The 70,609-nt window shown below is 47.7% G+C and overlaps 1 protein-coding gene across 1 annotated transcript; it reads left to right on the top strand.

The window, feature by feature from the left end:
• Positions 1 to 17,180: 17,180 nt before the first annotated feature.
• MYT1 (myelin transcription factor 1) lies at positions 17,181 to 69,534 on the top strand. Its single transcript, XM_065754136.1, has 23 exons — positions 17,181 to 17,216; positions 32,024 to 32,124; positions 38,558 to 38,612; positions 40,368 to 40,398; positions 43,156 to 43,218; positions 43,740 to 43,987; positions 44,742 to 45,614; positions 46,218 to 46,352; positions 47,736 to 47,826; positions 48,669 to 48,782; positions 50,169 to 50,383; positions 52,882 to 53,087; positions 53,722 to 53,991; positions 54,407 to 54,561; positions 55,968 to 56,030; positions 56,282 to 56,350; positions 59,358 to 59,420; positions 60,002 to 60,085; positions 63,485 to 63,706; positions 64,480 to 64,571; positions 65,385 to 65,488; positions 65,568 to 65,711; positions 67,279 to 69,534. The coding sequence occupies exons 3-23, from the start codon at positions 38,558 to 38,560 to the stop codon at positions 67,417 to 67,419; spliced, it is 3,438 nt and encodes a 1,145-aa protein (XP_065610208.1). The 5' UTR covers positions 17,181 to 17,216; positions 32,024 to 32,124; the 3' UTR covers positions 67,420 to 69,534.
• The last annotated feature ends 1,075 nt before the right edge of the window (positions 69,535 to 70,609 follow it).

Genomic DNA, 70,609 nt, shown 5'->3' with positions numbered 1-70,609 from the left:
GCTTCCAAAAATTGCAATTGCTGCTACTGGGGCTGTATGTTGAGAGTGCTGTGAAAAGCTGGGCATGTGTTTCTGCCCCTCTGCTCTGCAGAGTCTTCATATAGCTGATATAGAGTGAGGATTAGGTTTCATTGCAGCTCAGCTAATGCTGAGCAAGCTGCAGAATTTGCTGTGTGTCCAAGCAGCTGACAAGGGATGTTTGGAGCCCCTGGATGAGGCCGTGGTTTTCAAAGCCAACTGCAGGACATAGATTCTCAGCACTCACCAAAATGAATTGGAGTGTTAAATCGAAATATCCAGTTGGCTTTGCCAAGTCGACAAGATTCTGGTGAACATCTCTTTGCCATTAGGTGCATTAACCTCATAATCTGGCTTGAGCTTGGGAGACTTGACTGCCAAAACATTTGGTTGTGACTTTCATGATTCATTTGCAAGAGCAAGGATGGGCTTCCCATGCTCCTGTTGTTATTTGTGTCAGCCCCACGCAATGAGAAGCTTCTAGGCAGTTGTGATGAGTGGCTTGGGAGAGGAAGAGGAAGTTTTAGGTCATTTCTAACTCTAATGTCTTTCTTCAGTTACTTGCCCAGTTGCCCAAGGGTTCAAAGGAGCCAGGAGTCCAGCTTTTCTCCCATGGAGGAAGGAACATCTGGTTTGTGTATTTTTGGCCCACAAATGCTTCCCTTTCCAACAAATCAGCATTTTTCCAGTTGTGGAGGAAAAAATAGTTTCCTTAGGGGAGGTTCCACCAACTTTACAGCCGTGGGCCCACCATGTGCATCCACAGGTCTGTCTTTTCCTGGCAAGATGCTTGGGGGCCATGCAGGAATGAGGGCTCCCACTAAGCTGGGGAGAAAATGGAGTTGGGTTGCATTTGAAATAAGGATCGTGCAAAAAAATTTGCATAATAGCCTGTAAAAAAAAAAATGATGTGAAACTAAATATAGTGCAGGGCTGTTTTACCAACCTCTGGTTAATCAAAGTTAACTGCATTATAATGTAACGTGTGTTGTCTCACTGCCTGTCAAATTTCCATTCTTCCAAACCATTTCCGAGTTTGTGAAATGTGGTTCTGCAAACGTCAGAGAACAAAATCCCAACGGCACCACTCCTGCCATTGAATCACTTGCTTTACTCCTGATTAAAAAAGAATAATTGAAAAAAGTTTTAATTCTTTAAGTTTCACATGTTTTTTGAAGCAAACCACGATGAAAGGGCTGGGAAACACCCGTTGCTAATGCACTGGAGAAGGATGGATTTCTTTGCCTTCTCTGGTGCAGATATAGAAATGCTTACTTTAATCAAATGCACAATTTCTGTAGAAAGTTTTCAAGTACAGCTTGTCATCCTTCTCTATTGAATCAGAAATACTTCGAGTCTCTAAGAGGAGTGTTAGTGTCTGAGCATCAGCTGGTCCTATAGAAAACCAGAGAAGAAAGAAGCTCCAGTATTTTCCTTGATTATTTTTTCAGATACTTATCCTCTAAAATCTCACATCTTCCCATTTTATCTTCCTGCAGTTCCTGTTGCTCCTGTAAGATCGTGTCTCTACACGATCTCTGCCTGCCACGTTCTCGCCATGTCTCACCGTGTCACATGTATTTCTATGTCATCTTGATGCATAACAGGAAGGTGATGCTGCCAGTCAGACATGGGGCTCTCACCCCCACAAACCACATTGTTCTCCACAAACCTCAAATTCTTCTCAGCACTCACAGTGGGGTTGCAGGTGCCCACTGGCCCTCGAGTTCTGTTGTGTTAGGTCCTACACAAACATGTTGGATGCGCACATTGACCTCGTGGGGCTTCAGGGCAGGAGCCCCTGTGGGATGCACTCCTGCACAGCTCTGTTAATAGGTTAATGAGCCCCTCGTCTGGCAGAGCTGGAGTGCCTGGCTTTCCAAGATAAAACTATCCAGCGACGTTGGGAGGTTGGGCCTTTTTATGACTGAACGCCATTCATCCTGAGTACACAAGAGCTCGCAAATTTAATAAGCAGAATCCATTTCAGCCCCGTGGCCTGCCATGGCAACAGGAGAGAGGGGCTCCAGCCTCCGCTGCTCAGGCATCATTATCTCCAGGGCCATCTGCTCCAGAGAAGCACAATCCCAAACTCATTTAAATAGAGCCAGCCTGAAATATGTGACGATTTTTCCCAGTTCCCCCCCCCCCCCCTTTCCTGCACAGCTACACCTCCATGCACAAGCAGGAGATGTAATATTCAAAGGGTGAGGAGAGGGTACAGGAGATAAGATGATAGTGATAATGAACTGAGGGAAGGCGGCCGGGGAGGGAGGAACTTTCCTCCTTTGGCTGCTGTTCCCAAAGAAAGCAAAAGGTTGCAATAAATTATAAATGTATTTTTCAAATCATCTTCTTGGATGAAGTATTTCATAAACAATGATTCATTGCCCTCCCCAGAACACAGCCTTGATGCTACAATTAAGCAGTGAAGAAAACTTGCCCAACTCATTCATTTATTTCCCTGCTTTCTGAGTGACGATGAACGGTCCTCAGCATAAATGATACCATCAATTACCATGTCCCTAAACGTGCTCACTCCCTGCACATGGGGACATCCTGGAAAGGAGATGGGAGAGGTTAGAAAGAGGAGGGTGTCCCATCCACCTGGGTGGGACGGGGAGATATGAGATGTGTGGCCTCAAGTGCATCCCCAAATGGGACTCAGGTGAGGATATGGGCATTGACAGAAAGATATAAACAAGAGTGTGCGAAGTTCCACTGTCCTGCTGCTTCTGAACAAAGTCATTTTCAGTGCATTTGTTTCATTTCAGATATGTCACTGCTTGCAGAGAGCTGTTAGGAGCTGCCCCAAGCAGGGGCAATGGGGATGCTGACAGGCAGCTGGATGAGCTGCTGTCCTGCAATGTGTAAAACCTGACAACTCTTCGGCTGTAGGTAGGAGGAGATGCAGCTCCCAGGGAGTTTTTCTAGTGGCACCCAGGCTGAAAGAGTGTTCCTGCACCTGATCCCTCCTCAGCTGACGGGAAGGACATTACTGCAGGAATTTCTGAATGAGCTCTTTTGCACTGGTTTCCTGCCTGGGTATTCTGACCTCTGCTTGCTGGGTCACAGGAGCAAATCCATCATGGGATGAGTGATGAGTTTTCCTTGCTGAGGTGGAGTCAGTGCCCATTCACTAAGCATCCCTGTCCCTCCTGAGTATTTCTGTCACTCCTGAGCATCCCTGGCCCTTCTGAGAGTCAGAAATACTTCTGCAAAAAGCTTTCATGTCTGCATCCATGCCGTGTGCGTCAACCGCCCAGAGTGATCACAAGTGTGTGTGCACAGGGGTGTCAAGGCTGCAGATGCAAATGGATGGTTTGGGATGGAAAGCTTCAGCCCCATTACCTGCTGGGGCTGGCATTCAGTGTGATGTTTGCTGCTAACAGCTCCCCACTCATGCATATGCAGTGTTGGGGTCTCTTTTGCCTGCAGCTCCTACCTGCCAAGTTCCCTGGCTCCAATCCGTGACATGGGGTGCGCACACATCACAGGCAGCAAGGCTGCAGAGCATCAACGAGATCAAATGAAAGCGTAGAAATGCGACTGGGAGGCAAAATGAAATCATATATATTCATTACATTCATTTAGTGATGTTAAGCCTCCTGGTGCCCATAACACTCTGGACGTGCTGTCACCATTCTCCTAGAGAGAAAGCAGCCACCTCTTCAGATAGCGTGGGTGATGGCCAGAGCCCGGGAACTACCAAGGAGGGGACATGACGGATGCTGGCACGGGACACTCATCTCTGGTGTAGCCTCAGAATGGAGTTACACACCCTAGAAAATGGGAAGAATTCCCTCATCGACTGAGTCCTGAGATATCTCAGTGGCAATTGCTTGGATGAGGAATTCATGGTTATTTTCAGTGTATGCCTCTGGGCGGGACAGTCACAATCTGGTTCTGAGTGATCAAGGTGTGCAGTGTCCCCACCTGGAGGCTGAAGCTGTGTTGGTCACCTACCTCACTTGCCTTGCTTGTGTGGATATCATCTTTAAGTAGCCTAAGCTCTCAAGTAATTGATCAGGAATGCAGACTCAGCAAACCCCAGGTGATAACTGTAGAATCATAGACTCATTAAGGTTGGAGAAGACCTGTAAGACAATCTAGTCCAACCATCAAACCATCAGATCATTTGACATTAACTTACAGAGAAAGCCTCTGTTGCTCTGAATCATTTTCGGTTGATAAATTGGAAAGATCTACCACAAAATCCATAATAATGTGTTTGGGTTTTTTTTCTTTTTCTTTTCTGTAGCTCCATTAGAGATGATAAGATGCCAAGTTTTATGAATAAGTTTCAGGGTATTTGTAGAAGTGCTTAAATATATTACATAGAATAGTTGAGCGTTTCCTAAGAACTGTTTTGATGCAACTCTCACAGCCTCTTTTCTTTCTGCCTGTTATCACATGGGGACCTGAACCTAAGAGGGCTTTTAGTTCATGACCATGGAGATTTGGCCAGTGCACAAACTGAATACAAACCTTCAGAAGACACAAATTCAGATTCTGTTTTCTCGTCTGAAGGAAAAAAATAATAATAATTCCTCTAAAGAAATTTCAGCTCCTTTTATCTCCTCACCACGATCCTTGTCAGAAATGCCTCCGAATGGAGATGCATATTAATGTGAGGTGCCCACTCCAGATGAAAGGAAAACCAGATGTCCTCTCCAGGTGGACTGATGCTGCACACTAGATCTGGTCCTCTATGAGCTCTCTGCCCACAGTTTCAGGAACTCCTTTCCACCAGCCAGCCTCGACTCTTGCCTTAAGCACAAGCTTTCAATTATTTAGCAAGGAAAATGGGCTCTTGTAACTAATAAAATATCTGATTCAGCCCCTTAATCCCATTCTAACATCTTTAAACCAGTGCCAACATAGGTGAGACTGCTGGGATAGGAAAGCTAAATATTGCTTTTCTGCCTCGTGGCTTGCTTTCAAACGTACATTTCATTCCATCTATGTTGTTCAGAATTAATGTTGCAGAGAGCTTTTCTAGGAAAGCATGGCAGATGCCCAGCTCCAGCAGGAACGAGCTACCACTGTGCGGATATGTTGGAACATGGCATCCATCCTGGGTGGAGATGGCTGGGCTTGTTTTTGAAATGCTCAGCTGTTAGCAACATGAGAAAACCAACTCATGGGTCAAAGCTCTCGCAGCAAATCGTGCTGCCTTATTTTTCAGGTTTTAAAAGAGAAAGCCCAGCAGGTGGGAAGGAAGAGACTGAGCAGGGCACTTTATCATTCTTCCATAAGCAAATTCTTGGCCACAATCTTTCCAGCTCCCGGTGCGGTGGCCTAACATAACTAGACAGCACAGACTGAAATCTTTCCTGCATAATTGTGTGCTTCACTGGCCTGACACCGGGAATGAATTTAGCTCACCCGAGGCTCAGCTGGAGATGGGGTGGCTTTCGAGCAGCTTACATTCTGTCCTGGCGCATCACCCGCCATTGATTGATTGTTTTTTTCTGCAGGCTGTGACAAGAGAGGTATGAAATTATCATTTAAGAAGCCTCTCAGAAAGGCTTTAAGTCATTTTGTGGTCAGATTTACACCATACTGGGAGGAGTGGGCCAACAAGCGTCTCCCCCCATGTCCCCTTGTCTGATTCTGCAGAGCTGGCTGAGCTGAACGGAGGGTGGGGGAGGAGTGCTGATGGGCAAGGCAAGGTCACACCTGGGGCACTGGTGGGCACATGGTGACATGATGCTAAACTTCATTCCAAAGGACTCCAACACACAGTCAGGAGTCTTGATCATAGCATCATGGAATCATGGAGTGGTTGGGTGATCCAGTTCCAATATCCTCCCATGGACAGGGCTGTCATGCACTCGATCGGACTGCCCGGTGCCCCATCCAGCCTGGTGACTATTTACCACCCAACCAGCTGAACTCCACCTGAATCACCCAGAAAAGCAAGCACTACAATTTTTAATCTAACACCAATGGCAGCTCACTTGTGCTAATCAAAAGGGAGTGATCAATTTGGAAATGTCCCTTCCTAATTTAATTCAGGGACTTGAAAATAAATTCCTTCAGATGCAGGTGCCTTGAGAACAGCCATTTTTAACTCATCTGATGTAGTGAATTCCTCTCACTGGACTTAATTAGGGACAGGTATTAAAACAAATTGAGGAAGATCTTAGAAGAAAAGTGGTTTTATTAGGAAAGAACTGTAGGGCTTTTTAATTAACAGCAGAACAGCCGTCTTTAAACTGTTTCTCTCTTATGAGCAGATTATCCCAGTGAAGGCTCAGAGGCCATGTACAGCACAGAACATGGTCTGCTCAGCACTCCTGGTGCCTGCCTGCACCGCTGCCCTCAGCCAGCACTGAGCTTTCGCGTGGTGCTCCCACGGATTGCAGCACATTTCTGTTTTCCTACAATATAGACTCATCCTGGTTTGTTTCTGAGTGAATTGCTTTTTTGTTCATGTTGCATACTCCCTAAACAGTCATATTAGTGGTGACAGCATGTCATCTTGATGGTGTTATGACAGTATGACGCCAAACTGGTATTAACATAACATTTCCTTCTAAATCTTGTCTGAAAACATATTGTTCTCCCTTGCCAGCACTTCTCTGTTTCTCTCACCCTTTACCATGGGTGCTGCGTTGTTGTCTTTTTCATTTCATCTCCCTTGTTGCATGGGGCTGATAAGCAGCCCCTGTAGAAGCATTTTACTGATCATTCAGGGGACGAAGCTGAGGCAGAGAAGCACAAACCCATTCCCCCAACACCACCCAGAAGCTTTGAGGAGAGGAAGCCCCAAGCCCACATTTCTTTGGCTGTCATCCTCCTTCCTCTACATGCTCCAGTTTGTTTGACTGCACTGTCTGTCTGATGTCATGCAGATTTGACATGCAGGTCATATTTGTTAGCTAAATAAGAGACTTTTTTAGAAAATGAAGAAAAATAGAGCTGGTTTGCCCCAAGAAGAGATTCTCAAGTTAGAAGTGAGCAACAGGAGAGAAGAAATCAGACAACAGTATGCGCACTCATGGGAAAAGCCTTTCATCTCCCCAGTGGGACAAACGTTCTCCTGCCCAGGTTGGCTTAGGTTGTGTCTGTCTGCAGCATTTTCCTGTCAAATTCTTGCTCGGGTTTAAATGTTGCCTACTTGTTTTCCCCTCCCTTCCTCCGCTCCCTGACAAGTGCTTCTTTTAGCAGAGTATTAATTACCATCACAGTGCTGGGACTTGTAATTATCTCTCCCTGGTGCTTTACAGGCATCCCAGAACAGCTCATGATGAGGGCAGGGTGAAAAGGCACAGCTGGCAAAGGGCTCGTGGTGGTAGTCTGGGGCTATGGTAATTGTCCTGTGCCAGAGAGAGTGGAGAGGAAGATAGAGGAAGGAGAAAATTGTCTCATTAAAGTAGATGAGAACTTGGAGTGTAGGGTGATGTAGGGTGATAACACAAAATGAATTATACCCAAACAGTATAATCAAGATGGGTAGTATATTTTTGGATGGATTATCCAGATGGTATAAAGACAACCCAAGGAAGGACTTGCCTGGAACTCCACACAGGAAGGATCTCCAACAAGAGATCCTTTCCCAGTGGTGGTCAGCCCTTAGATGGGGCCTGGGAGAGGTGGAGCCAGACTCCACGCCTTCTGGTCACACAGGTGAATTGCCTTCACCTGTGCTCCTGCAGCTGACTCCGTGCTCACCTCAGGTGATCCATCAGTGGTTCAGGTCATGATTCAACAGTTCCCATATGTGGAAAATATGGCTTGTGGCCTTTAACCAAGGGGATTTCTTCCCAGAGTTTATATAGGAAATAAAAGTAATCTTAGGACATCACCAGGAGATGGGGAAGCTCAGGAGGTCTATGAGGATGATGATTGCCAGTGTTAGAAAACTCCTCTATGTCAAGATACATGAGAAAAATCCCAACAGAAACCCACTGCGCTGCATGTTCCTCTGCGTTGTATGGGGCAGCACAGCAGGTTTGCTGCTGTAAGGGGGTCTACAACATTTCCTATCAGGGGCTGACCAGCCATGTCTGGAGCAGCTCTCCTTTACTTATCTCACTGAGATTTGCTGCTGTATTTGGTACTGAGTTCCAGGGCCTGTAAAACTGATTCATGCTCATTTAGAGCACTGCATCTCGCCAAGCATTTGAAATGCAATACTCTGCATTTAGCCCTGCACCCTCACACCAGCAGGCACCTCCTGGTGCTCTAGCAATACCTTGCTCTGCTTCTACACCAGAACTGCACTGTGACTGCGCAGCCAGGGCTGCTTCTTTGGGACCCTCATCCTACCTGTGCTGCCTGGCTCATGCCATCTGGTGTGGGCAGCAATTCCCAGGGCAAACCCAGGGTGGAGGCACCATGGGATGCAGAGCCAAAGTACAGTACTGCCACCACTGCCAGAAACCCACAGCTTTTGGCCATGAGTAGGGCAAAGAAAAAAAAAAACAAACCACAAAACACTCTCTGGCTAAAACAGTGAATTTTTCTCCAGCAAAATGACAACACACTGCTAGTGAAAATTGCCTTTCATTAGAGCAAAGAGGGGAAAGGGAGATAAAAATGAAATAGGCTGTGCTTTTCTTCCGTTTATGTCCCCTTTGCAAACCTGTACGTATTTTTTTTCTTTTTTTTTTTCCCTTTAGATCCCTCCAGCAATGAGAAATCTTATTACAATTTACTGTGCGTTTGACTAAGAATTTAAGGATCTCAAGCAAATCACAGCCCAGTCTGGCAAGCACTGCTGATAGGCATAGTAACAGGCAGGGAATGTACTGAGCAGATTTTTCTTTAAATAGTGTCAGAGGGAAAATGGGTGAGTAGATTTGCCCATGGCCACCCTCAAAAATCAGTGGCAAAAGTGGAAATGAAGTCCAGATCTCTGCCTCCTATGCCCTTGGATAACTGTCCTCATTGGAGATTTTCCAGAATCAAGGAGCCCTTCCTGCTGCTCTGCCCTGTGCCTGCAGCTCTGACAAACTGCATGTGGAATTAGGCAGAACTCATTTGCCCAGCACTAATGGGAGCAGTACAAAATATGCCCACAACGTTGGCCATCATCCCTGCCCTGAGAAACCTCATCCTCACATACAGCAATGCATCTCTGCCTCAGCAGCAAGGGAACTTTGTGCATCCTCTTTGCTATGTGGAGTCACCAGAGTTTTTGGGACTCTAGACTAAGGAAGATGACAGATCTCAGCTCTGCCAGCAGCTCTGTGCAGTGCTGGCCAAATCTCTTGGCTCTTTGAGGGAGGAAGAAGAAGACTCAGCTTTGTAGTTTCTAAGCACGAGTAGCCCCAGCTTGCTGTGCTTGCAGGCATAGAACAGCAGCACCACAGTAAGATGCTGGGAGCACCAGCTCTGGGGCAACCCTGGCTAACAGGCACCCTGCACTACATGAAATCATGGTGCAGATACAGCCCCAAACCACCACTTGCCTCTGTTTCCCCATCTGTTCACTGAAGCTTATCATCCTATTTGTTCTATGTGGTTGGTGTTGCACTGCCACTCAGAACCCGACAGAAAGGGGCTCAGCAGTTGGGTGAGCACCATGTTGGAGTTGAGCAGCTCCCTGGTCAGGCAGCCCGATCCCAACGGCTTTGTTTCTCTCAGGCACACACCTGACCACCTCTGAACACTGCAGCTGGATTACAGACTGGCTCAGGAAGCCTCATGCCCCCTCCATCTCATCCACAGGCAGAATGCTCATGGGCTCAGGAAATCTCCTGGAGAGTGAACCTTGTCAGCAAAAATGCAAATATTTGAAGACAAAGTGTTCATTACAGCAGAACTTGATTTCAGGGTCAACCCTTTTTGCAGCAAATTGTTAGCCAGCTAAAATGTTTATTGTCACCACTCTCTGGCAGTTTTGACAGTAGCTATCAAGTTGAGCCTGACAATATCTGCATACCGCTGCCCGTCTCTGCCTGGTGCAGCCGTCAGTGACTGGAGGCAGAAGCAAACAGTCCCCAAACAACTGGAACTGTTCCTTCTTTGTGACAAAGCTGAGGTTCTGTGGACTTGGGGAACGGTGTTGGTAATACGGGGTGCATAGGCAATTTTTTTTTTCCTCAGATGCAAAACTGTGTACAGAGAATAAATTCCCCCCAGTCTGGCAGTGCATCAGCAGCAAACAAGCCACAAAAGGACAGAATTTCTTTTGGTCTTTTTCCATAGGAGACACGTGGCTTCCCAGGACACACAGCAGGGAAACACTCAGGTGTTGGTAGACTTTCTGTGATTTCTCTCTGTTCCCATCTGTACTCTCTTTAGCTCCAGGGTTTAATTCCCCACCCATTGAGGAGCTCACTGCTGGTGAGCCCAGAGGCAAATGGCTGAGCTCCCATCACTTGGTGCTGGCTCTGGGACCAGGGGATGGAGGAAGATGGGGCCAGCCCTGCCTCACTGGGAAGGGGAAGCAGAAAGGAGGCAGCAGATGGAATTTGGGGAAATATGAGGATGAGGATGAAATGACTGAGAAACAAACAAACTAAAAGCAGAAACAAAACCCAGCACCAAAAGGGAGTCAAAAAGGCAGCTGCAGTCACAAGACCTGTATATAGTACTGCAGGGTTCCTCTGCTAAACAAAAGAGAGCATCTTCCAGCTCAGGGATGAACTAATGCTGCTCTGCTTTTCTCTCCTCTGAATCTTCACCTTTTCCCCCAGCTAATGCATGGGGAAGGTGGGTTATTCTGGAGCCACTGTGAATTGGTTTCATTTCCTTGCTTGTTGGAGCTGAGTAAGGGCTATTTCATCTCAACAGGCTTCTCCCAGCACACCTTAATTTGAGATCTCCTGCATGCAGGAAGCAATGGAGTTAAGTGACCTTGCTGAATCCCGACCGCTGCAGCTGCAGGAGAACAGGGAAGGAAAAGAAGAGAGGGGAGGAGGAAGAGACACTTTGCAGTCTCCCATTAAAGCCCCAAGAGGCTGAGGATGAGAGAGTGAAAGTTTCAAATTGCCAGAATGTAATTCTGAAAGTCATTTTCCAAGCGCAGAGCTCTCCGCAATGTCACCTCTCATCTTCCAAGGTGGGGATAGAAGAAACAAAAAAGCACAGAATATTCTGCAAAGACAGAGCTGCTAATACAAAGACAGAAGAGGTGCCAGTCCCCAAATGGGCTGTCTCACACCTCCTTCTTCTGGGAGATCTGTGCAGCTCAAGTGCACCTGTACTGGGTAACCACTCCCAGCTCCTTTCCCAAGCCATATCCAACCTGGGTGAGTGCTCTGGCTGAGCTGACTATGGCTTTTTCCAGTCCTAAGAGCAAGAATATCAAAGAAGTCTGCATATTCAACAGTTACAGTTTACATTTGAATGAAACTCCTGACCTTCAATTCAATGTAATAATTAATACTATCATTAATTTCTTAGCCTTCTCTAGCAAAAGACTATGATGGATGTGCAGGAGAAAAGGTGCACTTAGATATTCACCCACCTCACTCAACCCAACAAAGCCATCCCTCCCCACTCCCCCTTCCAGCTCTCTGCCTTCAAAGAAATTTGAATTAAGGAGCTGGACGCATTCAACAAAGAGTTCAGCCCAGGATCTCGTACCAAAGAGTGAATTAGCCTCTTGTTCTGCATTCTTTGCTGACCTTTATTCCAGCTGCACCCCCTCTTATGTTTATAAAATAAAAAAAATTACCCAAATATACAGTCATACCCCACTGAGATAAATTGCATTCAACACTCCTTCAGCTAATATCAGCTTTGTCCAGGGCTCCTTATTACTGGTGCCACCTGTCTCTCCGAGCACAGGCTTTTCCTCTTTCCCTTCCCCAAATTACTCAAGCTGAGATTTGGGTGGGCTTGCCCTCTCTCTCCAAATGCACTTATTTACACACACATGTCAGAGTGCTGAGTTTTCTTCCCGACAGTCAGGCTTTTTGCCAGGCAATCCCTCCCCTCTCCTACTTTCAGAAACGGCACTGTCTCCTCTCAGCACACCAGGGATGACCCACAGAAGGGTGATGGGCAGAGTGCAGCAGGCCACTCCACCTACAGAAGGCACTTTGCCCTCTGAGGCAGCAGAGTAAGTTCAGTGCTGTCATACATTGTAATCACAATCCTGGTTGGTTTTCCCTTTATTATTATTATTATTACTGTTGGATAACTACAATTATGTTATTTTTTATTATTTTTATTGTTTTTTTTTTTTTTTTCCATCTGGGATGTCAGTGAGTGTTCCTCACTGGCCTGTAGCCAGTTTTCTCCAGCTGGGATCAGTTCAGTCCAATGTTGCCATCTGTCCTTTGAGGCAGAGGGGCATCTTTTTTCCATTTCAGATCTCTCCCAGAAGCAATTCCGTTCTGACCCCCCCCCCCCCCACACACACACACACACTAGCTTTGACCAAAGCATCCAGAAAGCTGCATGTAGCCATCATGGGACTCAGGCACTCCCAGACTCAGACAGGATAGGGGTACAACCACCTGGGGTGTGGCTGTGGGCATGGACACTCTCCCCACCTCCAGAGCAATCTGCAGGAGACTGTCACTCTGCGAACACAGATGAGGTCTCTTGGGGTCTCCCTGACATAGAGAACAGGATGGTGTCCCCTGGGAATGGCCTGGAGGGGAGGAGGGGGTTACACCCCCTCACTGAGATATGCAAGTTATCACTTTGTCTTCTCCTAATTAAAAGCACGAGCGAGGTGACCCCCCCCCCCCCAAGGAGCGGCTCCCCTTCCCCAACTTCTCCCCCTTTTACCCTTTGCACAGCCGGGAGGGGTGGGCGGGGAGGTGAGAGGGGGAGGCAGAGCTATTGTACGGGGCCCCGCGGCGCCCGCCCCCGCGGATTGGCCGCCGAGTGCGCTGCAGTGATTTTGCGGCGAGGTCCCATTGGCCGCCGGCACGCATAAGTTTTTGCTCCGGACGGTAACTTTTCCCAGGGATGGAGTAAGCCCGGGTCCCGCCGCTCCCATCGCTCGCTTATACCGGCGAAGGCAAGCACCTCTCCCCGGCAAGGATGAAGCTCTGTGGGACTTTCCTCGGTTCGTAGCCGTTCGCCAGTGGATGAGTAGATGCGGGAGGGGTTGGGGAGGAGGGGGAGTGAGCGTCGGGGGATGTTTGCTGGGTTCTGCTTGTTTCCCCTCCGAAGCACTCGAGCAGCTTCGCTCTGCTCAAGCCACGCCTCGGCAAAGGGGCTCGGTGAGCTGGAGGGAGATGGCGACTTCACAAACTACCCTGCTCCCCCCGTTTTGGGATGATTTATTTATTTATTTTCCCTCTGATGACATAGTGGAAAGCGCGTTTCAGAGCGCGGGTTTCCTGTCCTGGCGTTTAGCAAGCTGTGTCCCGGTCTCCCTCCCCGTTTGCTTCGCTCCGGGCTCAGCCCCGCAGGGCTGAGGGTGCGTGGATTTGTGTGCGGCCCCGGGGCTGCTGCTGCCGGGCTTTGTCCCGCTACCGCGCGTTTCGGCTAATTACAAAAGGAGGAGGAGGGAAGGGGCGGGGGGGGGGCGGTGATGGTGAGGGCGAAAATCCTATTTTCTGCCACTTCTGTTATTTGTCGGTTTTCCGTTTTATTTATTATTTTTATTTTTGGCTCTGCAATGAAGGGGGGAGGATGAGGCATTACCAAATATAAAGTTGGTTCGTGCCTGGATGTGTTTCAGCGCCCGCATTAACTGAGGCACAAAGAGAAAGTTCTGGGGATAATGCAAGGTGCCTTTCCACGAACGATGGTGATTGCTCTGATTGTTTCTCTTTAGGGACTAAAGTGCTCTAGATGTGGGTTAGACAAAAGCGTTGCCTCTTTTAGAAGGAAGTGACCAAAGTGGGGAGAAGGGGCGCGCCCGAAAGCAAGCAAAGGGTTATTAAAAGTGTTTTGTGTGTGTGTGTGTGCCTGTACATGTTGTTCCATCTGCCAGGGGCCTGTAGTGGGCAGGTTTCTTCGCAACCCTTCAGCTGTTCCATATACAATATTAATGCTGGCCATTTCTATTCGGCATACAACAGCACTAATTGTAGTCTGAGGCATTAAGGCAGCCAGCCCATCTGCATAGAAGCTTTCAGAAGGAAACAAGGAAAAAATCTTCCACCCCCAGCTGGTAACCGGAGAGGTTGGTGCCAATTACAAATGCATAAAGTTTGAGATCTAAATTACTTTGAAACAGTCTCAACGAAGCGAGCAAAATGCAGTGCAGTGTTTTTATGTGCGTACTTACACAAGCAATTGCAGTTTTATTTTAAATAATCTGAAAGTTGAAACGCTTGGTCTGAGTACACGGGCACAGGAAAACAGTAATAAAAATACAAATACTGTGGGGACAGCAATGAGGGGAATCCGGTTAAAAAGAAAAAACAAAACACCCTTTTGGCGTTCATTTCTGCGGGCTGCATGCAGTCGTTCTCTCAGCACTCTCGTCTCAAACAACGCTCTGGAGGCGAAAATATTTGAATATTTCATTTTATACCTTCCTGCTGCACGGCTCCCTTCAGGGATGAGGCGGCCTAGGAGAGCACAGTAATTATCTCTTGCCTTCCAAAGGCTGTAAAGTGACTCCGGAGAGCTGAGAAAGGCGCAGAAGGGATCGGGAAGGCTTTAAGAGCCGCTGCGGGAGGGGTGGGGGCTCCGGAGCTGTCCGCCCCTGTGGTGCTGACCCGACGCGACGCGGCCCGGCCCGGCTGCAGCCCCCGGGCTCCTCTGCTTCCCTCCGGTGGAAGGATGTTGGCAGGTCCGACCCCGAGATTTTGTGTGGTAGGGGAGGATTTTGGGGGGAGGCTGAGTGGATTCTCGATTGTCGGCGGTGGATAGAAGATCTGAGTACGGCGGTGGTTGTCTGCGCTGCTTGGGTGGGTTTAGAGAGGAGGGGAAGGTGAAGTCTGGGAAGTTTGGCTTCTCTTTGTTTCCAGACACACTCTAGTAACCCAGAGCTTAGTAAAATGGTACAAAATCTGAGAACTTGATCTGCCTTAGGGCTCTTGCATGCATCATGTGTCAATAAACACAACGATAGCAATACTAAAGTGTGTGTACTAATACACAGGTATGTTTGCACATATGTTCATTTGCTTACATGCAGTGTGTGTATAGATTTATGAGGAGACAGGAGAAAACTCAGCTTCCTCCTGCCTTCCACCCTATTTATTATGCTTTTGTTTCTCAAGTTTTCGAATTGCATCTCTAAATGAAATAGCAGTGGAGATCTCCAGGCAGCACTGTGGGGAGAGGAGCTGAGCCCTCCCGTCCCTCCCTTTGATTCTATCACGGGTGCAGAACAATGGAGATGCAGTGTAGCACCAGGCCTGCTGCCTGCAGATAAGAGTTTAATAGAATTTCTGAATGCCAAAGGTTTAGGATGTAAAATATCTCTGTCTTCATGGTGTGTCCAAAGGAGATAGAAAACGGCTTTTCAGGAGTACTCTCTGCCGAATACCTCCTTTATGTTTATGGTTTTAGGAGCACACCAGGCTTGCAAGCCATGGAAACAGGCATCATAAGGATTTCCAAAGCAGCCTCAGCAGTTGAAAATCATCAGTTTCTTTATTTTTCGTCACCCTCTTCTCAACAAAACCTCTGAAATAGGGAATTCAGTCAGCAAACCTTGCACTGCTCTGTGGGTGGGATGGTGTGGCATCCAGTGCTCCTCTAAGGCCTCGGTGCCAGGTAGGGATCTGGCAGAGTTTGTGAAGTGTGGGACTGGGCAACCCAGCTCTGCCTGGAGTCAGGACTCAGGGTTACCAGAGGGGAAGGCAGAGACCATCCCCCAGCAGTGCTCTGCTCCCCCCACCAGGCGCTGCCTCTGCTCTGTCTCATCCCTCTATAGGCTCCTGGGGTTTCCGTCCATTTGTGAGCTCCGGCGTGCTTCCGAAAATCATCATTACGTTGACAGTCAAGTTTTAATCATCTCAGTAGTGCTAGGGATGGAGCGAGGGGGGCAGGAAAAAGCAGTGGGCAGGAAGGTGAGCCCCCCCACCCCTCAGGCGGGTGCAACGTGCCTCTGTTTCTCCCTCTATTTCTGAAAAGTTGTGACCACAGTACAACTGCTTCCTGTAGTGCACCGATGCCTTCTGGCTTGAGGTGGTGGTGGAGTGGGGGGTAGGGGGATGGAAGGGGGATGCCTGGTGCTGCTGGCATCTGGCTCCCCTCCAAACAGAGGTGTTTGCAAAAGAAAATGATTCTGGCTCTGGAAAAATGTGGCTCGTGGAAAAACTCACACTTCTCTCACTTGGATACAGTTCCAGAACTGCTCGAGTTGCTGTTTTCTTTGAAGAGTTTTTGTGCCATTCTTCTTCCTGTCACAAAGTTTGAAGTGTAATCCCGCTCGAGATATGATCTGTCCTTCCAGGGGTGAGGTGATGTCTGCTGGGAGTATGTCGTGTCGTTTATTTATTTATTTATGTAAGAGGAGGAGGAAAAAATATATATTTATATACCTTCTAAGCACATGCTTTTGAATATGTATATCAGCTAATAAGCAATACTTCCAGGTTCATAGAGGCGATAAATTTCCCAGTCTGTTCTTTATGGTGATAGGTCATCTTCCTAACCACCAATAAATATTGTAAAGTACTTTCGCTGGAGCTGTGCTAACCCAGGGCATCTGTCACTCGCTGCTTGCTGCTATTAGGAATTATTGGGCCGTACCATGCGTCGGGATGCACGGGGGGGGGGAGGAGGGGGGGAATGGCACGGCGCTTGTCGCGCTCGCCGTCCTTTTGTGTTGCTGCCATCAAAGGAGCCCCGAGCCTCGTGCATATTAATTATGAATCAGTTCAGGCGAAATCACTCACCTTCTGCTGGGTCTTGGGGAGGGGAGTGCAAGGCAAGAGGGGCTGGCGAGGCGGGGAGAGCCCCAACTCTCCGTGTGCTCAAGTCAGCAGCTCCATCTCTCTCCCTCTCTTTTTGATGCTATACTGTAAATTTATTTCACCTCAGAGAGTAAACAGATATATTGCAACCCCAAGGGTTCATGGGTAGTGTATTTACAAAGGGAAGGCGCAGCAAGCCCCCTCTGTGCCATTTCCATTAATGAGAGCGGTCATTAAGTAAATGAGACATTGCCTTTAGCAGGCTTAAGAGTTCACACACTAAGGAGTATCAGATATTTAATTGAAACCAACAACCCGTCTTACACGCGCGTTACTGGTGTAGGGAAGTGGGCTGCCCTCCAAGAACTCTCCCCCCACAACCTCCCCCATGCAAATTTCATGATTGGTTTCCGTGATGTCATTTTGCAAAGGGGCAGACAATAGCTGTGGGGAAAGGTAAGTCAATATTATGTTCTTTCGCTGACAAAGGCAGATAATGCTGGCTTTTTTTCTTTTCTTTTCCTCTTCTTTTTTTTATTTTTTATTTTTTTTTCTCCCTTGGATTGAAGCAGAGGGGAAACGCTTTCAGAGCACACAGTTGATGTAAACAGACGCAGGCGTTTCGCCTTTAGAGCACGAAAGCTGGGTTGTTGTTTTGAAAACTGCACTGGAGAACCGAGGGGATTTTATGATGATCATCATGCTCCTAGGTCCATCTTTGCTCGTTCGCTCTCTCGCCGGCTGCGAGATGCTAGTGGACATGTTCTGCTTCTGACTGAAAAGAGGTTGAATAAGACGAGGAAGGAGGAGGTATTTAAAAAAAAAAAAAAGGCATAACATCGCCTTCAGCCGGGAAACTTTCTGAATATTTCTGGAAGAGGATAAGAGGATGCTTGCCGGCTTTACAGACCGACAGCTCGGCGGATGTTTGTCCGGAGGGAAGCGTGCTCGGTGTTAGCAGAAGACGCTCCGGGCGCCGGGACGGGCTCGCTCAGCCCACGGAGCTCTCTGAGGTGCTGATCGCGGCTCCGCGTGGCCCGGGGGGTTCTCCCCGACCTCCGCCAGCCCCACTCCGGGTCCGCCGCGAGCTGCGTGGGGGCAGCGCGCTGCTCACCGCCGGTACCGAGGGGAGCGTGTGTGTGTGTGCGTGTCTATGTGCGTGTGTATGTGCCTCGGGGGTTGCGCTTGCACGCTCGAGGCTCCTGCCCTGCGCTCGCTCTTGCCGCGGGCAGACTTTTTTTTTCCTTATTCTTTTAGATTCCCTCCTTCTTTTCCTCTCCCCCGATATTGACTGCTTGAGACTTCTCTATTTATAGCAACGAGGAACAAGGGAAGTGTGCCATGTTTGTGGATTTCTCGTTGTACGTTGACCATGACAGAAATCTGCGGGTTCTTATTTTTAGCTGTCTTGGAAGAGGCTTTGCTTGGCTAATCTCTTTATCAATTTCAGCAAAGTTGCGGGGTTGGTTTTTCTTTGTTCGGTTGGTTGGTTTTATTTTTCCTCTTTATTTTTTTTTTCCAGTTGTTTTCAGGGTAATTTGTTTGGAGGGCGAAGGGATTGGTGCCTGAGGAAGTGCTGCCGCTGCAATCGACCTCCGCGAGTTTGGCTGAGTTCGGGACGCAGTTTGCCAGCGGGCAGTGCCGACCCTCCCCGGAGAGGGGTTCCCTGGGGATGCTCAGCATCCCCAGCGGAGGCGGCTTCCCCCTGCAAAAGGAGCAAAGGAGCAGGTCGTAGGGTCCAGCCCCCCTCCCCCCACCCCCCGGGGCAGGAGGCCTGGGGCATGCGGACCCCCCTGGAGCCGGGCTGTCGGGCGGGTTAGGGGTTGTCCTTTGCTCCCCAGAGCTTGGGGATATGCGACCCGACCAGCGGTGTGGGGCAGCCGCAAATGGCCCCCCTCGCTCTGCTCTCCTGCTGCTATTGTTGAGCCCCCTCGCTCCAAGCAGCCGCTAAAAACAAGTGCAAAAAGCCCAGGGTAAATCCAATTGCTCCGACGTTACTTTTAGTTATTTCTTTTCTTTTTTTTTTTTTTTCTGCTTCCCTCTCGATGGCTCATCTGCTGTTATTATCAGCCTTTTCCATATGGCCACTTTAATTAATGGCAGACAAAAGGGGGTTGCGGGGGGAGGAATCCAGGAATTAGAGTTTATAGTTGGTTTGTCTCTGATGCTGTCATAGAAACCAGAAGCAAAGATGCCGCCTTTCCACTTCTTTGTATGATCCTGTTTATTGTTCCCGAGCGGCGCAGATTGGAGCAGGCGCGTGTTGCAAGGCACAGAGCAGCGCCTGCTGCGGCCCGAGGGCTCGCACGGCACAACTTGCTCCCTTCAGCTCCAGCTCTCTCAAAGCTGTCTGCCCTCTCCCTGTCCTTCCCCTCCTTCTGCCGCCGCGGAAAGGCCGAGGGGAACTTATTTTAATTGTTATTAAAGCGGTCTAGCGATCTGTGGGATCCTGTCTGCACAAAGGTGGAAAGAGTAGGAAAACTCGCCAAAGTTGGGTTTATTCCTTTCCCGACAGTGTGTGGGACTTGCTCTTCGTGTCCCAGCGGAGCTGGGCTCTGGGTGCTCTGGGTCCGGGTCCGGTCGGGGGCACCGTCCCCCGAGGTGGGGGGTAGGGGTCGCTTGTGCGGGGATCCCGTCGGGGTGGGCTCTGTCCGTGCTCGGTACCTGCTCAGCCCGGTGAGCCCGGCCCGCTGCTGCCGGTGCATGGCAACCTTCGGGGGAGGGGGAAGGAAGGGACGGGGTAGCCCGGAGTGTGGGAAAGGTAGAAATGTTGCCTCCTCTAAATGTGAGCTCCTGCAAGGCGGTGGGGAGGGGGGGGAGGTCCTCGTAGCCTGGTTCTGCTCCCGATCCGGCTGAGGAGGGGGGCAGGCAATGCTCAGTGTCCCTAAGTGTGGGGCTGTGCCCCTTACTCTTTGGCCAAGTCCTGGGCAGGAGATGGGGACACTTCTCCCTTGACCCTACGGTTGCATGGCGTGGGATGGGGCTGCGGTGCCGCGCTCCCTCTGCCACCCTCACCCCCAGAGCATCCCACGGAGCCAGGAGCTACTCCACATACCCCGGCTTTTATTTCCTGCGCTGCTTAATCGCCCCTGGCTGGGGAGTGTACCGAGCCCAGGTGCTTTACAGCCTGGGAGGGGAGGGGGAAGTCATTAGGATGGCGAATAAAGCAACTGAGCTGGAACTTTTGCAATGAGCCCAAGTGGCGAAGTGCTGACCGGGGCGGACCGAGCTCCGCTTCTGGGTTTCGGGAGCAGCGCGGAGGTGGAGGGGGGGTGGGGGGGAGGCGGTGCCGAGATCGGGCCGGCCCCGGTTCCTGGTAGTCAGATGATGAGGGCAGGGCTGAATGCAAGACGTAGATCGGCGTCAGAGCAGCTGCCATTTTAGTAGACGTTGCTAAACTTCTCCCCCTGCTCCGTAATTTAGCTTTGGGGTGCTGCCCACAAAGTTGGCTTCCCGCTGGGGATGGGGTGTGCTCCTTTCTTTCTTTTTCTTTTCTCTCTTCTGTGTGTGTGTGTGTGTGTGTGTGTGTGTGTGTTAGTACAGTGCACCTTGAACAAGCTCTAAGGCTTAGGACCATAAACACTTCTCTCCCCCTAAGTCCCACATCTTCTGCATTGAGATTTGAAGTCAGGGAGGAGGGAGGCAGGCAGGTGAGTTGTTACTCCTGAGCCCAAAGCTGTCAGTGTGATGCAGAGAGGTCCTTAGCTCTCTATCTGATGGATAGTCTCCTCTTGCACCCTGAGGGTGCTAGTTTGACAAGAGGTGCTTGAATCCACCCCGCTCAGGAGTTTGGGGCAGGACCCTCTGCTCCCCAAGAGCAGAGCGATGAAGGGGAAATTGCAGCTTTACAGTAAAGGCCTGAGCGTGCAGGGGAAATTGCTGTGCTGGGGCTGGGCTTCCCAGAAGCTGTGGGAAGGGGAGGGAGAGGGGGGCATTGCCTTGCCTCTGGGAAGGCAGATGCCAGAGCTTGACAGCAAAGTGGAGAGCAAGAGCTGGCGTTCCCCTTTGCTTTGTGTGCACTTGTGGTGGTTGGTGAAGAGCAGGGACTTATTTTTAGAGCCATAAACTGCACGGCTTAGCTGCTAGAGCTCTTTCCTTAATGACAAGGGATGTCTCTTGTCACTTCATAGCTGTTGCCTTTTCCTTGTACCTGAGAACTGAGTGTGGAAGATCTGTACTGCACAGTTCTGGAGCCAGGAATACCCCAATAAATACCCCACTGCGTACTGCTCTCCTTCCCATCTTGAATCAGTTGTGCTGATGCTGATCTACCCGTGGCTGTTCAGATGGGGATAGTGACACCCAGGAGAGCAGCGAGGTGGCCCCAGATCCCAGATTTACCTTATTTTAGGAAGCAGTCCTACAGCTGCAATTTGAAAGAGCCTGGCAGGGATTTGCTCCCACTCATCCTCTCAGTTCCTGGATATTTCTGGAGTTCTGATAGGGTGGAAGTTGCTGTCAGGAAGCTTCGCCCTTCCCTGCTTTCTTTCTTCCTTTCTCCCATGTTTTGCTGGTTTCTGCAAAGAACTCCAGCACTGGTCTCCCTGGGCTCGTGCTGCACAATCCCCTGGTACACAGGAACACACTGTTTGGCATTGCTGAAGGCTGTTTTGTGTGAAATCTCCTATCCTAAATCATTCTGTATGGTTCCTGAGGCTGTTTACCTTTGCAAAATAGAAACCTGATCCGGCAGTGTGTCCTTTGGAGATGGTGCTTTGAGGTGTATGCACAGCAAAAAGCTCTGGGGTAGATGAGATGCCCCAGTGCACCTTGCTTCTGGTGAGATGAATTCAAGTGAGATTTTGGATGGGTCACAAGTAATGCCAAAGAGGAAGGCTGCAGCCTCCCTTCATGGGAGGGAAATCTTTCCCCCACAGCCCTCCTTGCTCTCCCCAGTTATTTTTGCCAAGGAGAAAGGAGCTGCTCCCAATGGTGGCTTGGCCCTTTGGGACAGGGCAGAGACACTGAAAGTAAAGGACAATGTCAAGGGTGTCCTGCATGCAGAGCTGCTACTCTTTCCTTGTGTGTGCTGTAGGATTCCTGAGCATCCCAGTGTTGCTCTGACAGAAAGTATTGTACTGAGGGAGGCTGTCCCTGCCTTGCGAGCAGTGATGATGGCACTGTGGGGAGGGCACCTTAGAGCCATGAATGTGTCTTCAACGTTTCTGTGCAAAAAGCATCAGCATCAAAACTCACCCAACTGGGAAGACTCTTTGGAAACTTGAAACCCTTTGTGGGATTCTTGAGGATGGCACGAGTTGAAGTTTGAAGGGAAGAAAAGTCTGAGTGCGCGACACAGCTGTAATGTGGAGGTTGGTGGTCCCTGCAGTGCTGGCTTTGCAGGTGGGGGTACTGGGGCAGAGAAAGGTTCCAGGGGTCCAGACCATCAGTCAGGCTGTTCCCAGCAGCTTCCTGGCTCTGAGCACAGAACACCACAGTGACACACTCAGCAGTATCTGCTTTCCATTTTGGCTTTTTTCTTTTTTTTTTTTTTCCTTTTTTCCTAATAAAAAACAATTTTCACCTGATTTAAAATACTTTTGATCTGTCTTTCATTGAACTTTTGCTTCAGAGAGAATAGATTAATAAACACTTTCAAATGGAGGAAAAAAAAAGTCATAGTTTGGAGAGATCCTTCTTTTATCTTCAATGCAGAGCTCTAACTCTAACCTGGGTACAGGCTGTCTGTCCCTCCATTCCTTTGTTTTGCTTTTTTTTTTTTTCCTTAATCTTAACAACAATAAATCTGCTTCTATTGCAATATGGCCTTCACTGGTCCCTTTCTATTCTTTTTCTATTCCTTCTTTTTCTTTTTTTAATTTTCTTATTTTGAAGTCAGCACATAAAAAATAAATAAATTGCAATGTTATTTTAATCAGACCAAATGAAAGAGCAAATCAGAGCGAGAACTTTAATCTGCCCCAAGCAAAACTGCCTTGTACATCTGTCATGTTGGGATTAGCGGAACTCTTTAAAGAAGCTGAAGACTTTTTAAACGAAGTATTAAACATTTGTGACCTGATTTCCATTCTAACAATATTCTCATTAATAAGAGTGCAAGCTGAAAGACATCTGTTAGGTCTTGTTTGTTTTAAGAATATTAAAGAATAATAAGAATATTGGGGGGGGAGGGGGGAAGGTGGAGGAAATCTAAATGCGATATTTTGAGCCGAATGTCTAAGCTGGAGCTTTCTGAAGTGGTTGTGTGCCCGACTTGGGGCAGGGTGGGGAAAAACAAGTCTTGGTGGAGGCTGTCAGCTTGAGTATGCTGGTGTGGTTGATGAAGGAGGTCAGCTTGGATGTGCTGGTGTGGTTTGATGACTGATGGAGAAAGGACAGCTCTACTGTCCTGACGAAAATTCCAGTTAGGAATGGAAAGCAGTCCGAGCTGCAGCCTCACAGGTCATGCTCATACAGCACTTGCGTGCAGCACCGTGTGCTGCCTTGGACCAGCAGGAAGACTGAGTAGGAAGAACGAAGTCAGAATGTCCTCCTTGGCTTTGCTGCTTGTTCTGTTTGATGCTAATGCAGTTAAAGTAAATGGCCCAGTTTGGACCCCTAAGGAGGGGGAAATATGCCAGACATGTGTTCGGTAAATGACTTGCTGAAAGAGCCCTTCACCGTTAGCACGGGGATACGGCGTAAGAGAAGGTTGCTGTCGACTGCAATCTTTGCATCTTGTTTATGCTTGCTGGGTAAAATATTAACTAAAGCATCTGAACATAAAGTTCTGGTGTGAAAGAATATCAGCAGGGGAGAGCCATATGGTGCCAGCACGCGAACAAAATACCAAACGTTGGAGATTCCTTTTTGCAGAAGACTGAAAACTCTCGTTCCCATACATAATACATGAGTTCACGCCTTTGATTACTCTAAACATTAGTCCAAGCGGTACAGGAGTCTCTTTGGAGCTAACACAACTTAGGGCACGCAGTTCTCTTCCCCTCTCTTCCTTCACATAAAAGAAATCGATGTTGAGCTGTTAAGATACAAATATCCAATATGCTGTAAGACAATATGTTTCCGAAACTGCTGCATAAGCTGCCTCTGCTCTAATTAAATATAAACTGCAGCAGAGGCTCAGGTTTCTTCTTTTTCGTTTCTTTGCTTGAAACCATGTGGCAAAACATGTGGCTTTCCCTGGGACAAGTTAGGCCTGTTTTGAGGAAGCCTGTTCCCTCCTTGGGGTCACTCTCAAACCTTTCTGCTCAATGTGGAAGGCAAAACAGAGCACTGTGATCATCTCTTTGAGCCACAGCCTCACAGGCGCTGTTACCTGAGTGTGCCCTGTGAGTAGAGGGGCAAGGTGTATTGAACAGGAATGAATTCAAACCCCATATTAGCAGGATCCCCTGGGGAATGTTATTGTAGGGTACAAGAGATGTCTCTGGGGGAGCTTTCATGTGCGTAGTATTTTAGAACAAGGTGTTGCCGACAAACTCTGTAGGTGATGCTCTGAATGCTTTTGAATTTTTTTTCTTTTTTCTTCTTTGTTTTTTTTCTTAAGCGATCCTTCAAAACTGACAATTTGGTGCTGAGTAATGCTGCTTTGTGGTTGTCCCCAGGATCCCTGAATGTAGCTGGTTAAGTTTTGTGATGAGCACCAAATCACCTGCACGTGGAGTGCCAGTGTACCTTCCCATCAGGAGGAACTAAATTACAAGTGCAGGCCTGGCACACCACAGTGTGGTTCCGAAGGAATATCTGGGGCTGATGTTTCTTTGGGGCCAGGGCTGTTGTGAACAGCTGTCTGAAAATACCTTTGAGCTCCAGGAAAGCTGTGCCAAGGGGTTTGCATTTTGTGATGTCTTTCAGCCTGCTGTTACCTGCCTGCGTTTCGCATGCTTTGGGAAACACTTGAACGCACTGAGAACTTGAAAAAAGAAAAGAGCAGCAGAAATGCTGGAGTTCAGAAGAAAGATAAATGCGTTTAGCTGAGCTAAGTAGTGGTGAAGATGGTCTGGGCTGTGTGGGCAAAGTGAAGTGATGGGATGAAATGAAGTCAGAACCCAGCACCTGCTGCCTGTGTCAGGTGCAATCAGAGAGCCATGAAGGTTGGAAAAGAACACTGTGATCCCCAAGTCCAATCCCAGTCCACCCCACAGTGCTCACTGACCACATCCCTCAGTGCCACATCTCCACGGCTCTGGACCTCCAGGGATGGTGACCCCCCCACCTCCCTGGTCATTTTGTGCCACTGCATCATCACTCTTTTGAGAAAGAATCCAGATGTAATGTCCCAGCCCACTGGTGCTGCTGTGCACTGTGATCTTCCCATTGCTGTTCTGATTTGGGTTTTCAGGTGGGAAGTGCCTGCATCTGTGCAAACCCTCTGCTCTGCCTGGTGCTTGCTTACATGGCCACAGTGAGGTTGTGTCTTGTGGGTTTTGCCCTTGACACAGGATGGAGCTGTAGTGGAGCTTTGGGAAATGTTGCTTAGCTTCAGCCATGACAAAGAAAAGAGCCCTTTCCCTTCCTTCCCTGAGCTCAGAATCCAAGTGCATGTTTGGTTGAGATAAAACCTATTAATTGTCTTGCCTGGTAAATGCAAAGAATATTTATTTTTAAGAACTCAAAGCCTTGTGTGGTGAATGTTCTTGGGCAATGTCAGCACAGCTGCAGCAAAGAAGGCAGAAAGTTTGTGCCTGTGCCATGGCTGTGAGCTCCAGCTTCCATTGCTCATGCACAACTTTCTCCTCCAAAGCTTGAAGCTTTGCACCAAGCAAGCTTCCAGCAAGTGGAGTTAAAGGTTTGCTTGTTGCCCTCTATTTTGATGTAATTAGTTAGTGAGCAAGCAGCGTGTTTGCCCAGAGAAATGCTCTCTCAAAGAACACAAGTGACAGGAGAGGATTAATGGCCTTTGGAGGGATATGCTCTGGTTTAAAGAAGAAATAAAGGTGCCTGGGAGCCATGTTGTTGCATCAGAAAATGAAAGGACAGTCAAAACAGTTAACTTTGCCTGCAGCATCTCAGCAGAGCAGAGTTGTCATCTCCTCTTGTGCATGCCCAGGAAACTTCTGGCTTCTTCCACTGGCACCATCAGGTGCTGCCTTTGGACTATGAGTGGGAAGGGGAGAGGGTTGGTGGGAGCTCCCAAGGGCTGGGCTGACCTCTGGATGTGGCTGGGGAAGGAAAGTGGCTCTGCATGTCTCTCCTGGGGAGTTTCCCTGGGGTGATTGTGGGTGGGTTGAGCTGAGGTACTTAGAGAGCATCCACCTCTGCCCTGTCCCCTCCCTCTGTGTGCCATTCTCCCTGCTTTATATCCACCATCAAGTACCGAAGTGCTGGCTCCTATAGGAAAGACAGCGAGGTATCACTCTGCCTCTATTTAATTTCAATTACACGGGGTCTGCAGGAGCGCTAAGAGCGGTGCCAGCAGGGCTATAAACTTTGCATATTTGATGATTTTGCTTAATCTCAAGCAAGTGATCATGCTGTCGGGCTGCATCGTTCCAGCAGCAGAGGCTCTCGGGTCGATAAAGCCGCTCAGATGCTGCCGGTGTGAGGTGGGCAGTGTGGGGATGGCTGCAGGCTGAGCATGCCCGGGGGGGATGTGAGCAGGGCAGCCGCTCCCCCAGGGAGCTGTGAGCACGATGAGCTCACCTCCACTCCTGCCTTATTGCCGCTGTCTTTTGGGCTCTGTGTGACACGCTCTTACGTGTCAAGTTTTCACTTCTGATGTGACAGCAGAGAGGAAAGGCTTAATATCATAAAGACAAGCTGGCAGCTGGGAAGTAGCCCACTTAGTCATCGAACTGTGCGTCAGAGGCACTGCCAGCATCTTCCTCGGCTCCTTGAGGCAGCTTTTCCCTCTGGTACCTGACCCAGTGCTGAAATCCCTGTGCAGAGAATGCTGGTGGTAGGTCCCAGCCCTGCACTGGGGGCAGGAGGGCTCCCCCAGACAGCTCTGTGCTGTCAGTATGAGCCACGTTTGGGTGGTAGCAGAGTTTTGTTCTTTTCGTTTGGTTTTTGCTTAGGAATTTTCGGGTTGAAGGGTGAAGCCCAGGGTAAATTGGAGTTCATGTGCTGACAAGCTCACTGGGGCATTTCTGGAAGCTTGGAGCTCAGTGTACTAGAAGGTCGTTAGCACCTCAGTATGGCAGAAAAGAGCTCACCAGTTCCTTCAACGCTTTCCCTAATTCTGTTGAAATGTATATTTGCTATTCCAAAAAAGCCATGATGCTGTGATCTGTCCCAGAAGGACTGCCTATAGCTAGCTTTTCTTCACTTGCTACTTCTGTATGTGAAGAACCCCTTTTGTTAGCTTTGCTTTAAACATTTGGCTTCCCCCAGCACACAACCAGTATTCCTTCCAGCAATTATGGCACTCAGGCTCGCCTCCCCACTTCTCTTGATATCCCAACTGGTGATGGAGTGGCTTGAGCACAAGGTGTTGAATACCCAAATTGGCTCTCCACCCAACTCAGCCTGTTTGCCATCCACCTACACTGGCTGGCTGTTTGCTTTCCCCCCTTGGGAGGTGGATGAGGGGCTGTCGGAGCTCAGCCTGGAGCTGCTTCCTTCCCCCTAGCTCAAGATGTGGAGATCCAAAACCATCTCTAAAAACCCATCTGCAATGAATTCTCCTGCTGATGTTTCGACACATTGGCTCCAAGGAGGCTTTTGATTTGGTATGAAAAGTAATTATTACCGGGGTGCAGTTTAGCAGTTGTTTTTTGCAGCACTGGTAAGGTTAAAAGAAATAATAATAATAATACAAGGAAGACTCAGCTAGAGTAACTGCTTGCAACGTGCTATTTGCATTTTTAAGGAAATACTTCTTTGAGACAGCTTGGGTGAAAGGTCGGCATTTGCATATAAATGGAAAAGAAAGTGTGTGATGCTGGAAGTTACATCTATATTATTTTCTCAGCAGTGAGCGGCTGTTTGGGCGATTAAGGGACGCGGTTTGCATTTGGCTTTTATTGAAAAGGGAAAGTACTGGGAAAGCCAAATTAGAACAAAATAACGAGGAAAATGTGCGGGAAGAAAGCAGCATCCTGTTCTTTGCTTCTCTGAGATGCTCTCTGCATGCCTGATGTGTTACACGCTGGTTTGCACACACGTTGGGCACGAGTGCATGAGCATGTCTGTGCAGGGCTCCCTCTGTGCACAAAAGGAGAGGAAGGTGCTAGCAGGAGTGATCCTGCTATGGGTGAGCATGGCAGAGGAGGGGATGCCAGAACCCATTGTTAGGAAGGAGTAAGTCAAGGAATGAGCCAAGGAGTTTGAGGAAGGTGAAGAACGTTCACTCTTCTTGTTCTTTTTGATCAGTATGTTTAAGGAACAATGCACTAATAGCAGTGTTGGTGGGGGTGTGCAGTGTTTCTTCCTCTTTTGAATTGTACACAAGGGATACAAGGATGGAAGGTGAAAAACACCATCTATGTCTTAGACAGCACTGTGTATTGTACTTCTGCAAGCTGACAGATAAAGAAAGGAAAAAAAAAAAAGACAAAAAGCTTTATTAACTGACCATGAACACTGGAGCATGAATATTGTTCTTAATGAGCTGAGACTGTAGCCTCGTTTGCTTTCTTTGCATTGTAGGTGTGGTTTGGTAGCACAGCACACTAAGCCAATGCTGAGTGGGATTGCATGTTCAGGTGCTCAGCGAGGGGATAGATCCCTGCACAGGGTGCATTTAAGCATTGCCCAGCTCTGTGTGGCTAGGATTTGGTGACAAAGGGCAGTGAGCTTTGTGCTGTGAGAGGAAGGGGTGCTGGGTGATGAAGCCGGGGTTGGGAGCAGCAGGAGAATGTAAAAGGTCAAATGCTCCACACATCGTGCATAATGAACTCTTTGGGTTTGTTCAGGTAGGCTCCCCAGGTGACAGTGTCTAAGCTCAACATCTGTTTGGCAACTGCCAAGCTCCTTCCCAACCTGCTGAGGAAAAGCATGGCTGGGTCAACCAGCAAACAAGAGATCAGCCTGCAATCTGCCTGGCCCTGCTTCACCTCCCATCCATACGTTCTTCCTAATTGATTATTAAATCATATTTGCTGATAAGCATGAGATGTAGCGTCTATTATACAGCAGTTAAACCTCAATTAATATGTTCTAATGATCAGTCATTTACTATGCAATATACAATTAACATCCGGTATTAAATCTTAAATTAAATGTTTGGGAAGCTAAATTTGAAGCACTGAACATAGCTGTGCCACAATAACAGCGACAACTGCATTGAATGGATGGTATTTCTGTGGTGTGAGAGGGCATTCATGACTTCTTAATTGTCCTTCCCAATATTTCTAAGAACTTGAGGATTTTCATGAGGAAAATGCAGCCCTGCACCAGGCTGCTTGCTGCTGATGGCTCCCGGGGCACTGCTGAGAGCTCCTTGCCTTTCTGCTCTGCTGTCGGTGTGTGTAATGGCAGCAAAAGCAGAAGTGTGTGTTCAGCTGCCTCCACAGAGGGACGCAGGAGTTATTTCACCCCATGCCATCACTGTTCCTCACTGCAGCTGCAGAGGAACCTGCAGAGACTTTTAAGTACCCAGTGATTAAATAGAAAACTCCCTTATTTCTCTGTAAACCTGGTGAGAGAGCCAATATTTCTCAGCATCTGGCTGAGACCACGCATTCTCTTCTGCAGCAGCACGTGTAAGCTGCAACTTCAGCCTGATGTTCACATCCAGCCTCCCCCTGCATGACCACGACCCCTTGAGGCTCATGACTCAGAGATGATGAAAACTGTGGATTTGGTTTTTGTGTTTTCTGTTTTTCCTTTTTATTGTTGTGAAAGAAGGGGTCCAAAAGGGACTGCTGCTGTGTTGGCCCTGAGCAGTGAGCCCACGTCAGCTGGTGGGGTGCTGAGCATCCAAACCGAAGGTCACAGTGTGCTGCTGTCTTGTCAACTCAGGGCTCACTTTTCTCATGAAAAATGTGCTTGACCAAAGATGAAGAAAAATCTTATTCTCTCCCTTTCTCTTTTCTTGCACTTGGGGGAGCAAACGAAGATTGATATGTTTTTCTTCTGGCCTTTCAGTTTAAATATGCAGTGATGCAGCTACAAGGCAGTGAAGTCCTTTTCCCATCTGTTCCCCAGCACCCAGTCTCTCACCCCATTGCTCTGCTGCAGCAGCCGTACCCTTGGCAGAGCCCTGGGGGCAGATGTGCTGCCCATGATTTTGGGACTGGGGCCACCCAGCAGCCTTCTCCTGCAGCCCCATCTCCTGCTCCTCTTCCACACTCCTGAGTTTCATGTGGGTTTATTTTTGAGGTGAATTTCTGCTGTTCTTTGGGGGGGGGGGGGGGGGGGGGGGGCTTTGTTATTTTTCTGGTGCATCAACGCTTGCTCCCCTTGGAAAGTGACATACAACGAAACCAGCTCTCATTTGGAGTTGATGGTGTTGGTCTAAAGGTTTTACAGATTTTTCCCAACTTGCGTTGCTTTGGTTCACAACTTACCTTCCCCGGTGGCTATCTCTGAAGGAGAGGAGAGGACTAATAGGCTCAAGGATTGGGAAAAAACCCATTTCAGAAGGGGTCGTGGTCATGTCTTGGGGTGGGCTGTTGTAAACATTGATGGGAAAATGAACTTTTTAATCAGGGACCCAAAGAGAAAGCCAGTCCTGGGCAGAGGATGAGTACAGAGGATGGAGGGAGCAGGGGGAGGCTGGATGTGAACATCAGGCAGGGATCTGTCAGGCAGCAGAGCACCTGGGGCAGTTTTTCAAGGGGAAGTGGATGCAAGTGTTCCTGGCTGGGAGCTTTGGCTGTCCCAGCTCCCAGGAGGGGACTGGAGAATGTGTGGATCGCTCAGGGATCTGCTTCCCACAGGCAAAATAGGGTTCTGAAGGTGATGCCCTCCTTTTCCTTCTGGGTGGTCCAGGCAGGGGTTAACAGAAGTGTCCTTCGTGTAAGTGAGCTGTGTTTCTGCTGAATCCACGTCCGGAGGCGAGGGGAAAGGGCACAGTGCGTGCAAGCTGATCCCCCTCAGGAGACCAGATGCATGTGAGCAGCACAGAGCAGGGGAAATCTGATTCGTGTGTTATGGAGCTGCTGCAGCCACCTGAGCCGGGCTGGGAAGAGGGACAGGAGTGGGACTGGAGAATGCTGAGCAGGCCAGGAGCCAGCATGCTATCAGCCTGGCTCATTCTTAGCCTCCAGCTTTGGGAAATGTCTCCCTTCAGATAAGCAGGCAGGCTGTAACGATCCATGTATGTGTTATAGAAACATCTCTTTTTCTTACTGAAATATATATGTATTTTCCCCCTCTATTCTCCTCTCCTCTGCCCCTTCCTAGCTTCTTTCCCATGTCTTCCTTCATTCGTCATCTTCTGCCTGGCTATCTCTGCCTCCCTGCTTCCTTTCCTAAGAGCTTTTCTGAAACAGAACAATCTTCCAGCAGCTCTTGCCTTTTGCTTCCAAGCCCTGTGCCCTTTGTGGGAGCCCAGTGTTTCAGACAGGGTTTGGAACAATTTCTCCAACTCAGGCATTTCTCCCACGAAACCTAGAAAAGATCTCTCAACTTCTCTTTTGGCTTCAGAAGGGTTTTACAAGTGATGCACAAAGGTGATTTTCACTGTCGTATCTCTCAGGTATTGCCTTGGACTGTACATCACCACGGGATCGAGTTATCCCAGTCCTTCAGTGTGTGTATCCTAAGGAGCATATCCTAAAGGCTATGGCTGTTCCTCAGTATTCTGAGAATAAAGAACAGACCCAGGCAGGGTTGAGTGGTTTCCTCAGTGTTTGCTGTGCGTTCTCCTACAAGCTTCTGGGTGGAAGGGCAGCTCTGAAGCTGTGGACGCTGAGCAGCCCTGGGCTCTTCTGCAGCCTGCAATGGGTGAATGTCTGCAGCTCCATTCCATGACTACTCCTGGGGATGAGCTCCTCTCCTTTGCTTTGCTGCTGGAAGATGAATGGAGTGGGGCTTGGAGAGCAGGCTCCAAATGCCACGGGGAGCTGCAATTACAGATTGAACAGAAAGGCTGGGGGTGGTGGCACCCAAAGTGACCTTTGTTTCCCCAGGTGAGCTGTGCTGCAGGGACAAGCAGTCCTGAGACAAATGCTTTCCATCTCCATTCTGCAAGCGGGAGGGGAAGCCTTCCATTTTTAAGGGCCACCTGTGTGCTGCAGGGTTGGCACCAATGCTTTGGATGTGTTCAAAGTTGTGTTAGAGGAAGGGAAAGCAACAGAGTCTGTTTGTAAAGTATGTGCTTCCCATAGTGTTTCCCTGCTGTGCCTCTGGCAGCTGTAACTTGAATACCCCCATTTTGCATCCTCCTGACCCCACATTCTTCTTCCTCCCCCTAGAAAATGAGTTTCGGGGTGAGCTGCTGAACCAGAGGTGGACCTGTGGAGAGAAGATCAGCAGCTGCGAGGGAGCCACCAGCCTGCACGGCACGTGCATCAAGGTGAGCCCCACGAGCATCCTTTTCTGGGACGGTGGCAGCAGGATGAGGGCCAATTGCTGATCCAGCCCTCCTGGACCAGCTGGGCTGGGGGGGATGCAGCTTCACCCGCAGGAAGGGAAAGAACTGGAAGTCATTGTTTGAGCTCAAACTCCTGCGTGGGGTGCACAGACAGAGAGGCTTCCAGCTGTCAAGATTTGGCGTCAAGGCCAGATATTTGCATCTTCCCTTCCTCCCTGGTCTCATCCTTCAAGGACAGCTCAGAGCAGGATATTGAGGTCGGTCCCAGGGCTATTAAAATGGGCTCTTTCTGCACTTTGGTCAGAAGAAGCCCAGCGCAGGCCAGGTGAAGCCACAGGGACAAGCAGGGCATTCATCCCACCACCCACTGCCGGCTGCAGCTGTGGCTGATGAAAGAGGTCCAGGCAGTGCTGTCAAACCTCGCACGGAACTGCTGCCAGCAGATGAGGAAGCTTTAATTAAGCACAGAACGGGGCTGCTCGTTACGCAAATGATGCTTCCTGCCCTATTTAGTTCCTGAGTAGCGAGGCACAGCATCCAGGACAGACAGAGACCCATCTGGGTGGTGGAGGATGCACTCCTTGGGTGACTGAGTTTTGGGGGTGGGGGGTGTAGGAAGAGGGATAGCAAACCAAGCCGTGGAGAAAACCCCAAAGCAGCAGAAATCAGCAGAAAGTGTGTGCATCCTTCATGGCTAACAAGCTGTCAGCTGCGTGCAGGTGTCGCCAGGAATGCTCGCACCTTCTTAGAAAGCACTGTAAGCAGTTGTTGCTATATTTAAAGCCAGCTCAATTAAGGCTTTTTCTATTGAACCTGCCAAATAAGCACTTAGATGAGATTTAATAAGATTGTTGTATGTTAATAAAGTGATGATTACAAAAGGTAATGTGCCTGGTACCTGGTGCTCATCTAGCACTCTGCTTTTGCCAAGCACGCTGCTAATATTAACCATTTCTTGCAGCCCTGTGTTCTGCTCAGCTGTAGTTTAATGCAATATAAATGGGAGTGGGAGCAGAAGTGGGAGTGGAATTTGGGGATCCTGGGGACCAGGTGTCTGCAGACGTTGGTTTTGGCACAAGTTGGCTTTGTAGGACCACCGGATAAATACAGATGATATTTATTTGTAGCTTTCCATGCCAGCTATGGCTTGTAACCTACAGGATGCACAGCTTGGAGGGACAGCAGGGTATGTGGTGCGTCTACTTATTTATTTCTGCTTCTCAAGAATTCTGGGCACAGGATGGCATTGCTCACGCCAGTTCTGAAATAAGATCTCTGAAGGGTGTCAGGGAGGGGTGCTCCATGCGTGCACCCAACTGCACCTGGCATGTTTGCACTCATCCTGGCCCCAAAGGCTGGCAGGGAAATGAATATTTTTCCTCTCAAATGCCAATTTTCCTGAACCCTGGCGAGCTCCCTGGTGCAGTTAAGGCTGGCAGTGCTAGGACAAGGGCTGCCAGAATCCTCTTTGGAGATGTGCTCACCTCACTTTAGCAACTGCCACTTGAAGATAATCTTATGAAAATGGCAACTTATTACCGAGTCTGAGAACAATGGGATTGAGGAGCTGTGATATTTTTTTCCTTTCTTTTTCCTCCCCTATCCCTCCTCTTTTGGCATAAGAGCTGTTGGCACGTACTGAGCTGCTTAGGTCCCTCTGCACCTGAAATGGTGTTTGGATTGCCTGTTGTAGCACTTTCAAACAGTCAAGAGGAAAGTATATGTCGACCTAAACCACTGCATATGAAATCACTCTGAATGCCAGCGCTGTGCAGCACGCTGCAGCTGGGGCTGTTTCAAGTGTGATGCTCGGGAGCATCTCTTCTGCTCCGCTTCACTCGTGCAGAGGATACTGCTCCTACAGCGACAGAGCATTAGTGCTCTGTAAATGTTTAATTTGCAGAGTTTTTTCTTTTTCTTTTTGTGTGTGTGTGTGTATGTTTGCGGGATTGGATTCTTTTTGCAGTTGAAAAGTGGCAGCACAACTTCAGGAGGATGTTTGTGATGTGGCTGTGATTCTTTTTCATTGGAGGGGGGTACAAGCTGTGTTTTTCTTTTGCTTGAAGATGTCAAGGCAAAATCCTCCCCTGAATGAGAGCACTGAGGAGGGCATCTTTTCTCAGGCAGACAGCATTTTGTTCAGCCGAGGATGGGGCTTGTGATAGGTGGGACGTCAGGAGGATTTAAATCAAGCAGCAGGGGGAAAAACTCAGCTTCAGAGTGTGGTTATTAAACAGCAGCTGTGAGCTCCTGGGCTGGCATAGAAGCTTTCAGCAACATTCAGCCCTCTGTGGAAGCAGAGGGAGGCTTTTGAGACAAGAGTGTTTCCTCCTCAGTCCCTTCTTATTATTTTTTAAATATTAGCAGCAGGAGAAAGTGCAGTGGGATGGTCTCTGCACTTCCTGCACTGACTGCTGATGCCATGGCACTTTGCAGAGGGCAAGGGGACACTTGGTCACTCAGGTCCGAGTGTCTCCTCCCATGTGCAGCCTGAAGTAGCACATGAGGGATTCCTTTCTGAAAACTAAAAAGCAAAGGGAAGAGAAATCAGGCCAAGCCATTCAAACCCATCCTTACTCCTGGGTGGGCGTTGAGGGGTAGTTTTGGTGCCCTGGATTTCTCCCATAGTCCTCTGTGCAGTCATCCAGCCAGACCTTGGCGTCACATTCTTTACTCTTGGGGATGGTCCAGGCTCATGGCCCAATCCTTGGGGAATAAGGGAGTTCAAATTCATCAGCAAACTGATCCTCCCTGGTGAGAGCCTGAGGGAGCTTGACTGCTGGGACAAGGCTGGAGATGGTGGCTTTTTCCCATGCACCATCCTTCACCCTTCCCTTAGCTCACCCTGGCTTTGAAAGAAACCACCCCTGAGAGCTGGGCTGTCCTCCTGCAGTGGAAAAGAGGTCCCATTTAGTTGGTCAGCTCTGTCTGTTTCTTTGTGCTGGAGAAGGGGCTCTTTGGAGCTGTAAAAGAGGGAAGACCAAGTAGAAACCCACTGTTCAACTCTTAAGTAGGAAAAACATCATTCCTTCTGTCATTTTCCTCCTCCTGCTCTACTTGCTGTTGAGAAAATCTAGTTCTTGAGGGTTTTTTTAAACTTAAAATAGAAGCTCACTCTGTCTGTCCCTCAGACACAGCTTCTTGCAAATGGCATTTTGCACTATCCACAAATAAGCACTGGTGGCAGCTCTGCTGCTTTCAGAGTAAAATAAATATTCCTGCTGAATCCTCACCTCCCTTTGTCCGGCTGAAGGCTTTTTCAGCGTGTTTATTTTCTCTGAGCTCCGTGCTGCTCTTGAATACATATAAAGTATTACTGCTGACCTTGGGGAATTTCAGCATGGCCCTTAATGGGGTATTTGCATAGAGCTGCTGGAGCACAGTGCACCTGGGTGGCTGAGCTTGGGAGGCTCCAGCAGTTTTATGCCACTGCCTCAGCCTTCCTTCGGAAAATAAATGTGTATGAAGATAAGAAAAGATGAAAATATCAGCTCTGTAGACAGTTTGTAAGAATTAAACGTCAGCTGTGCTCTGCTGTTCCTGCACTGTGTCGCTGTGGTCCTGGAGCAGAGCAGGACTGCAACTGCATGAGGATGCTCTTAAAATTCATACAGCACTCGGGTTAAACTGGCTTTTGAGTTTCTCTCTCTGAACCCTATTGATATGCAGCATCAGGATGCCATCGGTATTGCTTGTATTAAGCCAGAAAGATCCTCAGTGCAGGATACAGTGAGAAACAGTCCCTGCACCAAAGGACCTTCAGAGAGAATAGGGCAGGAGGAGAGGCACCAGGGGTGGAGGGAAGCCCTCATCAACATGGTTGAGCCACAATGTGAGCATCCTGACCCCGTGTAGGTTCTGTTGTCTGTCTGGTGCCATGGAATAGGGTTGCAAGACCTGCTGGAGGCTTCTCAGGTGAGGAGGAGCTGTACAGACCTGCCTTGTCCTAGCTCAACTCGTGTACTTTGGGGGCAGCATCTGGTAGCCATCATTTATTTCCAGATTTCCCTTCTAATTGCTTATTTTCCATTAAGAGATAAAAATAATGAAATCCGGAGGGTTTCTCAGCCTGGCTGTAAGGCGAGCAGGAGGGAGAACAAATGTAACTGCTCCAGTGGTCTCCACGACCACAAACACGCACGGCGTGACCTGAAGTTTCACCCCACAGAGCTCTGTCCAGAGGGCTTCTCACTGACAACACCAAAGGGCAGTGGCTTCCTGCAACCTCCTGCACCTGATCCTGAGAACCCAAGCTTCATGCTTTCCCCTTGGTCCCTTCCTCTGGGCTGTTTTCATGATGGTGTGTGAACCGGCTCGGTTGCCCCCAGCCCTCCCTGTACCGACTCTGAATTTATCATCAGGAAGCCCACACTGCCGAGGCCCCAGCCAAAAGCGTGCCATTTCCCTGGGAATGCTGTCCAAAAAAGAAAAGAAGAAAATACGACCACCAAAATAACAATCCTCTCTGAAATTCATTTTGGTAGAGTGCGGGCTCCCAGCAGTCGCACGTAGCATTGTCAGTGTGCAGCATTAAGTGAGATGCTGAGCGCTTGGCGGCTCCGAAAGGCTCATAAATGTAATGAAGTCCCTTTGACACCTGCTCCTCTCCACACTTTAAGCGTGAGCCATTGGTCTGTGGGGAGCTGGGGCTTTAAAAATAGAAATTATAGTAATTGTCTGCTGTGTTATTGGGAAGATTGTAATAAACGCAGAGCATTACACCGCGGTGCCACGAGCTGAATGCTGACAGGATGCATAAATTGCTTCAGGTTTGATTTTTTTTTTCTCTTTTAATTTTTAGGATTATTTTCCCCCCTCCAATCTCCCTACCCAGCAAATCACATAAATCACTGTGGTGGTGCATGTTGCTGGAGGGCTCCAGCAGAGGGGTGCTGGGGGAATTTCAGCCTCATAATGAGGGGCTTCCAGCCATGCTGCTCCATTGGCTGGGACCTCCCCCTGCCTGCCCAGCACCCAGCCAGGAAGAGTTTAGAGATGCACGTGGGAGTTTTGTGGCAGCATGTGCTCTCCACGTGTGTCCCTTCCTCTGCTGTCTCTCCTTCATTTGGATTTGCTTTCAAACCTCATTCGGGGATGGCACAGGAACTGGTTGGATCCAGTTGGGACTTAGAGAGGATTGCTCTAAGGAGCATGTGCTGAACAGCGTTTGTTATTATCATGTTAAATGTCCCTTGGAAGCAGTCCTCTTCCCTCTTTCTCTTTCCTAAAAGGAAATGTCCCCAGGTGTCACATTCAGCAATAAAGCCAAAATCACCTCGTTCCCAACCTATCAGGCTCCCATTCTGCATAGCCCATTGCTGTTTGATGACTCAGATTTTTTTACCTTGAGATCTTCATCGTAGAACATAGAATCAAAGAATGGTTGGGTTTGAAGGGATCTTAAAGATCCAACCTCCCAGTGGTGAGCTGGTTGCCACCCAGCAGATGAGGCTGTCCAGGGCCCCATCCCACCTGGCTCTATTCCTACTGGAGGGCAACACAATGAGATTTAGGCAACCTACATCCAAGCAGCCACAGTCCCCCCTGGGCAGGACAGTGGTGATGCATTAAATCAGCTCCCTAACCCCTCTGGCAACTTTATAAGCTTGATGCATCCCATTTCTGCTCTCCTAGCCACCTCATCTCCCCTTGCCTGGACACCCTCTGCCTTTGCTACCAGCTCTGGTTACGGCTAATTTCAGCTCTCCCACCCACACCATGGCATGGGGACCGTGCTGCAGCCCGGCACTGGCTGCATTTCAGCCTTGCTCATGGCATGCTGTGATGTTTAATTAATAGCAAGTGCTTTGAAGTCCGTGATGTTACTTATTCATACCCGTGTTCCCTGCAGACCCTCCTGTTTGATGTCCACGTTGTGCAGGGGTTATTTAGATGCACCCTCTGTGTCACATCTGAGCACAGAGGCGAGGTTGCTCTTTAGTGTGTTACATGAGGGATCACCCTTCCTGGGCACAGGAAGCAAAACCAAAAAACCACAGCAGCACCAAAAATTCAGAGAATTCTCAATGCTGAAATTTGCTATCTGCTCACAGAGGTTCTGGGTTACTTTTTTTTTGGTGTAAATCTTGAGAACTCTCTTCTGGTGTTAGCAAGGGGATTTTGGACCCCATGGCTGTCTTTGTTGGGGCTGTTTCAACTGCACGCTCACTACCAGTAGAGATTACAGCCCCGTGGCTGTGTCCTGGAATGTGGAAATTAGCATTAAGTTGCAAATATTGGGTGTTCAAATTGTGCCTTCCACCTTCAAAATGAATGACTTTGGCTTCAATGCTACAAGCAGTGCAAGAAAGGGCTGTTTCAGCTCTTTACACAGGGCTACAACCACGTGGGATAATTGCTTCTGGTGATAATTTTAGTGTTATCTTTTCACAATTACATTCTCTTTCCATTCTAGATGAGTTTAGAAAATGACGATAAGAGAGCACGCACGCGATCAAAGTCTGTCAGAGGTGAGCAGTTGGCTGTCCCTGAGCTCCCTGCACTTTACCAGGTCTGGGCTGGGTGGGGGCTCTTGAAATCACAGTCTCTGCCTCCCCCTCTGCCCCTGCTGATCTTTGTCCACGAGCCTTGGAAACTCAGCCACAAACTTTTACAGCTCCTTATAATGTTTAACCCTCCTTCCCTGTTTCCCTCATCCCCTGCACCTAAGGAAAAAAAAAAAAAAGAAGAAAGAAAAGAAGGCAAAAAGCAAAAGCCCCTTTGCATGCGTTGCTTTATGGGATGGCAATCGCTGTAGCTTCAGATCAGCTCCCGGGGCTTTCATCATGCACACTCTGCCAGCAGCTTTGAAGTTGCACATCTGAGCGCGCCTGGCAGAAGTAGTGCATGCTGCAGAAGCAAACAGGGCTGTCTGCCAGCAGGGACGTGAGGGCAGAGTTAATGCAAAGCTTGATTGCTTGTTATTTTCCAGCGTTAAAATACGTGCAGCTCTCTCATCCTGTGCTTTCTCTCTCGGGTAGGAGGTGAGGTGCTGTGATGCGTAGCGTGGTGCATCGCTTGGGTGGCCCTGCGGCCTCACGCGGTGGCTGCTCAGCACCCTTGTGGCTTTTATTCCTTTTTATGGATGTAGATTTGATTAATTGCAAAGGTGGCTGGAGGGGAAGGATGAATGGGGCTGGCTTACACGGAGGGGGAGGTTCCAGCTTCACCCCTGTGGCTGTGCTGGACCACCCCGCTTTATCCCACCTTTCCCTTGCACTCTTCAGCATCTTTTAAAAACCCAATTGTGCTGAATCAGGCTGGATTACGTGGGTCTCATTGTTTTGCTGCACCTCCACAAAAGTACTCGCTCAGTTTGCTATTGAGAGTGGCCTGATTCTATTTATTTTCTCACAACCTGCTATCACCGCGCTCTAATCTGGGTTTCTAGATGTGAAAAGGTAATTTACTGAATTGGGATTTGCCAATGCCTTCAGTTTGTTGAAGCTTGTGAGTCATCCCATAAGGAGCTGGATCCCAGGAAACCCAATTAGCTCAAACAAATTGAGCAAGCATGTGATAGTTTTTTAGCCTGGGCAAATTTAGCTTATGTTGTGGGTTGTTTTTTTTTTTTTTTTCCCTCCTGATTGTTTGGATTCTTGGCTGGATGGAAGGTTTTCAGCAACAGCATGATGTATGTTGTTGCTATAAGCAGTGGGATGTCCTCTTATTCACAAGGAGGGATAATCCCCAACATCCCTACAAGCAATTGTCTGCCCTTAAAAGCCATGTGTCTGAGTGATAAGGGAGGAGAAAAATGTGCCCAGTGATGTGATGGAGTTAAAAGTTGTCATTGCTGCAAATCAGTAGTGAAAGGTGCAAAAAGTAATTAAGGAGAATATTCTAAAGGCAAACACAGAGAAAGTGTGAGAAAATTCACTTCTTTCTCATAAGCTTTTCAGTCCTATGCATGTAAATCAATATAGCACTACTGACTTTAAAGTTGTCATTTAAAGAGAGAGGTAGCTGCTGATGCTGCAAACACGTGCTCACATGCTTAAGAGCAGGCATGAGCATTTCCAAGGCAAGGTTATGATTTCCAGCGGGCTGGCATGCAGAAAACGATGACAGAGATTTGTACTTTCTTCCCCAAATGGGATGCCTGCAGAGTCCTATGAACTAGGAGAGCATCCCCTGCAAAGGGAGGTGCCCTGTGGGGGATCGAGCACTGTGTGGGTTTGTGACTGTGTCTTTGTTTCCCTTGCTGCCTCTCGCCCTTCGCCCAGTGCCCACGGAGCTCATCAGCCAGGAGGTGAGGTAAGGACCCTGTTCTTCCTCCTTGGTGCTGGCGGGAGGGATGGATTCCCCATGCTGGGCTCCTGCTGCTGCTGGCCAGGCTGGGACCTGGTGTGGGGAGTGAACCCAGGGGGCTGATGGGTGGAGATCTTGCTGGATGGCTCATGTGGGTGGGTGCTTTGCCATGGCCAAGTATTTGGGGCGCCTCTTGGCCAATGCATGCTGGAGGAACCACTGGGGTTAAAGGGGTGATAACACAAGCTCTGGGTGTGTTGCATTAGACTGAAAGATCTCCATCCACTCCAGTAAAGCCTGATGCCCGTGCTTCAAGTTACAGGATCATTAGGTACAGAGCAGAATATCTTTGTGTATTTTGCCCCCAAACAATGCTATGCCACATCACTTCTCAGGCCAGATGCTCCTCCTTCGGCCTCGTGTCCCTTTTTGACCTGCAGAGGTCCCACTGTCACTCATTTAGCAGCACTGGCATGCATACAGCAGCAGTCAAAAGAGCTGGAGCGAGTCTTTGTGGCCCGACAGAGCTTCTCATTATAAATAACAGCCTTCTCAGCCCCTCAGCTGCCTTTAAACCTCGCACAAGGGCTATGGGAGAGGTAGGAGACTTTAACCTGGGCAGGCACTAATAGCATGGGCCGCCTTGCCTAGCAGCTCTGTTAGAAAGCTGCACGTGTCAAAGAGTAATTGGACCTTAACCAACCCAATTTCAGAGCATTTCTGCTCCTCTGCTCCCCGATTACTCTGGAGAGCTGCGGAGCGAGCGGTGGGCACGCCACTTCTCCAACTTTTATTGCTGAACACTTGAGTGGAGGTGGTAATTGGAGCAGGTGACATATACAAGGGGCAGGACAGAGTGCTCCACAAAGCCATCTCTGCAGCTGTCACCTAATTGCCTGATTAACTGGACGATTAATCGACTAATTGGAAGCAGGGCATGGTCTGCATAACAATAAGCGGCCCTTTTGTCAAACACACGAAGGCTCCGGGAGGGGGAGAGCAGGTCGGGCAGTGGCTGTGGCAGGGAAGGAGAGAGGCTTCAATAGATCCCGAAGCCCCTTTCTGGTTTTGGGATTTCTGCCAAGATGCACGAAACCCCACAGGGGACAGAGGTGTGGGGACGGGGAAGCCCTGGCCCAGAGCATCACCTCTGTGCTGAGGTTTATTTATGAGATTAAATCAACACACTGGAGACATCCCAAATTGCCACCTGCTACGGAAAGCCCCGATCTGAGCCGCCCGACTTGTTCTTTTTTATTATTTACTACAGGCTTCATTTCACCACATTAAAAATGAGGTGGGGGAAATCAGCTTTAATTGATTCAGGAAAGCTTCTAAGAGCCTGTAACATCTTCATCAGAGCCACCCTTGTTTCCTGCTGAATGAAGCCTTTTTCGGGCACGCTGATGGTGCCATAAACACCGCTCTGTCCTCTGCCTGCACTCACTTCAGCGTGTGTCTGGGGCACAGAGCAGCCTCAGTTGGGACTGAGGGTGATTAAAGTGAAATGGACTTGGAGTTCATCAGCAGAGGGGGGAAGCTGTCCGTCACGCATGTCCTGGTTTTGGGGTGAATCGTCTTCAAATGAAGCTATCTGGATTGTTCGTGGTGTTGTGTAGGACCAATCCATCAACAACTCAACCTGCTGGTGCACGCAGCACCGCTGCTCCATCAGTGAGCTCCCATGCACATGATGCTGAGCTTTCAGCAAGGGCTGGGCTTTGCTGAGAGCAGAGATTCTGCATCCCCAAAGCCTGACCTCATGCTATTTAATATCATCCTGTGTCTTTTACACCAAGCCTATCAGGCTGGCTGGATCCCTCTGGGCTGGCAGTGCCTTCTCCCCTTGCGCTGTCACAAGAGATTTCATTAGTGCTTCCAGCTTCCGGAGCCAAGGGTGATACGGTGCTAAATGAGGTTATTAATCCTACATGTCTCCAGAATCCCTCAGACATCAGGCAAGTCACTTGGGCATCCTATAATCAATGCCGTAATCTGGTTTTGCCAGAAAATATTTGCTTTAATGCTTCTTATCTGAAGCCCTTCTTGCTTCTGGAGCTGGGATTAATTACCTCTGCAGGGCAAGTGTGTGGGCCCCATGCCGAGGGATGCTAGCCCAGAATGCCAGCGAAGTCTTTAACAAGTCCTATTCTGCTGAGCAGCAGGAGCAAGTGCAGGGATTTGGGAGATCTGAGCACCTCTATCCCATCTGTTCCCCCAAAAGTGAGACTATGGGCACTGTGGGGCAGTGCATCCTGGTGGCCCTCACCCAATGTGGCTAGAAGCTGAGCATCTTCTACCTGTTCCAGCCTGTGCTTTTCGACAGGACCCCCCCATGTCTCAGTGCCAGGACCCTCATACTCAACTAAGTGAGAACCCCATGTTTGGTGTAAAAGACCGCAGAGTGCAGGTGGGGAGGCAGAGAGCAGTAGTTGTCTGCTTTTTAGAAGCTTGCTCTTACACATGCAAATCCTTAATTAAACATACTCATAAAACTATAATGAACCATTCATCTAATTAAATGGGGTGAGTCATTTCATTAATTTTTAGCAAACTGCGAAGCTGCTCTCCTGCCCTCCTCACTTGGATTTCAAAGGGACAAGCTGCAGCATTTGAGGGAAATTATCTCCTTTTTTTGTGGCTATTTTGTTTCTTGTGCACAGAACCTGTTTAACTGACCATAGTTGATAACACTTTCTGATTAAAAATGAATTATCCCAGCCTTAACTGCTGTTCCTGATGGTTGCTTGCTTCCTTCTCAAGCTGTCCAACCCCAGGCTGTAACGGCTCAGGACACATCCGTGGGAAGTATGCAAGACACAGAAGGTAAGGCTGGGTCAGAGGAAATGGGGATGGAAAAACGCCAGCAAGAAGCCTAAAGACACGGGTATATTGGTCTGGATGGTGCTTGCTGTTGGTCCGTCAGTCCAGGCAGGTCTTGGGGCATCTCCTTCACCAGGCTATGAGCAGCCTTCATGTAGACCTCAAACCAATGCAGCAGCACTTGGCTCAGGGGCAGGTTTTGTGTCCTCTGCCAGGTTTCATGGTGGCACCGGTGGCTGTCAACCAGCAGTGATGACAACAACTGTCCACAGGTCAGGCTGGTGGCATGAGTTTGGCAAGTTTGCAGTGCCTTCTGCATAAAGCCACTATCAGGCATTGCATGAAGTCAATGTCTGATAGCAAATTTTCTGGCTAAAACAGATTAAAAATGCTGAAAATCTACATATTTCTTAACATTCACGTATTTACCGTCCTTGCCTTTGCCTGTCTGGTTGAGATGCCCTAGATGGTGCCTTTCTCACCGGGGCAATGCCCCCTCTGTGCTCCTTAAATCCCATCTGCAGTCTGCAAAGCTGCCCTCTAGCCAAGAAGAGGAAACTTCAGGATGCGGAGGCCGAGCACCTGGTGTCGAAGCGCAAATCCCACCCACTCAAGCTGGCCTTGGATGAAGGCTACAACGTCGACAGCGACGGCAGCGAGGAGGCCGAGGCGAAGGAGGAGTCCGGCTCCGAGGAGTCCGAGGGAACACTGGAGGAGGATGAGGCGGAGGCGGTGGAGCAGGAGGAGACCCGCAGCCCCGAGCCGGCAGAAGGTGCTTTGTCATTATTGATTGCAGAGTTGTGTTCTGTAGATGAATAAAGGGCAGTGAGTGTTAATAACCAAGAGTTATAGCTCCTCTGAATCATGTACAATGATGGGTCCTGCAGTTATTATGTTTGGTGGAAGCACAGCAGCAGAGCTCTGGTTAAGCTGTGATGGGTTACGCACAGATTGTCTTGGAGTCTTCAAAGTGAGAGCTCTTCCATCAGGAATGCTCCCCGGGGAGTGACTCCTGGAAAGCACAGAGGAGCTCTCTGCATGATGAGGATGGCAGCCTGCAGTCCTCCTTCAGTGCCAGTGGGCTTGGCTGGGCTCCCTGGAGCAGGAGCTGTACATCCATCTGCTTTCCAGTGGCAGGAGTAACAAGCAAACAAGCCAGATGTCTGCCAGGGTCCTGCCATGGCATCACTCCCCCATGCAGATGCCCTGGTTTGGGGAGCACTAGGAATGAGGGACAGACAGCTGATGGCAATCGGGGTCTGGGAAACAGCACATATCTGAGAACCACAAAAGCTTTCATGAGGAAATTCACTTTTTATCTGCCATTCCCCAGTTCAATAAATTAGGCTGCACAAGAGGTATAACAGCAAGGCTCTAGTTTCAATTAAGCTTAAAAAAGACAGAGATGTTTACAAGTGTATATCATTACTGTTTTTTCCTTTTGCTTTTCTTTCTTCCTTCCTTCCTTCCCTCCTTCTCTCCCTTCCTTGTTTCTTCCCTCCTTTTTCTTCCCCCATCCTTCTCAGAGAGAAGCCCAGCAAAATCAGCCCACTATGGACAAAAACCAGCAACAAGTACGTCTGGGCCCAGCAAGGCCAACTATAGCAACTACCAAGAAATAATCGCCAACTCTCTCCTAAACCTAGGCCAAATAGCAGAGGAAACCCTCGCCATTGAAGGGCAGCTGCCCGAAGCTGAGCTGCAGGTGTCCAAGCCACCATCCAACATTGTGCACCTGGTCCATGAGGATGCAGGAGAGGAGATCGTGGAGGAGGAGTGTGACAAGGAGATTATCATCCAAACTGAGGATGCAGAGGAAGTCATTGAGGTCACTAGTGAACGCAGCAGTGAGCTGTGTCCGGAGCACCAGGATGACACAAACTGTGAAGAGTCCTGCAAGCTCCAGAAGGCCATGCAAGCTGAAGCAGAGGAAGAGGATGAGGAGGATGAAGATGAGGATGAAGATGAGGAGGAGGAAGAGGAAGAAGAAGAAGAAGAGGAGGAGGAGGAGGAAGAGGACGAAGAGGAGGAAGAACTGGCTCCTGAAGTAATCTGTGAAGAAGCTCCTCATACTTCTCAGGACACTCAGAAAAGCCACTGTGAAGGGCAGTTCAGCCCTAAGCCCGAGTACTCGGTCATCGTGGAGGTCCGGTCAGATGATGACAAAGATGATGATGTCCACTCCCAGAAGTCTGCGGTGACCGATGAGTCAGAAATGTACGACATGATGACGAGGGGGAACCTGGGGCTGCTGGAACAAGCCATCGCACTGAAGGCTGAGCAGGTGAAAATTGTGAGGGAGCCCAGCCGGCTGCCAGGAGAGCATGTAAAGCACTTCCAGGTCGAGGAGAAGCAGAGCAAACCACTGGACAGTATCCGAAAGAGCTACTATGGCAAAGGTGGGGTATGGGGATGAGCTTCTATGACTGTTCTTTCCTCCTATTCCCAGGTACAGACCTGCTCAGCTTCAGGAAAAGTTAGTCTGCTGGGAGAGTTCACAACACACGCAGGGAATTTAGCCACAGATTCTCAATGCTCGGAGAAATGAGGACATAGCTAGAGGTCAGCAGTGAAGGCCCAGAATGATGGAGGGCTCCAAGTCTCAGCAGGGGAATCACGTGATTAAATTGCCTACTGGCCTTGAAAATCTCAGTCTGAATTGTAGGGTTGGTATAAAATCCAGATGGGTTTTGGTGCAAGGGCAGGAGTCCAGGCACAGCCAGTGAGGGGTTGGCATGTGCTTGTTGTGCAGCTGGATACAGGCTTGGTAGGGTGAGTGACTCCATCCAGGAGATGCTCCAATTGCTTTTCCCATTTGTTTCCAGTGTTACAGTTGCATTTTTGGAAAAAGTCTCCAAACCCAAAGAAATGTCCCTCATTGACTGGAAGAGCGGTGGGAAGCATCCAGGGCAATTTTTCCAATAATTCTTCCAAACCTTCCCACCTTTTCCCCTCCAAAACCACTAAGTTGCTCACCACTTTGCTTTCTCTACAACCCTTAGATCCCTCAAGACCTGAGAAGCGAGAAATCAAATGTCCGACGCCTGGCTGCGATGGGACTGGCCATGTCACAGGACTCTACCCTCACCACCGCAGCCTCTCTGGATGTCCACACAAAGACAGGATCCCCCCTGAGAGTGAGTACAGGACCCGGGTGCCCAGTAGGATAACAGCTTGTTTGAATTAGACTGGAGCCTTATTTCTGAAGGGAGAATTTCACATCTAGTGGACAGAGCCAACTATAGGTCAGTGGGCACTCCAGGAAGTCCCAAATGGTGTGAATGTTGTGGCTGAGTCCCCAGCAGAAGTCAGGCATTCATTCTTGGGGTGTAACCAAGTCTCTGGCGTGGCGTGGTGCTTTTTCAAACTGTTCTAGGATGGTTCTCTCCACCAAAGTGGTAACAACCTTAATGGGAAATGCTATGGTGATTATAGGAAAGTCAGACCCTTCTTAAAGATTTTAGCACCATCCTGTGGAGAATGAGGTCCCTTCTCTGAAAATCAAAGGTACTCTAAAAATGACTGACCACCTCCGGGGGTGTGCTGAACTGTTGCCACCTTTACATTGAATTTCTTGTGTTTTTCTCTATTTGGGATATCACACCAGGGAGAAGGAGAAAGCTCTCTTTCCTGGCATTCAAACGTGATGGCGTTGCCATGTGGCAAAGGACAGGAGGTGCTCAGGATGAGGAGGACATCTGAGTTTCCTCTGATGCTGTAAAATTCACAAAGCACTGCACTGAGAAAATATTTATCGTCAACCTAACAGATTTTTATATACAGAAACGTAGGGAGAGTTTCTTTCTACCTCCCTACCAGCGTCCTAAATTGCTTTCCTTGTGCATATACATAAAAAATAAATGTCTTATGTTTATGATAAGGGCATAATAGACAAAAAATGAAAATGAAAGCTTCCTTCCTTATCAGTAATTTCAAAGGTTGCAGACCTGCCGTAAACACAGAGCCACGGGAAACAGGGAGAAAGTACGGCTATCTTCACACAGGCCCGTATGCAAGAAAAAATACTAATAAATAAAAAACACAAGGTGTGTGCTTCAGAAAGGCTTGCAAACCAAATTATTTTCTTTACTTATAAGGTCAGCGCCGAAGGAAGCAGTAATCCTGAAGATTAAAATTTTCAAAAATCAAACAAAGACCAGTCCTCAGGATAACAGCGGAGATACAGCTTCAGTCACTTAAAACTACCTGAGACTGGGAGACCTAGCTCCAAAACGGTGGTGGGGGTTGGCTGGGGGAACTGGATTGCAATCAGCAAACAGGGAGAAAGCCCTGTCTGTGCACGGAGATGCTAATCTAGCGCTGACCTGAGCCGTGCTGCCTTGCAAATCTATTTTTTCTCCATGCAGACAGATTCTAATTGCAGTGTTTCGCATTTCCTGATTTCTAGGAAGGGGAGACTTGATGATTTGTGTTGGTTTCTGGTTTTGTTTCCTTTTTTTCTCAGATTTTTATCGTTTTTGTCTCCCTTTCCTTCTTCCCTTCCCCTGCTTGCTCTGAAGTCTTGGCGATGCACGAGAACGTGTTGAAATGCCCCACACCAGGCTGCACAGGACAGGGTCACGTCAACAGCAACCGCAATACGCACAGGAGGTACCGTCTTCCACTGATGCATAGTGGCAGGGCCAGCAGGGCACAGCTCCAGGGTCACAGGTTTCACTCCTGCAATACAGCCCTCACATTTGGGGTGCTGTAAGCAGGGTGAGTGAAGAAGGGGTGATCCCAATGCACTAGAGGACCTTAACGTTCTTTACCAACCTTAATGGTTCTTTGATAAGGCAAATATATGGGACATGGGACATGGGACAGCAGGATGGAGCAGTGATTTCAGGTTAGATGTTAGGAAAAAGTTATTCTCAGAAAGAATAGGCAGGCATTGACACAGGCTGCCTGGGGAAGTGGTGGAGTTGCTGTCCCTGGGGGTGTTCAGAATGAAGATAGATGTTGCATTGAGTGATGTGGTTCAGTGGTATGGTGGTGATGAGCTGATGGTTGGACTAGATGATCTTAGTAGTCTTTCCAACCTTAGTGATTCTGTGATTTCTGGTTGGGGCTCAAGGAGGAGACATAATGAACAGAGGGTGATGTTTGTTTTTGGTGGTGGGGCAGTTTGAAGGATTTCTGGGGATTTCTACAATATTTAGGCTGCAGTACAGATGATGAAGGAGTTTAGGTGCCAGTGCTGTGGGACTGCAGCTCAGATGGGGTCAGGAGGGGACAGGTTGGGTACTTGGTGTTCGGCTGCTTTGCTGCTGGCCAAGACTGAGGATGAACTAGGATAATACTAACAAGGAAGACTTTAAAGGCAAACCTTTTTCTCATGGGCTCAGTGTAGCTCTGAGTCTCTGGAACAAGTGAAGATTTCCACACACATCCCTCACACTCTGCTTTTTTTTTTCTTTTTTTTTCTTTTCTCTTTTTCTTTTAACTCACAGTTTATCTGGGTGCCCCATTGCTGCTGCTGAAAAATTAGCCAAATCGCATGAAAAGCAACAAACCCAGTCTGGTGATCCTTCAAAGCCCAGCTCCAACTCTGACCGGATCCTCAGGTACGTGGGATGAGAAGCAGCACCGCAGCAGCAGCCAGCTTGCTCCCGCTGTATCCTGATACTGCTGAGTCCTATTATTATGATCATAGGTCTCACCAAGGTGGGGAGATATTTAATTGATGATCCCAGAGAGGGCATTGAGGACAATGAATTGCTTCTGTAGCATCAATTAATGCTGAGGCTACAGGCCAAAGGGTTTTAGCAGTGCAGCAGAAGGCATTTGTGCCGATAGCACTGCAATGCAAACTGTAGGAGAATTATGGCTATTATATTAGCATTCTAAGTAGGGTGGGCTTGGAGAGGGGGAGGAGGAGATTTAGACTACGTATAAATCACTCAATCGCCGTTTTGAGCAAGTCCACCTGCTTTCCTTCCTTAGCCATTGCCAAACCACTTGCATCTATTTTGTTGTTTCACCCATCTTTCTCTTCCTGGGAGTAAGGGCTGTCTTGCAGTAAGGATGTCCCTGATAGATGCCTGCTTTCGTAGCCAACATGATTCACAAAGCTACAGATGGATTGTATTATGGTTCGTTATTTTGCAATGAGAGCAGCAGGAGAGAAACAGCAGCACTCCCACCAAGGCACCGAGGTGTGATTAATTTATTTATTTGCTCCCCAGGACTGCTGAACACCCCGGTGCACAGAGCCTGGTGCTTTGCAAAGGAAGGCCATTTAGGGTGATTACTTATTTATTTGCAGCGGAGCCCGCGATGGGCACAGCATGCTCTGAGCATGTCACGAGGATGCTCCATGCTCCAAGGAGCCCCCGCTCCAGGGACTCACTGGTGGAGAGAGGTCACGGAAAGGAGAATAACAATGGACCATTTATATACAATTTATATGCAGGACAAATTGATTCATGATAGGCAACCCAGCAGAAGCGGGGCTTGGAGAGGGACTCTGCAGGCAGGGAGAGGTTTGTTTGGTGTGACCATGCATTGAGCTCCCTGCTGCTGCAGGTCTGCAGGGATATCAGAGCCCAAATGAGTCCCTGCATCTTCGTGTGCCGTCCTTTGCCATGTTACCCATAGGAAAGTGGCGAATGATTGCAATGCCATTGGAAAAGCACTGCCACACTGCAGCAGCCTGAAGAATAGTTTGTATGAGGTGGACACCTTAGCTATTGGTTTAAAAGTAAATTTAAAAGGGTGGGGAAAAACAAAACAAAACAAAACAACAGAAAGAAATAAAAAAAACAGGAAAAAATTTTTCCTCTGATGAATTTTGCTGAGGGAGAGCAAAAGTCATCGTCACCCCTTCCCTAGCAGCCCCTGGGGACAAGGTGCACCTGCACGCTCCCATCACATCTTTCCACTCTCAAAAGCCTTCACTGTGGGCTCCCAAGGAAAAGAGAAATCATTGGTGTTTGTTGTTTTGTCCTCAGGCCTATGTGCTTTGTGAAGCAACTGGAGATCCCTCAGTACGGAAGCTACCGGCCCAACATGGTCCCAGCAACCCCCCGGGCCAACCTGGCCAAGGAGCTGGAGAAATACTCCAAGGTCACCTTCGATTATGCAAGTTTTGATGCTCAGGTTTTTGGCAAACGCATGCTTGCCCCAAAGATTCAGACTAGCGAAACCTCACCTAAAGCCTTTAAATGTAAGTTGGGCACAGGGAAGGGCTGGGTTTTCTGTTCTCTTCCTTTCTTGGCATGCCACGTGCCATGGGGTGATAGGGGCATTGCTTTGGAGTGCAGGGCCTGAGCCTAAATGGGAGGAGAAATGGGGATGGGGAGGCCGAGCTGGGTCCCATGACATATCCCTTCAGTGGGGAGAGGGAGATGTGGAGAGCTTGGCCTTGGGGAGAGCTTGAGGATTGAACTTGGTGATGTCTTGAGTTCCCTTCCAACCCCCGCAATTCTGTGATTCAGCTTTGGTAAGAATTGCATCAAGCAGTGGGAACATTAATCTGAGCCATGTCTGTAGGTGGGATAAGTTACACAGTTGTCCTCAGTCTGTCCCCGCTGCTTTGCAGTTCATATCTATTGATCTGTCTTTTCTCATCTAGCTAAATGGATTATAGTTTTCCCCTCTTCCATCTTCTGTATGACCCATTCCACTCATTTGTCTTCCTGGCCGCGTCCTGCTCCCCGATCGATCACCTGCTCTGCTCTGTGCCGAGCTCCTCGCACTGCTCACAGCATTGGGCAACAGGAGGGCAGGTGAAAAAGGAACCTTCCATATGTGGGGTTCCCAGGAGCAGGAGAGCAGCATGGGGAGCCAGCCTGCCCCAGCCCGGTTCTGCCAGACCCATGTTTAGCTTCCCCCTCCCTCTGACTCCAAATGTGCTCCTGAAGACATCTTCCTGGAAAACAAAACAAAACAAAAAAGATTTAGGAGCTCGGTTTGCAGAAGTCAGCAGCCTCCAGAGGGCTTTCTGTCTAGCTAATCCCACTTCCACAATCCTGTTTAATCCTGATGCAGCTGCTCTCTAAAAAGTGCTCGTACTTGAAAGCATCCCGGTTGTTGCACTACAATGGAAGCTGCCTTTATTACAGTACTAAATCTGTAAAGGATCAGACAATGAAATTGGATGGAGGCCAGAGAGCACAACTGCCACTGTCATCCTGGGTTAGGTCTGATGGAAAAGTAATTTGTTTCCCAGAGCAAGTGATTCTCTTGCTGAATAGATTGTGTTATTTGCAATATTAGCAAAGAATTTTCAGGGTAATTGTACTGACAAAAATAATTCCAGCAGACCCGCTAGGATAATCCTTCCTATTTTTTCTCATCACTTATTTTACTAATTTGCTGATTGCGAGTCTATTAGTGATAGAAATACTTATGAAATAGAAAAGCATCACTGAGTCTACGGTGTGAAATTGAAATTGGCATCTTGCAATCCTGGATACTGTCGGGCCGGGTTGGCAAACACCCGCACCCCACTGTAAAGACATGGATTAAACTGGACTGAAGAACAAGCAGCCATACACAAGAAGAACCATTTGGGCGAGTTTCCAATGAGTTAATCAAAGCGACAAGATGAATATGATTGCCAATCATAGCAGGGAAATCTGTTCCTTTCACTGAGAACTTATTTTAAAGAGATCTTCATCCAGAGGGATTTATACTCCCCTGCATGTGTGTGCATAACTCCCATTAATGTCAGTGTGCATTATATGCGCACACAATGAGGAAGGGAGCGGTCCTTGGAAGATTAGCATTTTATCGTGCCTTATTTTCTGGGCTCGTGGTGACAATCATGAAGTCACTCTGCTCTGCAGCCCCAGCAGCCAAGCTTCTCCTGCAGCTTCGTCCCCAGTGGGAAGAACCTTGCAAGTCTTGCTGAAGGGGCTGCGTGTTTTCTCCCCATACGTGCACAGTGAAATGAATTAAGAATTAAAAAACTTCGCTGGTTGATTCAGAATACGATCCTGTGACCGTATCAGATGATATCATTAGCGCACACTGAAGCTGCTGACTTCAGGAGAACTCTGCCTGGCTTGTGGCCCTTCCAAATGGGTCCAGTTTCAAGATAAGGGCAAGTTTGACTGTGGATTAGCCATTGAGCACAAAGAGAGCATAGCACCTCCTGGACCACACTGCTGTGTGCTGTGATATACAGCACTGGTGCGGTGAAGTGACCATGTGCAGAGAAGCAACAAATCCTGCTATTCAGACATATTTAAATGATACATCAGCTGTTGGAAAATCCATATTTCACTGCTGTCATCATCTGAAGCTCATATTTCATGGCCGCAGTTTTGCTATGAATGTAATTTTTTATCCTAAAGTGTTCAAATGTGCTGCAAATCTTCTCTGCGAATAAGTGATGAACAGAGAGCCAGGAAGCTTCTCTGAGTTTCTCCTTTAATGCCTTCCACCGAGGGGTAGCTTTAATGAAGAAAAGTGCTGAGTTCTGTGGGACATGGTGGCAGATCCACTTAATGAATTGACTTTTCCCACTGAGAACCTTCACACAAGATCCTGGCCACAGCCAGCACCTCCCTAGCAATTAAATAGCCCATGGATTGGTAACAAACACAGTTTGCCACTGGAACTGCTGATACGTTTGCATCATCAGACTGACTTAACACCTCACGCTGATCGTGCCAGTCCTACATTAGCTTTCTGTTGTTCCTTCTCTTTTTATTCCAGCCAAACCTTTTCCAAAGGCCTCTTCCCCCAGCCACAGCCCCTCCAGCAGTTACGTGAAGAGCACTTCATCTTCCTCCACAGGCTTCGACTACTCCCACGACGCCGAGGCTGCGCACATGGCTGCCACTGCCATCCTCAACCTCTCCACGCGCTGCTGGGAAATGCCAGAGAATCTCAGCACCAAGCAGCAAGAGGCACCTGGCAAGGTGAGCAGGGCTGGAACTGGAAGCATTGGATGGGAGAAATACCTTTATTTTTTTTAACCTTCCCTTTCGTTTTGACCTTCAAATAGAGAGGAAAGGAGGACGTTATCACATATTACCTTTTTCCTTCTGACATGCTTTGGGTGATGTACCATTTGGAGGAGGTAACCGTGGCTCTTAGGATGTTCAGGAGATGAGTCATTATTTTTCATGAGTTCATTATTTTATGAGTTCAAATTATCCATCTAAGATGGGTTTCAGTTGCTCACTGCTCAGTAACTGATGTCATTTTAGATTTCTCAGTTGGAGCACGGGAGCACGGGTTTTCCAGAGGTCCTGTGTCATATGCCCAGCTTCAGGCAGATGTCTTGGATGCCATGAGGCATCTTAAAGGACTCTAGATGCCTGTGTTCAGGCAACTGAGACAAAATGCCTCATTGCTTTTAGGAGAGGGTTGTGTTTGCATGGCATGTTTCTGAAAATCTTTACGAAAAAGCATCCCTTCCTATTCAGTTCCTTCTAAATGACAGCAGAAAACATGAATAACCTGCTCCTTAGCTCCTCTGTGACAAATGGGGGCAAGATCCCCTTAGGGAATTTCTGGCAGCTGCTAATGGTCACATTTCCAACTTTTCAGTCCATGGACATTGAGGTGGATGAAAATGGGACTCTGGACTTGAGTATGAACAAGAACCGCAAGCGGGAGAGCACGTTTCCCAGCAGCAGCAGCTGCAGCAGCAGTCCCAGTGTGAAGTCTCCAGATGTGTCCCAGCGCCAAAACAGCACCAGTGCCACGAGCAGCACCATGACCTCCCCCCAGTCCAGCCAGACCTCCCGCCAGGATGAATGGGACGGGCCCATTGACTACACTAAACCAAACCGTCAGCGGGAAGAGGAGCCAGAAGAGGTGAGCGGTGGCTCTGGATGTTTAATTTACAAATCTCAGTGGAGGGATGAATTTCATATTTGCTTGTACTGTTTCTCTGTTTCCCCCAGCACCCGTACTTTGCCATTTAGTCTCTTGGCTGGGGTGCAGGAGGAGGCAGGTCCTGCTGGAGATATGTCTGAGTTGATCTATATCCCTGCAAGACCTTGGGAAAGCCAAGTGTAAGCCCTATCCAGATATGCTTTGAACATTTTGCCTCTAAAAAGGGGGAATCGCTGTCTATTTGATCTCCAGATGAGAACCAAGGTGCTTGCAGGCCTCAGGAGTGCTGGCAGTGCTGCCTTAACTCTGAGCTGGGATGAACCTTGGGTCCTTTCCCACTGCAGCTCAGCAGCAACAGGCACCACTGCAACTACTTCTGGCTGTTCTCTTGCAGTCAGAGCCTGCAGCCCACTCTTTTGCCTCCTCGGAAGCTGATGAACAGGAAGTGTCGGAGGAAAACTTTGAAGAACGAAAATACCCAGGGGAAGTTACTTTAACTAACTTCAAGCTTAAATTCCTCTCCAAGGACATCAAGAAAGAGCTGCTCACGTAAGCCCTGCCTTCTTGTCTCTTTTTCTAATGTGTGTAAAAGCACATCCTCAGTGACAGCCAGGCTTGTAGCAGACAAAATTTGTCAACAAATAAATCATAAAAATTAGAAGTGTAGCCGCCTTTCTTGCTGCAATTGGTCTGACTTCATCTTAGTGCTTCATATAAAGCTCAAAGGGAAACCCTGCCTCTATACAGCTTCTGATCATTGAAACAAAATCCATGCTGAAGGGAAGTTCCTGATGAGTTCTGTGCCCTCAGGATTCACAGCTACAGCTGTGCAAACGCTTTTGCAGGGCCTGTTCTCCATGGTATTTTCCTCTAGGAGTGTTTCTGGCACAGTGGTGGAGCCTGTCCAAGGTCCCAACCTCTTGTTTTGGGACACTGAGTGATGCTGTGAACCTAAGAGCATCCAAAGAAGCTCAGCACCTTCCCAGTGCAGGGGCTGACCTTCCAGGTGCATTGTTGGGAGTGCAGGGCTTGTTGGGTAATTAATGTAGAGCAATGGGTTCTATCTCCGTGATACTCCAGGGCCACAAAATGAACTCTGACTACAGCAGGACTGCTGTCATGCTGCATTATACGTTGGAGAGAGGTCTTATCTAAACTCCTGACCTTCCAATATGCTAAACAGGAGAGAGCTGAAGAGCCTCATTTTGCTGAGCTTATACAATGATGCTCATTACTTGGCTGCACAAGCAGGAGGATGATGGAAGAGTGTGGCCAGGCAGGGAAGAGGTCCATGGGGGCAAAGCAGCCGCTTCCCTAAATGAGCAAAGCACAAACCAGCTGTCCTATGCAAAACTCTCAAGGCTTTCTGGAAACACAGCAGTGATGTGAATAGCAATTCTTGAGGTAGAACCCTGAAGACATCCAGTGCTTTTGTTGTATTATGAAAGACGAGAAATTTCCTCCCTGGAATAAGTAAATAGTGTCATGGCCACCCCCAGGCTCTCTCCCCCCATTTAGTACCATTGCTCCTCTCTGGCCTGAGAGCTGTAACGAATGAGCTGTAGTTAAGCTAGGAGCTGGCTGTGTCTGACTGATGCTCGCTGTCTTACACCATCTCCCAGCCCCCGTGGGGATGTGAAGGTGTCATCCCTCAGCCCTCCTGTTGGAAAAGAATGGGTACCAACAGCAATACATCGCTGCTGCTGGATCAGCACTGAGAACCCAAATATTTTAAACATTTTCTTCACATTTGCCACTTTTTTTTTGTTGTTGTTGTAAAAATTATGAAGAATCATGAACTTCTGTGAACATAAAAGAGGGAAAGAACTGGTTTATTTGCCTGCAAACGGGGCCAATGGCAAGGACACTCCAATGTAGACCCCAAGGAGGGCTCACATTCTGGGGTGAATTCATCCCTTCCCAGCACTTACATCTGTTTTGTTGTTGTTTCCCAGCTGCCCTACCCCAGGCTGTGATGGCAGCGGACACATCACAGGAAACTATGCCTCTCACCGCAGGTAGGTTCACTTTTTTTTTCCCACGATTCAAACTCTAAATACAACTTCAGTTTTTAGTATATTTTTTGACCATGTGGACAATTTGGTTCTGTTTCCTCCCCATCCTCTGTTGCCCTTCTCCATCCCCATGCCCCAGCCCTTTTTCTTTTTCCTTTTTCTTTTTCTTTTTTTCTGTTCTTTATTTTTTTCTTTTTCTTTTCTTTTTTTTTTTTTTTTTTGCTTATCCAGATATTCCATCTCTTCTCTTTCAGCCTTTCTGGTTGTCCTCTTGCTGACAAGAGCCTCAGAAACCTCATGGCTGCCCACTCTGCTGACCTCAAGTATGTTTGCGCTCAACTTGGAACTCCTTTTTTTGCTTTCGCCCCCCTCCCCCTTATTTTTATTTCTCTCTCTACCCTCCCTGCTCCCCCTTTGTGCTCTGCTTTTGCTTTTTTTTATCCCCTCCCTTCTCCTTTCAAAGCTGATCAGTGTTTGCCTGCGAGGTGTTCTGGTGGAGCACTGCCTCTTGCTGTCATGTTGGGAAGATGGTGGCATGTGGGATGGGGTATGCTGGGGTGAGGGTATCATGGGGATGCTCAAAAATAACCCAGACCCCTGACAGGCTCCTTTGGATAGAAATAAGCTAATCTATTTTTCATTTGGTGTCATTTCCCCAGCTCTTGTTCCCTAAATTTGTGCTGTCATCCTTTCTGTTCATCATTTTTGTATGACTCTCAATGCAAAGCCAGAATAAAGGCACACACTTCAGTGCTGTGTACAGGTGCAGGTGGGAAAACGCTGCCAGAGCATAGCAAAAAGAAGCCCACTCTTTCAGAGAAGCCAGGATGCTAATTTTATGCTATGTTGCAGGGGCTTTTGGGGATCCAGTGGCAGAGATTTGCATTCATTACCGTGGGACTATGATAGGCAAGGCAGTAGCAGTGGGAGCAAGCACGGGGTGCTCGGTGAGGCAGGATCCTGAGCAGATGTAAATGGGCAGAGCTGTGTGCATGTCTGTTAATGGGTAGCAAAAGGCTCATGGGCACCTGAATGTCTTTTGTTCCGGAAGGGAAGAACCCAGCCTTGGCACTGACATTCAGATGTGTTTTTCCAAATCCTGGTTTCAGTTTTACTCCCAGTGCTCCTCAGTTTCAGGAACTCCCATTATTTTGCCTCTCCTAAGGAATTCTTTAATAGGAATTGTATTTAAAATCAACGGAGACCGTAGGGAGACCCGAACCTTCTTCACCCAACCCACAGCACAGGGGGAAAAGTGAGTGTTCTTCCAACATCTCTGCCAACATCTCCTCTTAGCTTCCTGCTTTGCTGAATCTAAATTTAGGATTATTTCAACAGTGAGATATTCATAACTGTAACTGAGAAGAACTCCACTGAGAGTAAGAACTCATGGGGGGCATCACATGTCACAGGCTTATCACAGAAAAACTAAGTCCTGTGTCATGCATGCAATTGGTGACACTAAAATTAAACAGTGGTGTCCAGAACGATGCATCCCCTTGCACCATTGGGCTTGTGATGTTAGTGTTTTGCTGCCAAAACACTGTGTAAATCAGGCAACTCCTGGCCAAAACAAAGCTTTGCAGGGTTATCTTCCAAGTATTGTTCTCCTTCTTTATGCTGGTGAGGCAGAGGCACAGAGCAAGAGAAAGGGGATGGGATTTGCAGATACTGCAGATACTGCACTCAGAGCTTTTCCACAACTTCAGATTAGGCTGTGTTAGGGATTTTTATTAAGTTCTGTTCCAGGGGTTAATATCCCTTATATTGAAACATGCAATAAAAGGTCTCTATCAGAATGATTTGTCTTCAGATAATTACAAATAAATATATAAAATCACTTTTCTTTTTCCTCACCTTTTTAAAAAGTCCTGAAAGGCAAAAGGATTTTGGTGTTGGCGTTTCATAATTTCATCCCACCCTGAAGCTAGAACAGCAAAGAAACTGTTTTGATTCTCACTCTGCCGGGAAATGCCGTGATCTTGCTCTCATCTCTGATTTTCAGATGAGCTAGAGGATTCGCGTCCTCATCCTGCTGGATGTGTCCCTGCTGTTTCTGCACCAGACCTGGGTGCATTTGTGTTTTTCTTGGTCTGAGCAGTCTCCCATAGCCCCTCATGCTGTTGCTTGGGTCAGTCATTGAGCACGTCACCTTTCTCACATGCTCTGACCTCGCAGGCTGCCATGCACCCATCAGGTCACTGATGTCCAGGGGCACCAAGCATCCACACATCTTCCAACCAGTGGTACCAAGCCAGGCAGAGGCAATCTTAAAAGTGGGGATCAAGAAAGTGGGGGCACAAAAGCATTCCATCAAGAACAAGGGCCCTTTGCAAGCTCACAGCAGCAGCTCAGCCCCCCCCTGCCCCTCCAGCTCCATGTGCTTGACTCAAGCAGTGCTGGCTAATTGGCAGCCTGGCACTGCAGCCCCAGCGAGGGCTCCTCGCTTCTCTTGCTGGTCCCCATGACAACTTTTATGCCTCACCTACAGTGTTTGGAGCAGATCTTTGTACTCGTGGCACTTCAGAGCCCCTCACCTTCCTCGCTTCTGTGGCCGTAATGATGCGGTGCTCAGCTCGCACCATTATCTTTGCTCCCTCTCTGCGGTGCATGAGCTTTTGTGTGGGGCTTTGTGATCACAGAAGCATTCTTTCAGCCTTGGCCATCACTCATGTAGCAGAGCACTGGGTGCTTACCTCCAAACCCATGATCGTGGATGCAATAGGCAGGGGTGGGAAGGGACCTGAGGTCCCCTTCAGAGCCACTGTCCCTAATCCACAGTGTCATGGAGAGGATAAGATCACCTTTTTCTTCTTTTTCCTTTGTTGCTTTCCAGCACTGGTGAGTTTGGGGCTCTGAGGAATCCTCTGGGGTGCTCCCAGTAAGCTTTGCCTCTCTACATCACCCAGACCCAAAATTACCCTGGAGGAGGCATCACTGTGGCCAGGCTACCCATGGTTCTAGGGTATTTTTGGGGTATTTTGCCTATGCTCGTATCTAGCCCAGTGGCCCAGGATGGTATCAGTCATCTCCTTACATCTTGCCCGAGAAGATGGGCATTGTCCTCGAGGCCTCCACTTGCCTCCCTTATTATCATTGGTCTTGGAGGTGGGGACAAGGCCAGGACTTGAATCCCTCCCCACATCCCCATTCCTCCCCACTGTTTGACTCTGATGCCCACACCCGACAGCTCGGGGGCAGCAGTGCCATGGCTATTGCAGCCTGGCTGCTGGTCCTGGGGAGGGAGAAGGGGCAGGGAGGAACTTTGCTTTGGTGCAGCCCTGCTCTTTGTGTGCCCCCCAGCTCATCACAGCCTCCTTTCCTCCACAGGTGCCCTACTCCTGGCTGTGACGGCTCTGGTCACATAACAGGAAATTATGCATCACACAGAAGGTAAGATCTTCTCTTAAATTATTTTCTCTTTCTTTCTGTGTGTGTGGGGGGGGTTCTTCTCCTTTCTCTTTCTTTCTGTCTTCATTTTTTTTTCCTCCCCCTGCAGTGGGCAGAGTTGTAAAGTTCTGAATAAAACATTAATGTTACTGACAACTGAAGCCTATTTTCATCTCTTTAATCTGACTTTTTTCCTTTTTTTGATGTTTCCAGCCTCTGATTAGAAGCTCCCTTCAATAGAATAAAAGACAAAGGGTCAGATTTTAGCTGATGCAATGTTCCTGTTAATAATGCTACCTATTTATGACTTCTATTATCACTTTAGAGCATTAATAGCGGAGATCTGAGCCTTCTGTTTCAACAGTTCCATTAAACATTGCAGGCTGTTAGCAGATATCTTCTTATCTAGACACCGTTAATTACTGTCCATCTCCTCAAATACACATATTTTTTTCTCCTGACTTCTCCTCGTGATGTGAAGCTGCAAAACGAGAGAGATCAAAACCGCGTGCGAAATTCGGGGGAAGCTGATGAGGCGGGGGCCCTGCCAGTCAGACAGCCCTTTCTTCTCTTTTCAAACACAGTCTGTCAGGCTGCCCTCGTGCCAAGAAAAGTGGGATCAAGATAACCCCGACCAAGGATGATAAAGAAGACCCGGAGCTGATGAAGTAAGTGTGGATGAAGGCAGCCCGCATCCCCACGGTGCTGCTCGGAGCACCCCCTGCACAGCACTGGGGCTGTACCACCCTCAGAGCTTTCCTGTGTTATTCCCATGACTTTTTTTTTCCCCCAATGTCATGAGTGCTGTGTTGAAATTGACTGGGGAAGGCTGAGTCGGTGGGGAAGGGGAATTAGTGTTTTTTTTCTCACTGGCTTTTGCCGATTTGAAAGGGCCTCTGGGCAGGCACCAAGCATTCCTCTCCTCCTTTTGCTTTACTTAACCTCCAAGAAAATCACCAGTGTTGTAAATGAGGGTAAAAACCCACAGTTGGGTGAAATGCTGGAGGCTTTCAGGGTGGCAATGGGGCATGTGAGAGGTGCTGGCATGGGTAGGGTCAGGGCTTGGTTGCCCCAAATAAAACGTGCTTTGTACAGCTTTGGCTACTGCTGAATATTCTGAGCTGGAGAAAAGAGCTTTGAGAAGCAGATGATATTTGAGCCATCTGCTCTGTTCTCATTCCTCTGTCTCCAGGAAGGAAAGCTTCCGAGCTAAATGAACTGTGTGATAATTAGCAAGAGTTAGAGGAGTTTATTAAAAATTAAGCGACCTCCTTGAGAATCTGCAGGAAAAAAAACCCTTTGGACTCAGACAGTCCTAAATTGCTGGTGGTGTTGCAATGCTGTTTTGTGACACAGTGAGGGAAAGGAAAAGCAGCGAGTGCAGCTGTGCAACTGTTGGCTGCTGGACTTTTGCACTGATGGTTGAGGATGCACCAAGCAGCTCCTCCTGCTTTGCAAGAGATCGCTTCCCAGTGCAAAGGGTCCCTTACAGGGTTTCCTTGTTATGGTGCAGATGGTGTTTGCACAGTAATGCTCACAAAACCAATGCTCCTTCTCAGTGCTTGGGGCTGTCCCTGATGCTTGAAGGCTAATGGGGGGAAGGAACATGCTGGAGCATCACTAGGGATGGGATTTTTGGATTCCTGAATGGCCTCAATGGCCTTGCTGTGGCTCTGCTCCCCTGCTTGCAGAGGGATGCATGAGGTCTGAAAACACCCCCTGATGTGTGCAGAACATGCATCAACCCCTAGTCCTCTGCTAGTCCCAGTATGAGCAGCAGTCCCTCTGAGATGTGCAAAACAACTCAGTGCAATGGTTCCGTTGCTGCCCATCAGTTTATAGCAAGCTGGTGCTTTGCCTCCACCAGCAAGGTGTGCACGATGCATGTCCCTGCAAAGATGTATTGAGGAGCTTCACCTCCAAATCCATTCCTCTGCTCTGAGCAGTTCTTGGAACCCATCCGAGTTTTGCACATTGCCACCAAGGAGAATGTCATTCAGTCCCTGTTGTTTTGCTGCTCATCCTTCCAATAATTTGCTATAGATGTGCTGGAACAGAGCACCTCAACCTTCAGCCCAACCCTGGCACAAAGTGGTGGCATCCATGCTTCCCTAATTGATCAAGTGCTGCTGCTGCTTCTGTTAAATAATAATAATAAAAGTAAAAAATTACAAAATGTCCGAGCCAGCTGTTTTGCACAATGAGGCTCTGGTTTATTTTTTAACAATGAAAGTGTAATGAAAGTTAAATTAACAGTGTAAAATATGGAGCGGTCGGGCCATAACGGCTGCATGCTAAATGCTGGGGTTTGTTTCTCTCTCTCTCTCTCTCTTTTATTTTTTCCTCTCCTTTTCCTCCTGAGGATTCAGTAATTTGCTCGTGATCATATAAAAGCAATGATGTTATGAATTTACTGAGGATCCTGCTGGCAGGGATATTATAAGTGAATTGTGCTGCATTTGCAGCTGATTAAAATCGAGATCAGCATTTTTCAAATTATCTTGGGAAAATAATGGGTGTGCGGCTCCCCCTTCTGCTGTCAGCTCCTTTTGCACAAAATATAAACAATGAGGGGAATCGTGGCAGTGGTGAAACAGAGCTTGTGATCTCCAGGAGCTCAATGGATATTTTGCTGGGGAAACTCAAAGTCCATAATTGCTTTCAAACTGAGGACAAGGGGTTATTTTGGCCATTTCTTACCTTTTTATAGGGTAACCTCCCCCGAGTAATAAACTTTTAACTGTATTTATAATTGACTAGCATCTTTAAACAAGTGCAAGACACAGCAGAAACTGTAATAGACAGTCAGGGCTCTGCTGAATGGCCAAATTTAGTCAGTGTGACATTAGGTGGAGAGTTAGCAAGTGAGGTGAAAGCAGTTCGTGCCAATTAACACTGCTCATGTCAGTGCTGCCCCAGCACCTCCTGCACCATTTCCCTGGCCCCAGCTGGTACTGGTTGCATGGGTTGGGCATGCTCCCTGGGTATAAGCACAAGGTTCACTCGCAGTGTGTTTGGTGTGAGAGGATCATCCTCGGGGTGTCGTAAGGTGTGGACACATCCTGGCAGCTGTTTTTTGGATGTTTTGCTCTGAGTGTAGCAGTGGTGTAATGCCTGCTGGTTGTCTTTGGTTCTTTTTAGGGGAATGGCTTAGCTCTTAATTTCCCATCTGCTTCCCATATCCATTGCTGTAAAAACAGCGTTTCTATTCCCTGAGGGGCTTTTTCCATTACAAATTTGTTAGAAGTAACTAAATATCTCTATCCTTGCCTGCTGGTTTTTGACTTGAAAGGACCTCTCCTTGTGCACCATACAGCTCCAACCCCACAGCACCAGTGGGTGTGGGATGGCTACGAGCATCTCAGCCCCGCTCTTCTGCCCTCAGCCCCCCTGCCCAGTGCTGAGCCCCAGCTGTGACAGAATTCACTGCCATTGTCTCATTGCTATTCATAACTTCTTGCCACAAGAATAACACATAGAGACCAATAAGTCCCTTGGACTCTTAAAACCTATGCAAGGAGATATCCCAGCTGATGCAAAGTGGTGTGACCTCTGTCAGTGAAGCATCCACCACACAACGTCATAGAACCATTAAGGATGGAAGACCTCTAAGACCCCCGAGTCCAACCCCAGCCCACTCACCACGCCCACTGACCATGTCCTTCAGTGACACGTCTCCACAATTCTTGAATACCTTCAGGGACAGTGACCCCACCACCTCACTGGGCACCTTGTGTCAATGCATCACCATTCCTTCAGGGAAGAAATGTTTCCTAATACACAATCTGAACCTCTCCTGGTGCAACATGAGGTCATCAGCTCTCATCCTATTGCTGTTACCTGGTCCCAGAGGCTGGCCCCCGCCTCACCACAATCTACTTTAAGGGAGCTGTAGAGAGCAATAAAGTCTCTCCTGAGCATGCTTTTTTTTTGCAGACTGAAGTCCAGATGACATCCCCATGTATGAACGCTTACTTTCTCACCTTTCTTTCTCCTGCTCATCCCTAACATTTTTTCCACCCCTTTTCATTCCTCTTCTGTAATTTCTTGTAATTCCTTGTGCCCAGGTGTCCGGTTCCTGGCTGCGTTGGGCTTGGGCACATCAGTGGCAAATACGCCTCCCACCGCAGCGCATCGGGCTGTCCTCTGGCTGCCCGAAGGCAGAAGGAAGGATCCCTCAATGGCTCCTCGTTTTCCTGGAAATCGCTGAAAAACGAGGGCCCAACCTGCCCTACCCCAGGCTGCGATGGCTCCGGCCATGCCAATGGGAGCTTCCTCACTCACAGGAGGTAAATAATCACAGAATCATTAAGGCTGGAAAAGACCTTCAAGATCGCCAAGCCCAACTATTGACCCATCACCAGCATACCCTCTAACCACGTCCCTCAGTGCCACTTCCGCAGTGTGCTTGGACACCTCCAGGGACGGTGACCCCACCACCTCCCTGGGCAGCTGTGCCACTGCATCACTGCTCTTTCAGAGAATAATTTTTTCCTAATATTCAACCTTGGGATTACCCTGAATGTGGCAGTTTCAGAAAGAATCTACTCTGAGCATCGTTCTGCTCTTGATGAAAGCTCAGTAGCCAGTGCTTTTAATGCTGCCCTCAGTCAGGTTGCTCTAAGGGCTGTGTTTTCTGCATGGGATAAGAACACTTAGATGTTTTAACTTCGCAGTGGTGAAATGTGAATTGGACAAAATCATGAAAAACAATAATGTAGTGTCCTTCCATTAGCACACCAGAGCAGTTCTTCAGCAGCCAAAATGGGGGTTTGATGCCCAATCCATCCAGACTCATTTCACCTTCCTCGCCTGTCATGCCCTCTCTTTTAGAAAATAACACTTTTTCTTTTTTAATCTTTGCTCAGAGAAAATTGCTCTTGCTTTATAAATGAGGACCTTTGTGGCATTATTCATAAAGCAATTTCCTCTGCACCATAAAAAGCTTTTAGAAGAACTGTCTCACAGCATGAACTCCGCCGAATGGTATGCACTCTTGTTGGGAACATACGCACCTATAAATACAGAGAGTTTATGAAACCCATTTTTACTTGTTTTTCAGTTTGTCAGGGTGCCCAAGAGCTACTTTTGCTGGGAAGAAAGGAAAACTCTCAGGGGATGAAATTCTCAACACGAAGTTCAAGACCAGTGATGGTAAGGATCTTCACTCATTCTATCTGGTGGGTGTGTTGGGGTATTGAGCATCTCTTCACAGACTGAAATCTTTGGGTCTACTAGCAAATCCTGTGCTATGAACACCCGTTTGTGGTTTTTTTTTTTTTGGTTGTCTGAGTATTGAAATAGTGAAGTAGTGCTGAAATTTGAGTGGTGTTTTTTTTTATTGATTGATATTTTTTCCTCAAATATTCTCTGGCATTTTCACAAATCCCCTTCAGCCATTCCACTGTTTTCATCTATTCAAGACTTATAATCCTAAAGATATTTCTGGATTTGGAGTTGTGTTAGTGATGGCACTCTGCATTTCCAGTGCTATCACTGAGAGATTTTGGTATTTGACAAGGTTCACATATTTTATCTGAATACTTACATAATTTGGAAGATTCAAATGCCTGCACACTTCAAGAGACATTCCCTTATTTTATTAGCATTGTAACTTCTAATCAAGACATGCTTTCGTTTTCTAAATGATGTCTTCCCAACTTGGGACCAAACAGAGCAATCTGGGGTTATCAGGGCAGTCAGCCTTGCAGGGTGTATGAATACACTGGGCTCCAACTGTTGGGCTCTCGTTCACTTTTGCATTTATGCACTGATCCATAAAGTATCATTATAGTTAAAGTTTAAATTTAAAACAAAACAAACAAACAAAAACAAAAACAAAAACATTAAAAAGAGAGTGAGATGTGCATCCTGTGTTGAAGATGTGAAAGCAAAGGCCAGGATGTGGTGTACTGCAACACCTATTCAAAAGCAGGGGCTGACTGCTTGTCACTTTCCCTCCCACAGTTCTGGAGAATGACGAGGAGATCAAGCAGCTGAACAAGGAGATCAGCGAGCTGAACGAGTCCAACTCGGAGATGGAAGCGGCCATGGTGAAGCTCCAGTCGCAGGTTTGTGCCCTTGGACACGTGCCTAAGCTCCCAGCAAAGTGGTGATGGGTTGTAACCTCGCGTGTTCTTTGCTCTGCAGATCTCCAGCATGGAGAAGAACCTGAAGAACATTGAGGAGGAAAACAAGATCATAGAGGAGCAAAATGAAGCCCTGTTCCTGGAGCTCTCAGGGTTGAGCCAGGCTCTAATCCAAAGTCTTGCCAATATCCGCCTTCCGCACATGGTAAGAGAGTTGGGCAGCACTCAGCCCGGGTTGGTACGACCAGGGGAGCCGTGCTAGATCTGGCTCATGATGAGGCTCACATGCAAGTAAAGAGCAGGAGAATTTTTCTATACTCACCTACCTGTCCTTTATAAAATCAGCGCCTTTGCCTTATCTTGAAGCTTGCATTGTATCTCCCTTTTGTTGTCATTTTCTGCTGATCTCCCTTTGTATCTATTATTCTGTCTCATTACATCTGGAAGTATTATCACAAAATAGGAAACTTTATCAAGGGCACCCAGTGCCTTTTAGGCTAAGACAGCACAAGCGGAGATCAGGAGGGATTGGATTTCAACGTCAGAAAAATCTTACAGCTCCCATTATTATGCAGGTAGTTTCAATTCAGTTTTGAATAGCTGGCAGCTAAAGAATAGCATTCTTAAAGAGAGTGTATTTTGTTTAATTTAACAAGGTCTAACAGCCCACAGCATGTTACCATAGAGTTACTGCAAAATGAAAAGACTGCATTAAAATAGTAAAACCACAAAAGGCTATTAATTACCTTCTCTCTGTTGCTGGGAATGTAATTACTGTTGTCAAAAACAGGTGTGTGCAGGGGGGCTGTGTGCTGGTTGGGAAGCTGTCCTCTTACAAGTAATAGCGACCATCACAGTGATCAAGAGGAATGAGCTTTTGATTTCTTTTTTCTTGCCATCTTTTTTTTTTTTTTTTGGGAATCCTTTTCATTGGGGTTGGTATTTAAATTCAGGCTGGTTGGAGTCGTGCCATGCTCCAGCAGAGCAGTTTTGGACACTATTCACCCAGCTGCTTGACTGGCAGAAAACGGCTCACTGAGTGCTTTTTTTTTTTTTTTTTTTTGCAAAGTATTTGACACATAAAGGTCAAATAAACTGTTCAGCAAATACTTTTCCAAGGTTTCAGGCAACTCCTATTTAATAAGGCCCATGAAATCTGTATGCTCATCTTATCCTGTTCTTTTTCTTCTTCCTCCTTGTTTGCTTTTTCTCTGCTAACACTGAGATAGGTGTATGCGAGGTTTTAATGATGCCCCTCCAAAGCAGCATGCAGACCCGAGCCTGAGGAGCTTGCTCCTGCCCTACCCTTGCCTTTCATTTCCCCCATGATGCCCCAACAGTCCCTATCTTCCCTTGTCCTCCAGCCTTTCATTTCCATGCTTCAATCCACACTCCAGTCAAACTGCCGTCACACCCTTAATCTGATGTTGATAATTCCATGTGGCCAGTGCATAAAACCAGGCAACCAGTGAAGATTTTTCAGGATCAGGGTTGCACAGTGTTGAGACCTTTGGCTGTTGGTATAATTAAGTGCAAAGAAACATCTCAGAGAGTACCAATGCACTGGCACAGGCTGCCCAGTAAAACTGTGAATGCTTCACCCAAAAGGACAGGTTGGATGGGGCCATGGGCAGTCTGATCTGGTGGGTGCCAACCAGCCATGGCAGGATGTTGGATCTAGGTGATCTTTAAGGTCCCTTCCAACCAAAGCCATTCTATGATTCTCTCCCTGCTTTACTACTAACACTTCTGTTTGGCTTTTCTGACTTCAGGAGCCCATTAGTGAGCAGAACTTTGATGCATACGTGAACACACTGACCGACATGTACACCAACCAGGAGTGCTACCAGAACCCAGAGAACAAGGACCTGCTGGAGAGCATCAAGCAAGCCGTCAAGGGCATCCAAGTTTAGTGCCCTGAGATGGGGACGGGCAGGCGAGCGGACTGTAAGATGGACCTTTCCCTCCAAGTATTCAGGTTTACAAGTTACAGAACTTGTTTCATGAATGAAAAATAAAAAGCAAAACAAAACAAAAAACACACAAGGACCAAAACGTAACCAAGAGGCCATTTCTGAGACGTGGAACTGATCGAACTCAGTGTTCTCGTTTACTTAACTTTGGACCTTCTTGAGAAAAGTGGGATTTTTCTACCTGGACCATGAAGTAGACCAGGATGGAAGGTCAAATTGTGGGGTGTGGCAGCTGGTGAAGAGCAAGCGTCTCTCATGAGTTGCCATGCCTTTTCAGAGCTGATACAAGGGTTAAAACGTTACAAGAACAGGGTTTTGTCTGATCCAAGACTAGCGTATGACTGGCTTAAACCCTCATGTTGTCTATGGTCGTATGTCCAGATTACCTACTCACCCATGAATTATGTTATATGTTGCTATAAGTGCTGGAGCTGCAAGCTACCTGTAAATCTGAACCTGTGCTGGGCCTCCCAACCCCAGGTTTTCAGATATCCACTGGGCACGGGAACTCTTAAGTATTATAAAGTAGCTTATTTTTATTTTCTGAAAGAAATCTGAAGAGCAGTTCTGGATCTCCAGTGGAAAGCGCAATGGAAAAAAGGTTCTCAGGGAAGCTTTTGGAGTTTGCAACTACAGTATTCCTTTGTCTGTCTTAAATATGAAAATAGCTATTATGAATAGGCCAATACCAGATATTTCATACAGAAGAATTCTTAATGTGTCATGGTCCGGTGTTTATGATTTTTTGCAAGTCTGTTTGATGACAGTTCTGGTTCTTTTCATTATTGTGATCATCCTTACAGTGGCGCAATACTGCCAGTCCAGAGATATACATCAATGCCAGAGAACGTTTGAGATGGCAATGAACTAAAAAAGAAAGAAACAAAAAAACAACTAAAAGAGATGTTAATTGATGGCCAGCAAAGTGCTTACCTAACATAGATCAGTGGTTAATTTCTTGCAGATATCCACAGGGCAATGGGTTTTTCTTGGTTTGGTGTTCTACGTTTTGTGCAAAATCACAGCACAACACCATCCTGGAGGACAAAAATAAAAGCATTCAGGTATTGGATATTCTTCCAAAGAAGCATTCTGTTAGCTTGGTACACACAAACCATCTGGTGACAGGGGTAACCCAAGGAAATGAAGGGGAAAAACCCCTTCGGGGTCCCGGCATGGGTGTGTTCATTCCCTGCATGGCTTCTGGCAGCCATAGGGAGGATTTGGGTGGCCAATATTGAAGGCAAAGCTGTGGTGTCATTTTGAGCCCAATTCTGCAGATATTTAAGGTGTAATCTGTGATTTGGAGAGGTCAGTGGGGAGCTTCCCGTTGGCTACAGCAGTTATTGGACCAGGAGCAGCGTGGCACAAGTTGGCTCCTGCTGGGGAGTGCCATGCTGAGCCATTTGCAGGATCAGGCTCCATTAGTTCACCCATTTTAGAACCCATTCCAAGTGCAAAAATACAAAAGAAAGGGAAATAATAATAATAATAATAATTTGAGGTGTTAAAAACACAATGTTCTTAACATGTAAATAGAGTCCAAATTGATTGTGACTGCAATTCACTTAGTATTTAAAAGTAGAGAAATTGCACTTCCTGGAAGAAAGAGAGGAAAAAAAAAAAAAGTAGTTAGTTTAATTATCCTGTAAATTATTTAATTTTGGCAAGATGTATGTAATTTATATTTACAACACCTTATATTCACTTTTTTTTCTATTTATTTGACTTTTTTATTTATTAATTTTATACTTACTTTAAACTGGACACCGCACCATAATAAAAAAAAAAAAAAAAAGAAAAAAGAAAAAAAAAAGAAGATAAAATAAGCAAAAAACAAACAAAAAAATTAAACTTTTTGACCATAAAAAAGGACATTCTCCCACTCCCCCCCCAAAAAAAAGAAAAAAAAAAGAGAAAAAAAGAGAAGCCGCTATCTCCAACTCCTACTTGTAATTTTGATGCAACCAAGTTATTTTTTATATATTTTGTTATTTATTCTTTTAATGATGGGAATTTTTTTAAAGATATTTTATAACTGAGGTGTTTTGATAATTTTTTTTTTTTCAGGGCAGGGGCACCAGGGGCAAGAGAGACTTTTTCAGTTTTTCTTTTCTTTTTCGTTCGTTCGTATTGTTTCAGGCACTGATAACAGGAAATGAAAATTCTGTATTTATTATTTATTTAATATTTAAGTCGGGGAAAAGAAAAAACAAACAAACTGTGCTCTTGTTGTATATTTATTTTGTTGTTTGTGTGTCGGTTACGTGATGACTGAGTACTTGTTTATGTGAAGGAATACTGTTAATATTTAAATAATAAAGAGTCAATTGAAAGTTATAGCGGGCTACATGTTATTCTGTGAAAACGAATACTGTGATCATCTACTTTCCTCAGGAAATGTATTTTGCAGACAGAACTACCTTATGTACTGGCAGGGTTATTTCATAATAAAACCCAGTTCTGTTTGTGACTTTAGTTCCTATGGTCTTTCTTCGAGCTGCTGCCAATGTCCCCAGTATGTCCCCTGCAGAGCTGTGCTGCTACGCCATGAGCTGCCATGGGCAGGGCAGCACGTACACTTTCACTTTCTGGATTTACTAAAAGGAATTACAAATACTGATCTTGGAGATCTAGCTGAAGATGTTGGGAAGTGGTTGTTTTTCTGACATGGTTTAGCGGGCATGGTGGGATGGGTTGGCGGCTCAAATTGTAGAGCTCCTTCACTGCAGGAAGAATTTTCTTCCGAAGCTGTATTGATGGAAGGAAGTCATCTCCACTGGCTTTGCTGGAGATGGCATTCTGAAGCCACCACAATTTCGGTTTAGCTTTGCTAGAACTGGAGCATCCATGGTGACATGAAGTAACTCACATGAAGGCCATTTGGAACTGATGGAGCTGAGTTAAATGGGAATTCTAAGTAGATCTGTCACTGAGAAATTCATTTCTCTTATTAATGGGGCTAAAACTTTCTGGAGTCACCAGGAGAGGCACAAGAGCTGCAGGTCATGGAGGAGGAGGTGACCTTGCAGCAGTGGCACAGACATGAAAAGGTGGAGTAAAATGGGGGCAGAAGGGTGAGAATTGCATCCAGAAACACTCAGAGCAAACTTCTGGGATCAAAGAGGAT

Source organism: Cyrtonyx montezumae, unplaced genomic scaffold (genome assembly GCF_038088225.1).
Source record: "Cyrtonyx montezumae isolate F1298 unplaced genomic scaffold, pur_monq_1.0 scaffold_9, whole genome shotgun sequence".
NCBI lineage: Eukaryota > Metazoa > Chordata > Aves > Galliformes > Odontophoridae > Cyrtonyx > Cyrtonyx montezumae.
The sequence above is the reverse complement of the archived record's forward strand: the minus strand, read 5'-3'. Positions and strand labels throughout refer to the sequence as shown.

Excerpts from the sequence above, each read along its gene's own strand:
- MYT1 (XM_065754136.1), top strand. The coding sequence starts at position 38,558 with ATGAGTTTAGAAAATGACGATAAGAGAGCACGCACGCGATCAAAGTCT. Across the intron at positions 45,615-46,217 it reads AAAGAGCTACTATGGCAAAG|ATCCCTCAAGACCTGAGAAG; the intron begins GTGGGGTATGGG and ends TACAACCCTTAG. Across the intron at positions 65,489-65,567 it reads TGGTGAAGCTCCAGTCGCAG|ATCTCCAGCATGGAGAAGAA; the intron begins GTTTGTGCCCTT and ends TTTGCTCTGCAG.